The sequence below is a fragment of the Mytilus edulis genome, chromosome 4 (assembly GCF_963676685.1).
Source record: "Mytilus edulis chromosome 4, xbMytEdul2.2, whole genome shotgun sequence".
Taxonomy (NCBI): domain Eukaryota; kingdom Metazoa; phylum Mollusca; class Bivalvia; order Mytilida; family Mytilidae; genus Mytilus; species Mytilus edulis.
The window spans coordinates 91,029,652-91,101,740 of NC_092347.1; the positions used below are offsets into that span (position 1 = coordinate 91,029,652).

Sequence of the window (72,089 nt, forward strand, 5' to 3'; positions counted from 1 at the left end):
TTTTCCTTAGATATTGATTAATTACTTGATTATATTATTATTAGTCTTCACACTTAGTACATGCAGTAAATGAGCTATTAATTATGGTATAAAATTCCTTAGTCCTATGTAATAATGTTGAGGGTTTTACAATTAAAAGGCAACGACGCACAAAACAAGTACATAAAAGTGTATATTTTGAGTTTCCGTTACCGAGCGAGTACTCGATCATCGATCAGTAAATTCAACGAGTAATCGATTAGAAAGTATTGACCAAGTTGACATCTCTAGTTTTTATAGTTAACAGATCTGATATGTTGCTGTTACATAATTGAGAGGTTTTGCTAGATTTAAAACCTAGACTAATTCACTAATTTCTGAATAAGAAAACGCATGTAAAACGTAATGAATGAGGCAGTTGTTTTCCATTTTATTTGACAAGATTGAGCATTTGATTTTTGCATTTGATTAGGTTCTTTCAATTTTGAATTTTCCTCGGTATTTTTGTTATTTTTCTTTTTTGCTGATTAGCCTTTTCTACTTCGTTTCTCGTTAATTTTTTGCATACTGAAAAAAATATTATAGTGTCCACAATTTCTACATTGTTTGTTATGTCCTAGACGTCTTCTCTGCTATATAACACTGTTAGATTACATGTTTAAATTTCTTTGACCAATTGAATTTATTTAATTTGATGAAAAGAGCTATTATTCAGATTTACCTATCCTTTATCTGTAAGTAAGTGTCTTTTATTTGTCCCGTTTCTTCGACAAACTTCGATTGTTATCCTCTTTATTAATTCCTGCTAATTTATAGTTTGAATACAATGTCTTGAAATTTCTCTTCAAATTCACATGCCTTTATATTGGCCGTGCTCCATTCATCACTGCATTTTTATCTCTCAGTGATTTCGTTTTCACAAATAAATAGCTGACATGATTTTTGTTCCTCTTTAGTTAATATAGTATTGTGTAATTTGTTCTTCAATATATTACATTCATCGTCTTCTTCATTTCGTTGACTTCTTTCTAGTCTGGATATATTTTCCCTCCATGAATAATCAGTGCATCTTTTTCAGCTTATTGTTGATTTATTCTAAAAAGTTCCATCGCTATACTCTCGAGCAAAACTGCCCATTGTTTCCTAAGCATATTTGAAAGTTCGAACGTATAAATGGTGAGCGTAACATTTTGGTTTCTGTGACTATGATTATCTTTTAAGGCTCTCCTTGGTCCATAGTTTCTGTTTTAGTGTCATCATGATTTTAATTCTCTATTTTATCTTATTTTTGTCTTGTAATACCACGTTTCGTTTAATCTGCTTCTTTGTTTATGCTAATAATATCTGCTAACTTCTTTGTTTTTAATTCTCGCCATAATAAGTCAATTAAAAGTCAACACTAAATTCATGGATGTAATTTTGTACATGTAGAAAAAAACTAAAGTTTCGATACGAAAGTATAAATTCATTCTTTTCTTCGTGATCACAATTGTCTTAGTCTGTTTGTCATGGACTCAATTTTGATAGTGTAAGGCTAGTTGTACTGTCTATCACGAACGCAAAGCGCTGTAGTCCACGTTTCTGGAATTCACGGCTAGATTTCGGTCCATTTGCCTCATCTAATTATGATGTAGTGTGTCGTTGTTAGGATATTCATTCGAATCGAGTGACTTGAAGGAATGTCTGAAGTAATATTTCTTCCGAAATATTTCCAAGACAATCTTAATTTATATCTAAAAGTAAGGAAAATAAACTACTCATGCAAGCTTCAATCCGATATAAATCTGTGCTTTGTCGACCAACAAGACAGGAATGTTCATTTTCTTTGTTAGCCATCGTGTTGTCATTTTATTTTCGATCTGTGAGTTGACTCTCCCTCTGGTGTCTTTCGCCCCTCTTTTAGAAATAAAGATAATACCTCTAACGCAGTTCCTGTGTACTTGGATAAGTTTTATTTATTAATCATACTGTCCATTTTTCCACTTCTCTATGTTAAATTTCATGGTTATTCCTCTGACGATCATCATAGTCTAGTGAGTCTCCTGTCTATCTCAAAACTGTCCAACAAATTCTCATGTCGTGTTCCAAATTTCCTATGTTGTGCTGACTTGTGGCTTTTAAGATTAAGAACTGAATAGAATTTGAATCGAGGTTTCTATTCAAAAATCAGAATACGATTACCTAAAATTACAGGTTTATTATCTCTGTCAATTGTATGTTCAAATATTGTTCTTTTGTATAAAAAAATTAACCACGTTAAATGATATTGAGCATATGGCGTTTTACTGGTTTCACTCAAGTGACTCTGATACTGTGGATTCATTATTTTCGTGGTTTTCATTCAGACAGATAAACAACGAATTTAAATGTTCAACGAGTCACAAATTTGCTATTGGGTTGAAAAAAGCCCCGAAATCATATATCCACTAAAGTAAAAGATTACCTCAATCCACGAAAATTGATACCCATGAAAATAAATGAATCCTCAGTAAGATAAGAGTAGCTATAGGTGAAACATGCGTACTTATAATACGACCGGGCATTCTCCGGGATAATCGTGCATTTTGGTTCCCCAATGATAACTTCTATTCACACTGTCTCTTGATATGTTTCATAAGGCACCTTAACCATAAGCCCAAATCGAATCTGATACCGATACAAAAACTGTAACCAAGTATATGTCAATGCGTTAAATATTCATTTGTAAATGCTAGTGTTTTTTGATTTGATGCAATTTATTTGTTGTTGTTTTTTCAGTTTGATTTTCGAGAAAAAACGACATGGTTATAAAATACAAATAATTACACCATTACTAACACAATTGTATATTAATGTTCTTGTAATGAACAATTCTTAATCAAATTCACAATTTGTAAAAGCAATCCATTATAGTCAAAAGCACGGTCTTTAACACGGAACCTAGTCTCAAACTGAACAGCAAGCTATTAATGGCCCAAAAAATTACTAGTGTAAAACCATTTGAGCAGGAATACCAACGGTCTAATCTAAATAAAAATAAGAAAAACTTATAAACCACATCAACAAGCATAGTTCATTTTTCAATTGTGCTATTTTGATGTTCGGTCGTAAATTAATTTTAGGTGTTCGTAGTTATTCTGTGCTGTACATGTTGAGATGTGGTATTATATTGTTTATTTTTGTATTTCTCTGTCCTTAATGTTCTTTCCTTTGTTTGTGCTATGTCCCTGTCAAGTGTTGTTGTCATTTTAGTGTTTTTTTTAACATTGTCATATAAACGGGAGGTTTTGCTAGCCATTAAACCAGGTTCAATACACATTTATTTCTGAAAATGGCCTGTAGTAAGTCAGGAATATGGCAGCTGTTATCACATATTCTGTTTCTATGTATGGTGGCGTTAGTTTTTGTAGAAAGTCAGTGTTTCTGTTGTTTCGTTTTGTTTCCTCTAATAGTTGATGTGTTTCCCCTCGGTTTTGGTTTTGTTTAAATTCAATCAGTTTTGGACTATTGAACAACGGTGTACTACTTTTGTCTTTATCTATTTATTTTAATGAACTATACCCGCATATACATCTATATTTCTGAAACTGACAATATCAAATCGAATGCTTCTTAAAAATCATGTCGCATTATTGAGCTCACGATACCAATTTTTTGTTCAGAAAACAAAATACATTAATTAATTACAGCAAGTTGGAACATGATTTCCGTATTTAAACAAAATCGTTATCACAGATTACGTCATACACAAGTTATTCATAGAACAAGAACAGAATTACGTAACGTTATATATGTTACAATGAAAACAAAATGCTAACAAATAAAAAATGAGCAGTTACACAAATAAATAAAGTCGACATGTAGATTTAAAGAAGTCATTATTAAAATAATATAAGATCCGTATACTGTTTCTTCTGTAAAATACGGATCAGAACACAAATATTGACATCTGCATGTATCGAGTGTTGGTCGGAGACCCCAGTGATAATATAAACACATCTATCTTATTTACATTGGTTATCACAGTAAAAATATAAGCTTTCAATCATCAGGGCATAACATTATATATGCTCTGTTACCTTACTTACTATGTTATATACCTAAAAGAAATCAAGATATCTAAAATGTGGCGTTCTTTGTGACAAACGAGACACGATGAACTACAGATTGATGCACGTCATAGGTCCAAAGGGGATTTTTCATCATGGTTATCATTTGCTTATTAACACCACATATCTGTCTGAACACTATTTTGGTACCCTATATGCCGTGAGACGGTTAAACTCTCAAACCTGAATAATCATCGATCAACTCAAATTTTACAGCGTCAACGATAAGATTCGGGCAGTAAAAGTGTATTCAGAGCATTCTATTATACGTATGTGAAATTACTTATACGCAGCACATTCATTTAAAAAAAAAACAGCGAATGATAAATGTATATAATATGTCATCTCATATCGACATCTCAAGTTGTATATACGTTGAAAAATAGTATTTCGTAGAGCTTTTTAATGGTAAACTAACAACAGAAATAGAAATCCAAGGATAATTCAAATCGGAAAGTCTCTTATTAAATGGCAATTTTTAAAGGTAAAAATGTCAAAATAATTGCAAGCAACTGCTATATTCCTATCTTGGTACAGGTCTGTGGATTTAACCTCGTTTTATAGCTCACTAAACCTCATGAAATATGATGTACCAAGTAATTATCAATATCATACTTTCAGATTTAGATCTAGAACAATATAAAGGAGTAGATTGATTGAGTTCACATATACAAAGATGAATTCCAACCTACTCAACTCTCTCTGTTGTCAGTTGTGGTATCAGTTTCATATCATGGTGAAGATGATTATTAAAAGATGGCATTTCGTGTGAATATCCATTGAGACTTATATTTTTTATATCGGAAATAATGGCAACAACTACAGATCATGGTACGGGATACATCATGTGCATAACCAAACTTGAAAAATGTAAAATCACAAAAGTTCTGAACTCCGAGGAAAATTCAAAACGGAAAGCCCCTTATCAAATGTCAAAATCGAATGGACAACAACTGTCATATTCCTGACTTGGTACAGGCATGTTCAAATGTAGAATATCTATAGCATGACTGGAAAGAACTTAGTTAAGGTTTTTTTTTCATTAAATTAAAGTCCATTATAACAGTTGGCAACATACGTCAAACAATGTACCTATAGGCAGAGCAATTTGAAAAAGAATGTTGCAAGGTTAAACGAGTTTGTGTGTGCTCTTGTACAGTTTGTAGTTTGCAACTAATTGCCTCGTTAAATCGATACTGATAACAAAACAGGGTTAGTTGAGTATAACCTTGCCGGCTTTATATCTTCTAGAAATGGCAATAATGAATAATACTTGATGAAAAGTGTTATGTTATCTTTACACAAACTATGTGAAATTCATCGTAGGTTGGTTGTTTTATTGCGAAATACATGTTTATGCATTAACAGATTACTAGTGTTGGAGTCTTTTGCTGTGAATAAAAAATGCCATAGCTACTTTTGTTCAACAATTCTCGTCATAAATATGGATATATCGTACCATGGCTTTTAGACGGGAACGGACATTTTCAGATGATCAGCGAAGTTACATTGTCTGAGAAGTTATCAGTTATGTCACAAGGCGACTTTATCATGCTTAATTTTGTCAAGCGTAAAATGTTCATAGGGGATATGACAAGACGAGCAATAGAAAGATTAACAGATTATCAGGTTTTCTTTGTACACACAAAATAAATGAACACAATATTATACATAATAGAAGAAAAAGTAAAATCACAAAAATACTAAGCTCCGATTTATTTCAAAACGGAAAGTCCTTAATCAAATGGCAAAATCAAATGCTAAAATATATCAAACGAATCTACAACAACTGTCATATTCCCACCTTGGTACAGGCATGTAGAAAATGGTAGATTGAACCTGGTTTTATAGCGCTAAACCTCTCACTTTTATGACAGTCTCATCAACTCTGTTATATTTACAACAATATTATACATAATAGATCTAGAGGATTTGAATAGCTTGTTTTTTAGATTTTGTAGTGCATAAAATTGATATCGTATACTTACCTTAATGACATGAATATAATCAAATTATTACAATATTAAATATATGGCAAATAGTTGTAATTTGTAAAAGCTTAATTACTTTTCAAATAAAAATTTAATACTACTTTGAAAAAAAGGAATATTTCCCGTACGGTGACCTATAATTGTTAATGTCTGTGTAATTTTGGTCTCTTGTGGACAGTTGTCTCATTGGCAATCATACCACATCTTCTTTTTTGAATATTTGCATACCTATGTTTTATTATATATGACAAATAATTGATAGATCAATTCCTCTAAAATAATTAATACACTATTGATAGTAAAATCACTTGTAAGTTGTCACTGATATGTATTTGATGAATATGTGCTGATAAGACATAAAAACATATGTATTATGCTTTTTAACACTCATTTATAAAATCTAATTTAAAAAAAGAAACCATCTATTATAATAAATGTTAAACCACATCATTTATAATGTATGATCAGTAATTCTTTCGGTCTTCTTTCAAGGTTAAAATTTGTTTTGATGACGTTGTTGAAGGTAAACTAAAGTCTTAGGGAAAACATGATAAAAACCATTTTTATTGAACTACGTATACCTAACAAGATCTGGGTTAGCACTGCCTTCCAAGAATTTTAATGCATTCAGCTGACCATGTACCTTTTGACGAATAAATCTATCCCAAAACTCATATAATTGATAATAGCAATCCTGAATATTGATAATGCTACATATTAGTTACTTGAATACCTTAATTTCAAAAAGGTATGATTAGCCGTACTTGGCACAACATTTTGAAATTTTGGGTCCTCAGTGCTCTTCAACTTTGTACTTGTTTGGCTTTACAACTATTTTGATCTGAGCGTCACTGATGAGTCTTATGAAGACGAAACGCGTGTCTGGCGTATCAAATCATAATCCTCGTACATTTGATAAATAATAAAAGACAATATGAAATCTACTGCCACGAGACAACTTCCTACCAAAACAACACAACTTATTATGTGACATCTTCGTATATCTATATACAATAGGAAGATGTCTATACAGTACATTCAGCTCACAATACCAAATTTAAGAAAAGTTCAACCTTAAACATAACCTTCTCAAAACATGTCACCGTATATCATTCAACATAGAGCAAAATTCATACCATATATTCAGTTTTCAAAGGTACGAAATGCAAACGTAAATCAAGTTATCTAGAAAAAACTAACGGACTAATTCAAAACAATACACATCAGGAAAAACAAATATGATAGAGATAAACTGACAAAAAGCCGCTGTATAACAGGTTCCTAATTTGAGTAAAAACTCTTCAACAAAACCTAAATATGACAAAAATGAACCATCGAAATTCCCTAAATTAAAACCGCTTGACTACAGACAGTTAGGGTACTCACATGTAAGGAAAGCCAATTCAAAGTGGGCAATTAAAACTAATGAATACATCACGTTTGTGCCAATAAATAAACTCATCATAGATACCAGGATTTAATTTTGTATTTACGCCAGACACCCGTTTCGTCTCGTAAGACTCACTAGTGACTCTTTAATCCAAAAAAGTTAACAAGGCAAAATAAAGTACGGTTTTTGTTGATTCATTGTGTGTTTAATTTTATGATTTCGTTTTACTTTAATGTTTCCAAAAGTACAAAGATTTTTTTCTGGGATTTTTAAATGAACAATTACTAGCAGTTTTTAAATGTTTGTTTTAACCGAATTGTTTACAATCTCCGTCTGTTTTTCCTGGTTAAGTATTCATTTTATGGCAAAACAGTTTTATTATAACAAAGTCTCGTTTTTAAATCTGTGGTTTGAAAACCCATGATTTTCATCTTCTTTCCCTTATTGATTTATGTCTCATATGTCTAAATTTTTTACCAAACGAACATTATTATATAAGACTTTTCAAACAATCAAATATTCAGCACCATACTGTGTTATCATATCGAAGCGGAACAAGTAACAATCAAGTAAGTTTCTATTGTTAAAACTCATTCTTACATTAACTGTATAATGTCAGCTATTGTCAAGAAAGTTATACTGATGATTATTATCGGCAATGTAAATGTTGTAGGGAAACTATAAGCAAATGGCTACAAAACTCTATATTTCTTACAGGTCTTTTTTATCTCTTAAAATATAAAATAATACGTCTGCCATTAATAATGTTTTTAAAACTACAGGGGAGTAGGTGCTGTTTCTTTTATATATATAGATCAGCACTTTAATCTTTAAAAATAACTACAGAATATTATTGAAAAAATCCTTATCAATATTAATCATTCACAAAGTAACTTCTTTTATTTTTCAAATTACTAAATATATAGATTGATCATAACAATATTTTTAAAAGTGTAAAAAACGTTGTAATAATGTATGTTTCTTAAGTCACTATTGACAAGTTTTCATAGTCTTAGATCTTTAGATAGCCGAACAGTTAAATAGTTTTTTTTTATTTCAACGATTTTAGTTTCTATTCCAGATTGTGTCAGTATGACTAATAGGGTATTCGCAATATGGGTAATGCATACACAGTCAAGGAAAGTTCAAAACAAAAGTCCATAAGTGTAAAATCTAAGGCTTAAACTTACCAAACGAATGAATAACAACTGTCTCTTATTCGTACACGCTCACTATAACGACTCACAAGGTATAGATCATTTTGGATTCATGCGATTTGTTACCTTGATCAGTCTTCGTAATCGATTAATTTAGATTTGAACATCGGTAAATATAGGTTTTCTCAATAAGATCACAAGATTGGAATGACTCATGATGGGTTATAGTTAAACTGAATGTTTCTTGTCTATTATATATATTTGATAGCTGTGTTGTGACTTATTTTCAGATTGCTCGAGTTATGTTTATCTTGTACACGATTATCTGGAAATTTTAAATGAATCCCATAAAGATATGTGTTACAGAATTACAATAACCTATAATTACAATTTCTAACAAAAAATCAATTTTAATATTCTACTGAAATATTTAAGGTTAACTTTAGATTGTTGATGTAGATGTTATCGCTTATCATGTGAAAAGGGATTTCTTCAAATTTTTCCAAAAACGATAGATTGAGTCATGTTTGCTATTTGACTATTGCCAGTGACTAATACCATTACAAAATGTATTCAAACGCGTTTGAACAATACAGATATATATATATATTTGTTTAATTATTGTCGGTAGGCTTCTTTGTAATTCGATTAATATTATTGTATTAAAAAGAAGGTTATGTAAAATCTATATAATTAGATTTTTTTTCAAACAAATTTCAATTATATTTGCTAAGACAATCTTCTTTGCTTTATTCGGAGTATCAAAAATTCGTTTTGATCTTTTATTTGTAGCTATACTTATCCCAAATATATCATATCAAATAACCCCAAATCATTTTAGGAATATTTCGTACTTTATTAGGCCATCTTGTTAACTAATTTTTTCTAGCTTCAATGCTGAGTCTTTTGTTGACGAAACGCGAGTCAGGCGCAGTTACAAGAATCAATAAAGAATTTCTTTGCTCCAATTAGGAGTTGACGCAATCCATTCAGTTTTTGTTTGTTTCTTTATTATGATATTCGTATTCAAATAATGATATTTGAAAAAAAATCATAAAAAATACCAATTACATTTGTGTATTCCATACGGGCGTTTTGTCTTCAAAATACTTATCAGCGTTAAAAACAATATCAAGGCAAAATGAAGAACGAAATTGAGGAGCATTGTGACCCTGTATTTCGCAAAAAAGTTCAAAAATACGGCTGTGGTAATCTATTTCTACGGTAGAACGTTTGGTAGTAAGTTATTGTTGCCTAACTTTAATTTGCTAATAATTAAACGACCATCTGATATGAATGTATTCTATGGCAGAATGAAGATTACAATTTGTCTACTGCTTGTCATCTGTAGCGCAGTCAGTGCCCATTTATCGTATGGTAGTGGAGGTGGATCAGGAGGTGGATGGAAAGGTGGATGGGGAGGTAGACATGGTGGAGGATGGGGAGGTGGACGTGGTGGTGGATGGGGAGGTGGACGTGGTGGTGGACGGGGAGGTGGACGTGGAGGTGGATGGGGAGGTGGACGTGGTGGTGGATGGGGAGGTGGATGGGGAGGAAGATCATACGTAGGATCCGGACATGTTTATGTTGAAAGACAGCCTTGGTGGTATACCTATGGCGCTGGAGGCGCTGGAGGCGCTGGAGGCGCTGGAGGCGCTGGAGGCGCTGGAGGCGCTGGAGGCGCTGGGGGCGCTGGAGGAGCCGCCGGATTTGGTGGTGGATTCGGTAGTGGATTTGGTGGTGGTTACGGAAGTGGTTACGGAAGTGGTTACGGAAGTGGTTACGGAGGAGGTGGTTACGGGGGTGGTTCCGGAAATAGTAAAGGTATGATGATTGTAATTAAATCTTGTTATTATTATACCCTGACAATATGATATAAGCTACACTTGTGGTTTTTCTATTTGGTACTAACCAATATATGGAAATGATATTCTTTATTATTTCGTCCATTGGTTCTTATTGTGAAACATCATGAATAATAGTCTTTCTCGAAAGGAAAATATGAATCAACAAGTTTTTTTCTTCGTAGTTTATTCTTACATAACGCTCGTTTCAAACAGACGGTACAGGAATGAAGTTTTTTTTTCTTCTGAAATCTGAAACAAAAAGTGAAATCACAAAATTACTGAACTCCGTGTAAAATTCAAAACGGAAAGTCCCTAATCAATTGGCAAAACCAAATGACAAAACTAATAAACGAATGGACAACAACTGTCATATTCCTGACTTGGTACAGACATTTTCAAATGTTGAAAATTGTGGGTTTTATAGCGCTAAACCATTCACTTGGACGACAGTGCATCAATTTCAATTATAATGACAATAATTCATGAACAACATATCACAAGCAGATTCTGCTCCAAATGTGGCACCCGTCGTGTTGCTCGTGTTGTTACAAAGTCGGTAAATAACATAATTTGGTAGGTCAGATTCGTGAATAGGGAAGGGGATTGTAGTTACGACATAAGGAACAGATCCGATATCATCTGTATAAAATGTCATAATGGGTTGCAGTATCTTCAGACTTATCAATACTGAACGATTAAAAAATGTAAGATATGGTTATAATCAGCACTTCTGTGTTGACTTGAGTTATCATTGATATGTTCATTATTATAAATTAACTGTTTACAAAACTTTGAATTTTCGAAATAGTAAGGCTTTTCTACCTAAGAAATTGATTACCTTAGCTGTATTTGGTAAAACATTTTGTTCCTCAATGCTCTTCAACTTCGTACTTTATTTGGTCTCTTTAACATTTTTGTATTCGAGCGTCACTGATGAGTCTGTTGAAGACAAAACGAGCGTCTGACGCAAATATAAAATTTCAATCCTGGTATCTATGATGAGTTTAAGGTAGCACAATACAAAGATTTTTTTACTTCCAATGCTGTAACTTTCTTATGAATGCATAGAAAATAATAAAAGAGGTATATATAGATAGATAAAAGATTAATCTTTTAAATGAATGCAATATTTTTATTATGCAATCATTATGTAATCAATTATTATGTAATTAGTGGCAAAATCTGGGTAAGTTCACTTGAATGAATTTAGCTCTATCATCTCTTTAACTATACAGAAAATTTTAACAAAATCTTAATCAACACATCATGGGCTTCAAAAGGATGTCTCAGATTGTCTCTATTGTATTCCATTCTCTCATAAATCTCTAATTAGTGTAAACATTCTTACCACATAAAAGAAGATAATGTTTAATTAGGTGTAAAATTTGTTCTATACATTCTATCTGAAATCTGAGACACCCTTTTGTAGATAATGGCCATAGGAACAACATATAATAAAATCAACCCTCTAGGGATACCTATGCAGAAGCTAATTTCATTTGAAAGTGGAAATTTTGTTAAAAATATTTTAGACACAGTTAACATCATAATTTGTTACATAATTGTTGCATAATACTAACATTGCATTTATTTGAAAGAGTAATCTGTTAGCTATCAAAAACTACCACTTTTATACACTTTCAAGCATTATTAAGAAAGTTACAGCATTTTAAAACTTCGGAGTTGGAGTTATAAAATCTTTGTATTGTGCTACCTTAATTAGATGTTCTATGAATTAAAATAAATCATGGTTCATAAGACAACAATCGGACAAAACAATACCTAGAACAGAGAACACAGAATGGAAGAAGCTTTTTCAAATGTAGTAGTTAATATTGCTAAAATCTTAAATTAAACATGTTTAACAAAATAAGTAACATTACAGCACAAAATATTTTTTTTTCAATTTACATTTCATATATTGTAGGATATTAGATACAGATTGTTTACCACAACGGACAATGGATGATGTTACTTTTTTAACATTCAGAATATTAAATATTATAGCTGCATTCAATTCGTGTCGATTTTTTTTCTAATCCAAGTTTATGGTAATTTCTTGGCTGTAGCGTATCTCGACTCAAAAGGCTGTGAATGTTGTTTGGAAAGAGAAGGCTATGATGAGTAGAAATTTATCCACTTCATGTTGTATTTGTTACCATCAGTTACGGCTCATCTAGTGAGTCCTAAAATATCATTCTTATAAATGTACGTTTGGTTCTTTCAATTTACAATCTGCCGTTTCAGAATGTAATTTCCGCTTTTTCCCTGTGGAAGACGCTTAATACTTACATCACGCACATCCGCTCTCTCGCAATGACATATGAAAAATAAAGTCAACAGTAGTATATCTCCATTCAAAAGTCATAAATCGTTTAAGAATGTTTTCTTCTGACGTTTTAGTCTCATCGAAATATCGTTCTGGAATAATTTCAAAAACATGTTATACAAGTGTAAAATATCAATGAATTAAAAAAACTATAATCAAATTTAACTCTGTAAAATAATTGTGTATCTACAATAAGTAGGTTTTGAGTAATAACTTTTTTTTTATTATATTGCCATTAAAGTCAGTCTTTTTAGCCAATATTTTGAGAAAATGGGGGGAGGAATACAGGAAATGATTTTACCAGAAACATGTACATCCCATATCACTATTTTCTTTTCAAAGGAGTAGGTCTGGTAAGGACCGATTTTGGCCTCAAATTTCAGGTTCATCTGATGAAAGATTTTGACCACTTTTTAAACACTCAAGTGTCTAATTCATTTGAATCAATTAGTTTATGTGAAAGATTTTAACTGATTAGACATTAAAAATGATCCGATTGAAGCTCAAATATGAAATATTTACCAAATATGCCGAAAAATGTCTCTTTTCAGATGGTTTTTGTTAAAAATGAAAGTGGCTGCATCCGTGTTTATCCTCAACCTTTATATATGTTATGTATGATCATAAAATACAACTTACATTTCAATATTAAGGATGAACACGAATGCGGCCACTTTCGTTTTACACGAAAACCGTCTAAAATTTAACTAAAATGCTAGAATTGTGAAGATTTCAGTAGTTAAGCATGACTTTTTGGTGCTAGTACCCGATATATGTGCATTGTATTGTCAAAAACAGCCCATATTTATGTAGCAGAAGCATTCTACTGTCCAATAAAGAACTAAAAGTTTACATTTTATCAATTTTGTAAAACTGCTATATTTTGGGGCCAAAACACGGGTCTAACTGGACCTACTCCTTTCTTAGATATGTATTTTTCCAATCATTAATAACAAAGAAGTTGAAATAATATGCATTTTTTTCTTAAAACAGAAAATCAGAAAACAAAGGTGGCAGCATGGTTAATTTGACACAAAAAAAAATCATGTGATATATATTCTTATATTAATACCTACCTATAGTTTTTTTAAGTTAAATTTATACAGATTGTTCCACTTCATCTTTATTGAAAGTATGAATAAAAGTTAAATTGTTTCACGATAATGACCCATGAGAAACATTGCGTGACAGTAAACAGACAGATAAATACTACGGAAATTACAAAGAACAAGAGGAAACGGAAGCTTTTGATATTTGCACGATTGAAGTCAAAGCCAGTATGTAACTTCTAAAAGATAGGGATAGTGAATATGAAAATAAATAGATATGATATTGATTAATTATAGTACTTGTTTTTAATAATAATCTCATATATTAGATTGGACAGTATGACTGCACTCATTGCTAATAATATCTAGAGCACAATATGATAGTTGTCCTTAGTATTTGTTCCTTATGACTACATTGTATCATACGTTGCATTATGGTTAATTAATGTATGTTCTGCTATATTATTAAATACCGAGATGAAAGAAATAAGGATTGTCTTTTGTTTGAATTTGGTGTTGATGGCAAATCTTTTAAAAGATTGATGAAAGATACCAGAGGGAAAGTCAAACTCCTTTATCGAAAATAAACTGACAACGCCCTGGCAAAAAATAAAAGAGACAAACAGACAAATAATAGTACTATGACACAACTTAGAAAAATAAAGACTAAGTAACACGAACCCCATCAAAACCTAGGGGTGATCTCAGGTGCTCCGGAAGGGTTAAGCAGATCCTGCCCCACATGTGGCACCCGTCGTCTTGCTTATGATATTACAAATCCGGTAAATAGTATAATTCAGTAGGTCACATGGAAGTTCACAATTAAGAAGCTGAAATCATCTCTTTTATTTTCGTAAAGTTTTGTTTGCAACCGACCCTCATTGTCAATTTCTAGATTTAAGTCAAGATATGAGGCAGACTGTATCGGTAGTACCCTTCATCTCTAGTTCGATTGGATAGATTTGCTCAACATAGTCACGTCTTTTTAGTTATTCACAAAGTACATAAAAACGCTGAATTTAAAGGTAAGATATAACGCGACGCTTGTCTGATCTTGACGATCAAATTTAACGCTCAATGTTGCTATGTATTCATTGTAGCTAACTCAATGACTCTAATTCTTTTATTCATACTAGGACGATCTTCAATAAGATCGTATTTTCATGAAACATTCCTCTGACCGGTTTTTGTTTAAATGACTGCATTTTTATTTATTTGTTTTCCAAAATTCACCATTCTTTAATTTTAATGTCCACGTTTACAAATAAACGGCAAAAGATATATCTGGCTTTTTTTTAATGATAAATCAAACGTTAAAAAGGCGTTTGTTTTAACAACAACCTTTATAATAAAAGTAACACAGTACAAGTAATGTCAGTCTTTGACTTATAACAATTTATCTTATGAAAATAATCGTGGTTTTTTTTCTAAAATTAATCTTTTATAATTTTGATTAATCGTTAAAAAAATAACAGATAAAGGCTTTATTTGTAAATATTCGTTATGAAGCTTAATAATTCATCTTTTTGGGGTTATTTTTTTGTTGCTTGTCTAATACATCTTTTTTTTAATTTCCAAATGTGTATTATATAAGCCTTCTAGAATCAAACATTCAGTACCCATCAGGCCATCGTATCAAATCAAACAAGTAAGTACATTTAAATTTTCTATTTTGTAAATCATTTGCTCTGTTAGTTTTACACTAACTGTATGTTATGTTGTGAACCAGAAGGTTTAGTCATCTTGTCAAGAATCGGTAATGCAGGGAAAAGTTTAGTCTTCTTGTCAAGTATCGGTAATGCAGGGAAAAGTTAAGTCTTCTTGTCAAGTATCGGTAATGCAGGGAAAAGTTAAGTCTTCTTGTCAAGTATCGACAATGAAAATAAACGTTTAGTCGTCTTGTCAAGAATCGGCAATGAAAGGAAAGGTTTAGTCTTCTTGTCAAGTATCGGCAATGAAAGGAAAGGTTTAGTCTTCTTGTCAAGAATCGGCAGTGCAGGGAAAAGTTAAGTCGTCTTGTCAAGAATCGGCAATGCAGGGAAAAGTTTAGTCGTCTTGTCAAGAATCGGCAATGCAGGGAAAAGTTTAGTCTTTTGTCAAGAATCGGCAATGTAGGGAAAAGTTTAGTCTTCTGTCAAGAATCGGCAATGAAGGGAAAAGTTTAGTCGTCTTGTCAAGAATCGGCAATGCAGGGAAAAGTTTAGTCTTCTTGTCAAGAATCGGCAATGTAGGGAAAAGTTTAGTCTTCTGTCAAGAATCGGCAATGTAGGGAAAAGTTTAGTCGTCTTGTCAAGAATCGGCAATGCAGGGAAAAGCTTAGTCTTCTTGTCAAGAATCGGCAATGCAGGGAAAAGTTTAGTCTTCTTGTCAAGAATCGGCAATGTAGGGAAAAGTTCAAGTCTTCTGTCAAGAATCGGCAATGCAGGGAAAAGTTTAGTCGTCTTGTCAAGAATCGGCAATGCAGGGAAAAGTTTAGTCGTCTTGTCAAGAATCGGCAATGCAGGGAAAAGTTTAGTCGTCTTGTCAAGAATCGGCAATGAAAGGAAATATTTAGTCTTCTTGTCAAGAATCGGCAATGCAGGGAAAAGTTTAGTCTTCTTGTCAAGAATCGGCAATGTAGGGAAAAGTTTAGTCTTCTGTCAAGAATCGGCAATGCAGGGAAAAGTTTAGTCGTCTTGTCAAGTATCGGCAATGTAGGGAAAATGACGAGAATACCTGCATTGCTGTATTTGAGTAAACACGGTGTTTTATTTAAACGATTTTCATTAAATATTAGAACAGTTATTTTTATGTCTTCTTTATCTAAAAATCAAAAATGTATAATTACTTTTTTAATCGAAGTTTGATGATATAGAACATTTTTTTTTTTAAATATTTGACTTACATTTGAAACAGTCGGTTGAATGTGCGAAAGACTGATATCTAATTTCTAATTTCAAAAATAATGTTTTGTTTTTGTAAATGTTTTTTTCTTCAGTTTTTTACCTTAACAAGCGATGTTTTCATCTGAAATTGTTTGTTATATTTGTAACTGTACTCCAAAAAAGGTAATCAGATTCGATTCATATAAAAATGTCGTACATACACGTTTTTAACATTTCTAGCACTTACGGAAAACAACATGTCCTTTTGGTTAATTCGCTGTACAAAAAGTACACGTTCTTATTTATGTTTTTTATATTCGATGTATTTCTGTTTTGTCATTCAGTGTGGGATTTGTGAAACGTATATTTGCAAATTTTACTCCACGTAGGTTATTAATTGAAATTGTATCTATATACCACTTTCGAGTTCATCCGTCACAAGAAAAAAACTCGTCAAATATGCACGCCTTTTTGACGTCATTTACCAGATAAAGGGGATCGTCTATATCCCTGCACTATTAACGTTGATCAAACGTCTTAGTGATCGTCAATGTGCAGGATAAACTAGCAATTATATTACGAGGAAGTGACGAGGCCCCAAAGCGCTAAACGCACAAGTGATGTGCACAAAGTTTTTGACGGAAATGCATCGAACTCGAAAGTTGTATATTGCTTAATGACATTTCATTATGGATAATAAATTTGTTATAAAGTGACCAAATGAAGAATTTGTCCCTCTATCCTGATTTCTATAATGAACGTTCAATATTTGACTTTTTGGAAGCTTTTGAAAAAAAATTAAATTTGTATCTAAATTTTATTGTACTTTCGGTTGAGGTGTCCAGTTATCCGTGTTATCAAATGCGCCTTAAGATCAATTCAATTTTGCTCAAGCAAGCTATTCCCATTCACTAAGAAAATATAATAAAAATATGATGTTACAAGTATCAATGGCAAGCCGTCTTCGTCAAAACTATGTTTAAAACCATTTTCCGAAAAATTTACACACTGAGAATAAAAACTTCAAAACACACACTGAGAATTAAAAATTAGACACTGTGAATTTATAAAGACGCACTGAGATTACAAAAAAATGAAAAACAAACACTGAGAATTAAAATTTACACACTTAGATTTTATAAAGACTCACTGAGATTACAAAAAATGAAAAACACACACTGAGAATTGAAAATTACAATTGTGTAATTAACAACTCTCTATGTGTGTTTTAATTTTTTTTTCGTCTCAGTGTGTAATTTTGAATTCTTCCTTTTTTTAATCTCAGTGTGTAAATTTCAAATCTCAGTGTGTTATTTCAGGTTTTTAAATCTCAGTGTGTTTTTTTTTAATTGTCAGTGTGTATTTTTTCGAAAAAGGGTTTGAACATAGTTTTGACGAGAACAGCTTGTCATAATTATCCTTTTGATTCAGATTCATTTGTATTTTATGGAATAGACATATATATCTATAATTAGATGGATAAAAGTGATTCATTTCATCACATATGAATAAGAACAAAGTTTTAAATATACAGTATTATTTTCTGTACATATTTATAAATGCATTAATACCTGGCACCAAAACAATAGAGTCTGAGTTATTTCAAAATTGAAACTAATGAGTGCTAAATCATTTAATAAGAATTGATTAAGTTGTTCTTCGTTTACCGCAGAATGAAGATCGCAATCTGTCTATTCCTTGCCATCTGTAGCGCTGTAAGCGCCTCCTATAAAGGTGGATACGGTGGATACGGAGGAGGTGGATATGGATACGGTGGATACGGCGGTGGTGGATATGGATATGGAGGTGGATTGGGATATGGAGGATGGGGCGTAGGAGGTGGATATGGAGGTGGATCATACGTAGGAGCCGGACAAGTATTCGTTGTAAGAGGAGGACCATATTATGGCGGTTATGGTGGTGGATATGGAGGTGGATTCGGATACGGTGGATACGGTGGTGGTGGATACGGATACGGTGGATACGGTGGTGCTGGATACGGATACGGTGGATACGGTGGTGCTGGATACGGATACGGTGGTTATGGTGGTTCAAAGAAAGGTAAGATAATTTTCTATTTAATATTTTTCATAATTTATCCCTGGTCGTATTTCATCTTAATATATACGTTTTTTTTTTGTATGATTTGAACAGATGGAAAGACAAGAAATTGCAAATTTCCCATACATTCCTGTTAAACACTTACTTTGTATAGCAAAACGTTAAAAAGTGAATAAAATTTGTTGTCGTCATATGTTATTCATATATGCATAGCTGTTTTAAATAGTAAAGACAAGAAAAAATGATTTACATATGCATCAAAAATATAATATGCCAACATGACCGAAACAGCAAACGAACAGTTTAAAGAATGCGATTGTCAGAAGATATGCTGGGATAAAAACCTCATTAGTTGCTTAAGTTTAGAATTTAACACAATTGCAACTAACAGGTAAGAAGATACAAAATATATTTTTGTAAGGTCGGTATTTTGCAGTAAAATTACCTTTTTTTCTATTGCAGGTTATTATTGAAGATCCTAACCCAGAATGAGCAATGGATGATGTATAAACATTTGTCTTGAAATATAACCTTCGCATTTAACTTGTGTTGAAATTTCTTCCACGAGTCCATAATTGCTTCTAAAGTTTTGTAACATCTTTAGACTCAAATCGCAAAGAGAACGTCTTATTCCGATTATGTAGTGTAGTTAATCATATATCTTTACAGATGAATTATAGCATAACTCTATTCTTATCAACAGTTCAACCTAATCTATAGGGGCACAATTGTTTCATGCAAATCATTTGATACAAGATACACAACAGAGTTTCAATTATTATTTTTTGGTACAGCTTAACTAATTTTCTTATCCCAGGCATATATTACCTTAGCCGTATTTGGCACAACTTTTTGGAATTTTGGATCCTCATTGCTCTTCAACTTTGTACTTGTTTGGCTTTATAAATATTTTGACATGAGCGTCACTGATGAGTCTTATGTAGACGAAACGCGCGTCTGGCGTACTAAATTATAATCCTTGTATATTTGATAACTATTTACACCACTTGGTCGATGTCACTGCTGGTGAAAGTTTCGTCCCCGAGGGTATCACCAGCCCAGTAGTCAATATTTCGGTGCTGACATGAATTTCAATAATGTGGTCATTTTTATAAATTTCCTGTTTACTAAACTTTTATTTTGTTCTTTTTTACACTGGATCTCCGTTTACTTTTTCCCAGAAACTTAGACAAAAGTCACATCTGCTCCACTATCTGTTTCTACCTTCACATTCACATCATCAATTCTCACCGTCATTGTTTTTTCAATGTCTTAAATGCTATGTATGGTCTTCACTTAGCGTATTCTCAGTATGTGCTTGACAGATCCTTCAATACAATCCTTATACCACATCTTCTTTATTTTATATTCGTCGTCATCTTTATCATAGTCTGATAGATCTGTATTTGAATAAGTTTCATTTTTATCTTCTGTTGTTTGCTCCACATTTGTTCTTCTTTTTTTATTGGGGATGTCAACGAGTACTCGAGTATCGCTAGTTACATGTAGTACCGAGAATCGGTAACCTAATGATATACTCGACATATCTGTTTCTTGTCAGAATGTTATTGCTTTGTAAGTTTATAAACAAAAACATAGTTTTATTGAGAACACCTCCCGGGAAAATATCATACATTAGTCAAAATTAATAAAAATTGAAATACGATTCCGAATGTTTGTGTTTAATTGTGCTTTGAAATTTTTTCAAAAAGATGTTCATTTGGGACATAACAAGAGCATTTTTCCAAGACCGACACCTTTCAATATTTTTATCAGCAAGACTGTTTGTTAACTTACAAATTTCATAAATCGCTACGTCCCAGAAAAAGTTGATAAGATAATATTTTTTAGATAAGACCACATTCGTTGCACCCTGTGTCGATCCTCAGAAAAAGGATATATGGTATCAATAAGTTCTAATCATCATCCCTTTACTGATCATGAAATTTCTTTTTTACAGTTCCTAAATACTGTTGTTTGAGTAATAATTTTTCCGTAGATATTAATTAATTACTTGATTATATTATTAATAGTCTACACACTTAGTACATGCAGTAAATGAGCTATCAATTATGGTATAAAATTCATTAGTCCTATGAAATAATGTTGAGGGTTTTACAATTAAAAGGCAGCGACGCACAATACACGTACTTAAAAGTGTATATTTTGAGTTTGCGTTACCGAGCGAGTACTCGATCATCGTTCGTTAAATTCAACGAGTAATCGATTAGACAGTATTGACCAAGTTGACATCTCTAGTTTTTATAGTTAACAGATCTGATATGTTGCTGTTACATAATTGAGAGGTTTGGCTAGATTTAAAACCTAGACTAATCCACTAATTTCTGCATAAGAAAACGCATGTAAAAAGTAATGAATGAGGCAGTTGTTTTCCATTTTATTTGACAAGATTGAGCATTTTATTTTTGCATTTGATTAGGTTCTTTCAATTTTGAACTTTCCTCGGTATTTTTGTTATTTTTCTTTTTTGCTAATTGTCCTATTCTACTTCGTTTTTCGTTAATTGTTTGCATACTGAAAAAAATATTATAGTGTCCACAATTTCTACATTGTTAACCATGTGCTAGACGTCTTCTCTGCTACATAACACTGTTAGATTACATGTTTAAATTTCTTTGACAATTGAATTTATTTAATTTGACGAAAAGAGCTATTTTTCAGATTTACCTGTCCTTTATCTGTAAGTAAGTGTCTTTTATTTGTCCCGTTTCTTCGACAAACTTCGATTGTTATCCTCTTTATTAATTCCTGCTAATTTATAGTTTGAACACACTGTTTCATTACTCAATCTTCAAATTACCCTTCAAAGTCACATGCCTTTATATTCGCCGTGCTACATTTGTCACTGCATTTTTATCTCTGAGTGATTTCGTTTTCACAAATAAATAGCTGACATGATTTTTGTTCCTCTTTAGTAAATAAAGTATTGTTTAATCTATTCTTTAATATATAACATTCGTCGTCTTCTTCATTTCGTTATATTTTCCCTCCATGAATAATCAGTGCATCTTTTTCAGCTTATTGTTGATTTATTCTAAAAAGTTCTATCGCTATACTCTCCAGCCAAACTGCCCATTGTTTCCTAAGCATATTTGAAAGTTCGAATGTATAAATGGTGGGCGTAACATTTTGGTTTCTGTGACTATCATTATCTTTTAAGGTTCTGTTTTAGTGTCATCATGATTTTAATTCTCTATTTTATCTTATGTTCGTCTTGTAATTCCCCGTTTCGTTTAATCTGCTTCTTTGTTTATGCTATTAATATCTGCTAACTTCTTTGTTTTTAATTCTCGCCATAATTGAAAGATCCAAGCAAGACTTTATTGGGTTTTTTTTATAATAAATAATAAGTGTGATATCCCAAAAGAAAGACGTATTTTGTAATGCAATGTTAAAACTTATCACACATATGGATTGCATGACCATTTAAAGAGTTTACAAATCTTATTTTTATCAGATTGTTTATCAGTAGTGTAAAGGATAAACAAATAAAGTTAGATGCATAGCTGGAATAGATATGGTATAGGTGTTAATGAAAGAGAAATTTATTTATACCAAACGATTATAGCATTCAACAATGAGCAAAATGTTTGATGTACAGTAAGCTATAAACATCCCTGCAATGGCATAATATAGAATAATATAAAAATGTTGCTACAACAATAATAGAAAAAAACATACAGCAACTTACTTCAGGATTTGGAAAAAAAATCAAAAGCAATTATAGAATGTAAAAATATACAACTTTTATATATCTAACATCAATTTCAAATTGAAAAAGTTTAAGACAACGTTTATTAAAAGTACCAACAAGTTTAGATCATACTTCAATTTAGGAACTTTATTATAAAACTGTAACATCCAAATAGTACAGCTAATTTTTCTATGTTTCTCGAATAATTCAAACTTTAAAAATTTACAAACGGGTGACCGATATAATGATATTTCATGTTAACATGCGATTGCTGACTACCAGGTTGGTGTTACCCTCGAAGACGAAAGGTTAACCTGCAATAGAACCGACCCAATGGTTGTGTAACTCCCCATAACTACCAGGCACATGTTTTGTATACCAGACGCCTTTTTATCTGATACATGCTCTGCAATGGCACTCGATACTAAATATATGAAACACAAAATAAAATCTGATGTTGAAAAGGTTTGAAACTCAAATATTCAACAATCGTGCTCAAAATACGGCCTAATCAATGTAAGCAGTACGGTAAAAACAAACTTAATGTTTTCGAATGGTTCAATTATTTATAAAAGCAAATTAAGAAAACAATCGTATCAGCGATAGTTATGTCCGTACTACTTTGTTGCTATATTGAATACTGATATTATAATGGTGCATGTAGTAAGCGCAAATTTTAAAAGAGCTGATACCCCAGAAGTAGTTCACCTACTTCAGATTCTCATAAAGAGAGATTAATTAGAAATTTTTATGTTATTTAGCTCTTCAACTATTTCGGTTTTTATACATTACTGGCTTACAAATATTCGACCTTGAGTGTTCCTGATGAAAATCAACCCTGAAAGTCGCTTCAAACGCATTAAATTTATGATGTGTTATTTTCAGTTATTTAGGGAACCGGTTGATTGCAAGTTCACTTAGGTTTAGAGGTGGCACTTACAAGTGTTCAGTTTCGTCTATGCAGTTTTCTTTTACATTTATCAATATAAATTGTTCTAAATGTGTGACAATTATGAACTTCATTTTATAAGATGTCAACATCATACTTACGTCAAACAAATCTATCTCGGTACTGAGGCAAACGTAAATTGTTATTTCGCATCGTTAAGATCTGCACTTTCGTCCTTTTTCAGTACTATACTCATTGTTCTGATGAAAGTCAAAACTGTTTAATTAAAATTAAAAGTCAACACTAAATTCATGGATGTAGTTTTGTACATGTAGAAAAAACTAAAGTGTCGATACGAAAGTATAAATTCATTCTTTTCTTCGTGATCACAATTGTCTTATTCTGTTTGTCATGGACTCAATTTTGATAGTGTAAGGCTAGTTGTATTGTCCATCACGAACGCAAAGCGCTGTAGTCCACGTTTCTGGAATTCACGGCTAGTTTTCGGTCCATTTGCCTCATCTAGTTATGATGTGGTGTGTTGTTGTTAGGATATTCATTCGAATCGAGTGACTTGAAGGAATGTCTGAAGTAATATTTCTTCCGAAATATTCCCAAGACAATCTTAATTCATATCTAAGAGAAAGGAACATAAACAACCCATGCAAGCTTCAACCCGATATAAATCTGTGCTTTGTCGACCAACAAAACAGGTATGTTCATTTTCTTTGTTAGCCATCGTGTTGTCATTTTATTTTCGATCTGTGAGTTGACTCTCCGTCTGCTGTCTTTCGCCTCTCTTTTAGACATAACGATAATACCTCTAACGCAGTTCCTGTGCTCTTGGATGAGTTTTATTTATTAATCATACTGTCTTATCTCCTTCTTTTTCCACTTCTCTATGTTAAATTTCATGGTTACTCCTCTGACAATCATCATAGTCTAGTGAGTCTCCTGTCTACCTCAAAACTGTCCAACAAATTCTCATGTCGTGTTCCAAATTTCCTATGTTGTGCTGACTTGTGGCTTTTAAGATTAAGGACTGAATAGAATTTGAATCGAGGATTCTATTCAAAAATCAGAATACGATTACCTAAAATTACAGTAGTATTATCTCTGTCAATTATATGTTCCAATATTGTTCTTTTGTATAAAACAAATTAACCACGTTAAATGATATTGAGCATATAGCGTGTTACTGGTTGCACTCAAGTGACTCTGATACTGTGGATTCATTTTTATTGGTGGGATACCAATTTTCGTGGTTTTCATTCATACAGATAAACAACGAATTTAAATGTTCAACGAATCACAAATTTGCTATTGGGTTGAAAAAAGCTCCGAAATCAAATATCCACGAAAGTATAAGATTACCTCAATCCACGACAATAAATGAATCCTCAGTAAGATAAGAGTAGCTATAGGTGAAACATGCGTACTTATAATACGACCGGGCATTCTCCGGGATAATCGTACATATTGGTTCCCCAATGATAACTTCTATTCACACTGTCGCTTGATATGTTTCATAAGGCACCTTTACCATAAGCCCAAATCGAATCTGATACCGATACAAAAACTGTAACCAAGTATATGTCAAAGCGTTAAATATTCATTTGTAAATGCTAGTGTTTTTTGATTTGATGCAATTTATTTGTTGTTGTTTTTTCAGTTTGATTTTCGAGAAAAAACGACATGGTTATAAAATACAAATAATTACACCATTACTAACACAATTCTATATTAATATTCTTGTAATGAACAACTCTTAATCAAATTCACAATTTGTAAAAGCAATCCATTATAGTCCAAAGAACGGTCTTTAACACGGAGCCTAGTCTCAAACCGAACAGCAAGCTATTAATGGTCCAAAAAATTACTAGTGTAAATCCATTTGAGCGGGAATACCAACGGTCTAATCTACATAAAAATAAAAAATAAAACTTCTAAACCACATCAACAAGCATAGTTCATTTTTCAATTGTGCTATTTTGATGTTCGGTCGTAAATTAATTTTAGGTGTTTGTAGTTATTCTGTGCTGTACATGTAGAGATGTGGTATTATATTGTTCATTTGTGTATTTCTCTGTCCTTAATGTTCTTTCCTTTATTTGTGCTATGTCCCTGTCAAGTGTTGTTGTCATTTTAGTGTTTTTTTAACATTGTCATATAAACGGGAGGTTTTGCTAGCCAATAAACCAGGTTCAATACACATTTTTTTCTGAAAATGGCCTGTAGTAAGTCAGGAATATGGCAGCTGTCATCACATAGTCTGTTTCTATGTATGGTGGCGTTTGTTTTTGTAGAAAGTCAGTGTTTTTGTTTTTCCGTTTTGTTCCCTCTAATAGTTGATGTGTTTCCCTCAGTTTTGGTTTTGTTTAAATTTAATCAATTTTGGACTATTGAACAACGGTATACTACTTTTGTCTTTATCTATTTATTTTTATGAACTATACCCATATATTCATCTATATTTCTGAAACTGACAATATCATATCGAATGCTGCTTGAACATCAGGTCGCATTATTGAGCTCACGGTACCAATTTTTTGTTCAGAAATCAAAATACATTAATTATTATTTAAAACAATTAATAAAGCAAGCTACACTATTTGTTCCAAGTTTAAATGACAATCTTCTAGTGCTCGGAACGGGAAAATCTACTTTGGACACTGCATTCAGTAATATGCATACTTGGTACCGGAAAATCTCCTCGGACACTGTAATCAGCCTACTCAAAAAAAAAATCTACTTGTGACAATGTTGTCTAATAATCAGCGTATTGGTGCATCTAAAATCTTCTTGTAACACTGTTGTCGAATAATTAACGTTATCGGTGCATCGTTATTTACTTGTGACACTGCATTATTATACTCAGCATGTTCGGTGCATGGTAACCGATTCACAAGATCAAACAGCATTTTGATATGAAGACTTGGTTAATATTCAAGTCTATATTATCACCAAATCCTCTGTATACTTGGTGAATCAAATTCTAGTTTCAGATATATTGTAAACCGCATAGAGGTTCCTGGAGAGAAGCTCCCAGTAGGAACATGATTTCCGTATTTATACAAAATCGTTGTCACGGATTACGTCATACACAAGTTATTCATAGAACAAGAACAGGAATACGTAACGTTATATATGCTACAATGAAAACAAAATGCTAACAAATACAAAATGAGCAATTACACAAATAAATAAAGTCGATATGTAGATTTAAAGAAGTCATTATTAAGATAATATAAGGTCCCGTATACTGTTTCTTCTGTAAAATTCGGATCAGAACACAAATATGGACATCAGCATGTATCGAGTGTGGATCGGAGACCCCAGTGATAATATAAACACATCTATCTTATTTACACAATTGGATATCACAGTACACAGTAAAAATATATGCTTTCAATCATCAGGGCATAACATTATATATGCTCTGTTACCTTACTTACTATGTTATATACCTTAAAGAAATTACGATATCTAAAATGTGGCGTTCTTTGTGACATACGAGACACGATGAATTACAGATTGATGCACGTCATAGGTCCAAAGGGGATTTTTCATCATGATTATCATTTGCTTATTAACACCACATATCTGTCTGAACACTATTTTGGTACCCTATATGCCGTGAGACGGTTAAACTCTCAAACCTGAATAATCATCGATAAACACAAATTTTACAGCGTCAACGATAAGATTCGAGCAGTAAAAGTGTATTCAGAGCATTCTATTATACGTATGTGAAGTTACTTATACGCTGCATATTCATTTATAAAACAACGGCGAATGATAAATGTATATAATATGTCATCTCATATCGACATCTCAAGTTGTATATACGTTGAAGAAGTGTATTTCGTAGAGCTTTTAAAGGATGAACTAACAACAGAAATAGAAATCCAAGGAGAATTCAAATCGGAAAGTCCCTTATCAAATGGCAATTGTAAAAGCTAAAAATGTCAAACTAATTGCAAGCAACTGCTATATTCCTATCTTGGTACAGGTCTGTGGATTTAACCTCGTTTTATAGCTCACTAAACCTCATGAAATATGATGTACCAAGTAATTATCAATATCATACTTTCAGATTTAGATCTAGAACAATATAAAGGAGTAGATTGATTGAGTTCACATATACAAAGATGAATTCCAACCTACTCAACTCTCTCTGTTGTCAGTTGTGGTATCAGTTTCATATCATGGTGAAGATGATTATTAAAAGAAAGCATTTCGTGTGAATATCCATTGAGACTTATATTTTTTTATATCGGAAATAATGGCAACAACTACAGATCATGGTACGGGATACATCATGTGCATAACCAAACTTGAAAAATGTAAAATCACAAAAGTTCTGAACTCCGAGGAAAATTCAAAACGGAAAGCCCCTTATCAAATGTCAAAATCGAATGAACAACAACTGTCATATTCCTGACTTGGTACAGGCATGTTCAAATGTAGAATATCTATAGCATGACTGGAAAGAACTTATTTAAGGTTTTTTTTTCCATTAAATTAAAGTCCATTATAACAGTTGGCAACATACGTCAAACAATGTACCTATAGGCAGAGCAATTTGAAAAAGAATGTTGCAATGTTAAACGAGTTTGTGTGTGCTCTTGTACAGTTTGTAGTTTGCAACTAATAGCCTCGTTAAATCGATACTGATAACAAAACAGGGTTATTTGAGTATAACCTTGCCGGCTTTATATCTTCTAGAAATGACAATAATGAATAATACTTGATGAAAACTGTTATGTTATCTTTACACAAACTATGTGAAATTCATTGTAGGTTGGTTGTTTTATTGCGAAATACATGTTTATGCATTAACAGATTACTAGTGTTGGAGTCTTTTGCTGTGAATAAAAAATGCCATAGCTAATTTTGTTCAATAATTCTCGTCATAAATATGGATATATCGTACCATGGCTTTTAAACGGGAACGGACATTTTCAGATGATCAGCGAAGTGACATTGTCTGAGAAGTTATCAGTTATGTCACAAGGCGACTTTATCATGCTTAATTTTGTCAAGCGTAAAATGTTCATAGGGGATATGACAAGACGAGCAATAGAAAGATTAACAGATTATCAGGTTTTCTTTGTACACACAAAATAAATGAACACAATATTATACATAATAGAAGAAAAAGTAAAATCACAAAAATACTAAGCTCCGATTTATTTCAAAACGGAAAGTCCTTAATCAAATGGCAAAATCAAATGCTAAAATATATCAAACGAATCTACAACAACTGTCATATTCCCACCTTGGTACAGGCATGTAGAAAATGGTAGATTGAACCTGGTTTTATAGCGCTAAACCTCTCACTTTTATGACAGTCTCATCAACTCTGTTATATTTACAACAATATTATACATAATAGATCTAGAGGATTTGAATAGCTTGTTTTTTAGATTTTGTAGTGCATAAAATTGATATCGTATACTTACCTTAATGACATGAATATAATCAAATTATTACAATATTAAATATATGGCAAATAGTTGTAATTTGTAAAAGCTTAATTACTTTTCAAATAAAAATTTAATACTACTTTGAAAAAAAGGTATATTTCCCGTACGGTGACCTATAGTTGTTAATGTCTGTGTAATTTTGGTCTCTTGTGGACAGTTGTCTCATTGGCAATCATACCACATCTTCTTTTTTGAATATTTGCATACCTATGTTTTATCAGATATGACAAATAATTGATAGATCAATTCCTCTAAAATAATTAATACACTATTGATAGTAAAATCACTTGTAAGTTGTCACTGATATGTATTTGATGAATATGTGCTGTAAACACAAAAAAAACCATATGTATTATGCTTTTTAAAAATCATTTATAAAATCTAAATTAAAAAAAGAAACCATCTATTATAATAAATGTTAAACCACATCATTTATAATGTATAATCAGTTATTCTTTAAGTCTTCTTTCAAGGTTGATATTTGTTTTGATGACGTTTTTTAAGGTAAACTAAAGTCGTAGGGAAAACATGATAAAAACCATTTTTATTGAACTACGTATACCTAACAAGATCTGGGTTAGCACTGCCTTCAAAGAATTTTAATGCATTCAGCTGACCATGTACCTTTTGACGAATAAATCTATCCCAAAACTCATATAATTGATAATAGCAATCCTGAATATTGATAATGCTACATATTAGTTACTTGAATACCTTAATTTCAAAAAGGTATGATTAGCCGTACTTGGCACAACATTTTGAAATTTTGGGTCCTCAGTGCTCTTCAACTTTGTACTTGTTTGGCTTTACAACTATTTTGATCTGAGCGTCACTGATGAGTCTTATGAAAACGAAACGCGTGTCTGGCGTATCAAATCATAATCCTCGTACATTTGATAAATAATAAAAGACAATATGAAATCTACTGCCACGAGACAACTTCCTACCAAAACAACACAACTTATTATGTGACATCTTCGTATATCTATATACAATAGGAAGATATCTATACAGTACATTCAGCTCACAATACCAAATTTAAGAAAAGTTCAACCTTAAACATAACCTTCTCAAAACATGTCACCGTATATCATTCAACATAGAGCAAAATTCATACCATATATTCAGGTACGAAATGCAAACGTAAATCAAGTTATCTGGAAAAAAACTAACGGACTAATTCAAAACAATACACATCAGGAAAAACAAATATGATAGAGATAAACTGACAAAAAGCCGCTGTATAACAGGTTCCTAATTTGAGTAAAAACTCTTCAACAAAACCTAAATATGACAAACATGAACCATCGAAATTCCCTAAATTAAAACCGCTTGACTACAGACAGTTAGGGTACTCACATGTAAGGAAAGCCAATTCAAAGTGGGCAATTAAAACTAATGAATACATCACGTTTGTGCCAATAAATAAACTCATCATAGATACCAGGATTTAATTTTGTATTTACGCCAGACACCCGTTTCGTCTCGTAAGACTCATCAGTGACTCTTTAATCCAAAAAAGTTAACAAGGCAAAATAAAGTACGGTTTTTGTTGATTCATTGTGTGTTTAATTTTATGATTTCGTTTTTCTTTAATGTTTCCAAAAGTACAAAGATTTTTTTTCTGGGATTTTTAAATGAACAATTACTAGCAGTTTTTAAATGTTTGTTTTAACCGAATTGTTTACAATCTCCGTCTGTTTTTCCTGGTTAAGTATTCATTTTATGGCAAAACAGTTTTATTATAACAAAGTCTCGTTTTTAAATCTGTGGTTTGAAAAGCCATGATTTTCATCTTCTTTCCCTTATTGATTTATGTCTCATATGTCTAAATTTTTTACCAAACGAACATTATTATATAAGACTTTTCAAACAATCAAATATTCAGCACCATACTGTGTTATCATATCGAAGCGGAACAAGTAACAATCAAGTAAGTTTCTATTGTTAAAACTCATTCTTACATTAACTGTATAATGTCAGCTATTGTCAAGAAAGTTATACTGATGATTATTATCGGCAATGTAAATGTTGTAGGGAAACTATAAGCAAATGGCTACAAAACTCTATATTTCTTACAGGTCTTTTTTATCTCTTAAAATATAAAATAATACGTCTGCCATTAATAATGTTTTTAAAACTACAGGGGAGTAGGTGCTGTTTCTTTTATATATATAGATCAGAACTGTAATCTTTAAAAATAACTACAGAATATTATTGAAAAAATCCTTATCAATATTAATCATTCACAAAGTAACTTCTTTTATTTTTCAAATTACTAAATATATAGATTGATCATAACAATATTTTTAAAAGTGTAAAAAACGTTGTAATAATGTATGTTTCTTAAGTCACTATTGACAAGTTTTCATAGTCTTATATCTTTAGATAGCCGAACAGTTAAATAGTTTTTTTTTATTTCAACGATTTTAGTTTCTATTCCAGATTGTGTCAGTATGACTAATAGGGTATTCGCAATATGGGTAATGCATACACAGTCAAGGAAAGTGCAAAACAAAAGTCCATAAGGGTAAAATCTAAGGCTTAAACTTACCAAACGAATGAATAACAACTGTCTCTTATTCGTACACGCTCACTATAACGACTCATAAGGTCTAGATCATTTTGGATTCATGCGATTTGTTACCTCGATCAGTCTTCGTAATCGATTAATTTAGATATGAACATCGGTAAATAAAGGTTTTCTCAATAAGATCCCAAGATTGGAATGACTCATGATGGGTTATAGTTAAAGTGAATGTTTCTTGTCTATCATATATATTTGATAGCTGTGTTGTGACTTATTTTCAGATTGCTCGAGTTATGTTTATCTTGTACACGATTATCTGGAAATTTTAAATGAATCCCATAAAGATATGTGTTACAGAATTACAATAACCTATAATTACAATTTCTAACAAAAAATCAATTTTAATATTCTACTGAAATATTTAAGGTTAACTTTAAATTGTTGATGTAGATGTTATGGCTTATCATGTGAAAAGGGATTTCTTCAAATTTTTCCAGAAACGATAGATTGAGTCATGTTTGCTATTTGACTATTGCCAGTGACTAATACCATTACAAAATGTATTCAAACGCGTTTGAACAATACAGATATATATATATATATTTGTTTAATTATTGTCGGTAGGCTTCTTTGTAATTCGATTAATATTATTGTATTAAAAAGAAGGTTATGTAAAATCTATATAATTAGATTTTTTTTCAAACAAATTTCAATTATATTTGCTAAGACAATCTTCTTTGCTTTATTCGGAGTATCAAAAATTCGTTTTGATCTTTTATTTGTAGCTATACTTATCCCAAATATATCATACCAAATAACCCCCCCCCCCCCCCCCCCCCAAAGAAAAAAACCCAAAAAACGTAAAACGTACCGTTCTTTACGTTTAAAAAAGCGCTTTCGTTTTAGATTGACAAATAGAATTTCTAGACAAAGAAAATTTAGAGTATATCTATAATATGTATGCTTGAACATAGAATTAACAGTTTAATTTGAATAGATTACCTTAGCTGTGTTTGGCAAATCATTTTAGGAATATTTCGTACTTTATTAGGCCATTTTGTTAACTCATTTTGTTCTAGCTTCAATGCTGAGTCTTTTGTTGACGAAACGCGAGTCAGGCGCAGTTACAAGAATCAATAAAGAATTTATTTGCTCCAATTAGGAGTTGACGTAATCCATTCAGTTTTTGTGTGTATCTTTATTATGATATTCGTATTCAAATAATGATATTTGAAAAAAAAATCATAAAAAATACCAATGACATTGGTGTATTCCATACGGGCGTTCTGTTTTCAAAATACTTATCAGCGTTAAAAACAATATAAAGGCAAAATAAAGATCGAAATTGAGGAGCATTGTGACCCTGTATTTCGCAAAAAGTTGAAAAATACAGCTGTGGTAATCTATTTCTACGGCAGAACGTTTGGTAGTAAGTTATTGTTGCCTAACTTTAATGTGATAATAATTAAACGACCATCTGATATTAATGTCTTCTATGACAGAATGAAGATTACAATTTGTCTACTGCTGGTCATCTGTAGCGCAGTCAGTGCCCATATATCGTATGGTAGTGGAGGTGGATAAGGCGGTGGATGGAAAGATGGATGGGGAGGTAGACATGGTGGAGGATGGGGAGGTGGACGTGGTGGTGGATGGGGAGGTGGATGTGGTGGTGGATGGGGAGGTGGACGTGGAGGTGGATGGGGAGGTGGACGTGGTGGTGGATGGGGAGGTGGATGGGGAAGAAGATCATACGTAGGATCCGGACATGTTTATGTTGAAAGACAGCCTTGGTGGTATACCTATGGCGCTGGAGGAGCTGGAGGCGCTGGAGGAGCCGGTGGATTCGGTAGTGGATTTGGTGGTGGTTACGGAAGTGGTTACGGGAGTGGTTACGGAAGTGGTTATGGAAGTGGTTACGGGGGTGGTTCCGGAAGTAGTAAAGGTATGATGATTGTGTTTAAATATTGTTATTATTATACCCTGACAATATGATATGAGCTGCAAATTGTGGTTTTTCTATTTGGTACTAACCAATATATGGAAATGATATTCTTTATTATTTCGTCCATTGCTTCTTATTGTGAAACATCATGAATAATAGTCTTTCTCAAAAGGAAAATATGAATCAACAAGTTGTTTTCTTCGTAGTTTATTCTTACATAACGCTCGTTTCAAACAGACGGTACAGGAATGAAGTTTTTTTCATTCTGAAATCTGAAACAAAAAGTGAAATCACAAAATTACTGAACTCCGAGTAAAATTCAAAACGGAAAGTCCCTAATCAAATGGCAAAACCAACTGACAAAACTAATAAACGAATGGACAACAACTGTCATATTCCTGAATTGGTACAGGCATTTTCAAATGTGGAAAATTGTGGGTTTTATAGCGCTAAACCTCTCACTTGGACTACAGTTGCATCAATTTCCATTTTAATGACAATAATTCATGAACAAAATGTCACAAGCATATCCTGCTCCAATTCTGGCACCCGTCGTGTTGCTCGTGTTGTTACAAAGTCGGTAAATAGCATAATTCGGTAGGTCAGATTCGTGCATAGGTAAGGGGATTGTAGTTATGACATAAGGAACAGATCCGATATCATCTGTATTAAATGTCATAATGGGTTGCAGTATCTTCAGACTTATCAATACTGAACGATTAAAAAATGTAAGATACGGTTATAATCAGCACTTCTGTTATAAAATTTCAATCCTGGTATCTATGATGAGTTTAATTAGATGTTCTATGAATTAAAATATATCATGGTTCATAAGACAACAATCGGACAAAACAATACCTAGAACAGAGAACACAGAATGGAAGAAGCTTTTTCAAATGTAGTAGTTAATATTGCTAAAATCTTAAATTAAACATGTTTAACAAAATATATTGTAGGATATTAGATACAGATTGTTTACCACAACGGACAATGGATGATGTTACTTTTTTAACATTCAGAATATTAAATATTATAGCTGCATTCAATTCGTGTAGATTTTTTTCTAATCCAAGTTTATGGTAATTTCTTGGCTGTAGCGTATCTCTACTCAAAAGGCTGTGAATGTTGTTTGGAAAGAGAAGGCTATGATGAGTAGAAATTTATCCACTTCATGTTGTATTTGTTACCATCAGTTACGGCTCATCTAGTTAGTCCTAAAATATTCTTATAAATATACGTTTGGTTCTTTCAATTTACAATCTGCCGTTTCAGAATGTAATTTCCGCTTTTTCCCTGTGGAAGACGCTTAATACTTACATCACGCACATCCGCTCTCTCACAATGACATATGGAAAATAAAGTCAACAGTAGTATATCTCCATTCAAAAGTCATAAATCGTTTAAGAATGTTTTCTTCTGACGTTTTAGTCTCATAGAAATATCGTTCTGGAATAATTTCAAAAATATATATGTTATACAAGTGTAAAATATCAATGAATTAAAAAAACTATAATCAAACTTAACTCTGTAAAATAATTGTGTATCTACAATAAGTAGGTTTTGAGTAATAACTTTTTTTTTTAATTTTATTGCCTTTAAAGTCAGTCTTTTTAGCCAATATTTTGAGAAAATGGGTGAGGAATACAGGAAATGATTTTACCAGAAACATGTACATCCCACATCACTATTTTCTTTTCAAAGGAGTAGGTCCGGTAAGGACCGATTTTGGCCTCAAATTTCAGGTTCATCTGATGAAAGATTTTGACCACTTTTTAAACACTCAAGTGTCTAATTCATTTGAATCAATTAGTTTATGTGAAAGATTTTAACTGATTTAAAAATGATCCGATTGAAGCTCAAATATGAAATATTTACCAAATATGCCGAAAAATGTCTCTTTTCAGATGGTTTTTGTTAAAAATGCAAGTAGTTGCATCCGTGTTCATCCTCAACCTTTATATATGTTATGTATTATCATAAAATACAACTTACATTTCAATATTAAGGATGAACACGAATGCGGCAATTTCGTTTTACACGAAAACCGTCTAAAATTTAACTAAAATGCTAGAATTGTGAAGATTTCAGTAATTAAGCATGACTTTTTGGTGCTAGTACCCGATATATGTGCATTGTATTGTCAAAAACAGCCCATATTTATGTAGCAGAAGCATTGTACTGTCCAATAAAGAACTAAAAGTTTACATTTTATCAATTTTGTAAAACTGCTATATTTTGGGGCCAAAAAACAGGTCTTACTGGACTTTCTCCTTTCTGAGATATGTATTTTTCCAATCATTAATAACAAAGAAGTTGAAATAATATGCATTTTTTTCTTAAAACAGAAAATCAGAAAACAAAGTTGGCAGCATGGTTAATTTGACACAAAAAAAATCATGTGATATATATTCTTATATTAACACCTACCTATAGTTTTTTTAAATTAAATTTATACAGATTGTTCCACTTCATCTTTATTGAAAGTATGAATAAAAGTTCAATTGTTTCACGATAATGACCCAAAAATGGGTAGAATAGTTATCAAAGGTACCAGGATTATAATTAAGCACGCCAGATGCACGTTTCGTCTACATAAGACTCATCAGTGACGCTCATATCAAAATCTTTATAAAGCCAAACTAGTACAAGGTTGAAGAGCATTGAGGATCCAAAATTCCAAAAAGTTGTGCAAAATGCGGCTAAGGAAATTTATGCCTGGGATAAGAAAATCCTTAGTTCAAGGTTTTGTAAACAGGAAATTTAAAAAAAAAAGACCTCATTATTGATATTCATGTCAACACCGATGAAAAGTCGGAAAATCATCAAAATTGGGTACTTTCAAAGAGCCGTAGCAAAAAATGAAATGCACCACAATATGATTTTTTGTTCGCCAATTATTTCTTTACAGTCATTTAACCCCAAAGATCAGGTTAAGGAAAAAGGTTTAATTCTAGAAATGTTTCTCAGCAGAGGTGTTCATCCTTAACCAAAAACAAATCCAGGTTACAAATAAAAACGAGGAAAACAAATAAACTTTAAAATAAAAAAATCGGACAACAGTTACACTGAACTGCAACATAAACAAACGCCAACATGCATAGAAACGGACTTGTTGATAACTACTGCCTACCATAGTCCTGACTTGGAACAGGACATATATTATGAAAAAAACATATGGTTTAACCTGGTTTTATGACTAGCAAAACCTCCCGCTTATATGGCAATGTAAAATACCGCTTTAAGGGAAAAACATTGCGTGACAGTAAACAAACAGATAAATACTACAGAAATTACAAAGAACAAGAGGAAACGGAAGCTTTTGATATTTGAACAATTGAAGTCAAAGCCAGTATGTAACTTCCAAAAGATAGGGATAGTGAATATGAAAATACATAGATATGATATTGATGAATTATAGTACTTGTTTTTAATAATAATCTCATATATTAGATTGGACAGTATGACTGCACTCATTGCTATTAATATCTAGAGCACATTATGATAGTTGGCCTTAATATTTGTTCCTTATGACTACATTGTATCATACGTTGCATTATGGTTAATTAATGTATGTTCTGCTATGTTATTAAATACTGAGATGAAAGAAATAAGGATTGTCTTTTGTTTGAATTTGGTGTTGATGGCAAATCTTTTAAAAGAGTGATGAAAGATACCAGAGGGAAAGTCAAACTATGACACAACATAGAAAAATAAAGACTAAGCAACACGAACCCCATCAAAACCTAGGGGTGATCTCAGGTGCTCCGGAGGGTTAAGTAGATCCTGCTCCACATGTGGCACCCGTCGTCTTGCTTATGTTATTACAAATCCGGTAAATAGTATAATTCAGTAGGACACATGGAAGTTCACAATTAAGAAGCTGAAATCATCTCTTTTTTTTTCGTAAAGTTTTGTTTGCAACCGATCCTCATTGTCAATTTCTAGATGTAAGTCAAGATATGAGGCAGACTGTATCGGTAGTATCCTTCATCTTTAGTTCGATTGGATAGATTTGCTCAACATAGTCACGTCTCTTTAGTTATTCACAAAGTACATAAAAACGATCTTCAATAAGATCGTATTTTCATGAAACATTCCTCTGACCGGTTTTTGTTTAAATGACTGCATTTTTATTTATTTGTTTTCCAAAATTCACCATTCTTTAATTTTAATGTCCACGTTTACAAATAAACGGCAAAAGATATATCTGGCTTTTTTTAATGATAAATCAAACATTAAAAGGGCGTTTGTTTTAACAACAACCTTTATAATAAAAGTAACACAGTACAAGTAATGTCAGTCTTTGACTTATAACAATTTATCTTATGAAAATAATCGTGTTTTTTTTTCTAAAATTAATCTTTTATAATTTTGATTAATCGTTAAAAAAATAACAGATAAATGCTTTATTTGTAAATATTCGTTATGAAGTTTCATAATTCATCTTTTTGGGGTTATTTTTTTGTTGCTTGTCTAATACATCTTTTTTTAAATTTCCAAATGTGTATTATATAAGCCTTCTAGAATCCAACATTCAGTACCCCATCAGACCATCGTATCAAAGCAAACAAGTAAGTAAATTTAAGTTTCTATTTTGTAAATCATTTAATCTGTTAGTTTTACACTAACTGTATGTTATGTTGTGGACCAGAAGGTTTAGTCATCTTGTCAAGAATCGGTAATGCAGGGAAAAGTTTAGTCTTCTTGTCAAGTATCGGTAATGCAGGAAAAAGTTAAGTCTTCTTGTTAAGTATCGGTAAATAAGGCAACAGTAGTATACCGCTGTTCAAAACTCATAAATCCATGGACAAAAAACAAAATCGGGATAACAAACTAAAACCGAGGGAAACGCATTAATGCAGGGGAAAATTAAGTCTTCTTGTCAAGTATCGACAATGAAAAGAAAAGTTTAGTCGTCTTGTCAAGAATCGGCAATGAAAGGAAAGGTTTAGTCTTCTTGTCAAGTATCGGCAATGAAAGGAAAGGTTTAGTCCTTTTGTCAAGAATCTGCAATGCAGGGAAAAGTTAAGTCGTCTTGTCAAGAATCGGCAATGCAGGGAAAAATTAAGTCGTCTTGTCAAGAATCGGCAATGCAGGGAAAAGTTTAGTCGTCTTGTCAAGAATCGGCAATGCAGGGAAAAGTTTAGTCGTCTTGTCAAGAATCGGCAGTGAAAGGAAAGGTTTAGTCTTCTTGTCAAGAATCGGCAATGCAGGGAAAAGTTTAGTCGTCTTGACAAGAATCGGCAATGCAGGGAAAAGTTTAGTCTTCTTGTCAAGAATCGGCAATGTAGGGAAAAGTTTAGTCTTCTGTCAAGAATCGGCAATGCAGGGAAAAGTTTAGTCCTCTTGTCAAGAATCGGCAATGCAGGGAAACGTTTAGTCGTCTTGTCAAGAATCGCCAATGCAGGGAAAAGTTAAGTCTTCTTGTCAAGTATCGGTAATGCAGGGTAAAATTAAGTCTTCTTGTCAAGTATCGACAATGAAAAGAAAAGTTTAGTCGTCTTGTCAAGAATCGGCAATGTAGGGAAAAGTTTAGTCTTCTTGTCAAGAATCGGCAATGAAAGGAAAGGTTTAGTCCTTTTGTCAAGAATCTGCAATGCAGGGAAAAGTTAAGTCGTCTTGTCAAGAATCGGCAATGCAGGGAAAAGTTAAGTCGTCTTGTCAAGAATCGGCAATGCAGGGAAAAGTTTAGTCGTCTTGTCAAGAATTGGCAATGCAGGGAAAAGTTTAGTCGTCTTGTCAAGAATCGGCAGTGAAAGGAAATGTTTAGTCTTCTTGTCAAGAATTGGCAATGCAGGGAAAAGTTTAGTCGTCTTGTCAAGAATCGGCAGTGAAAGGAAATGTTTAGTCTTCTTGTCAAGAATCGGCAATGCAGGGAAAAGTTTAGTCTTCTTGTCAAGAATCGGCAATGTAGGGAAAAGTTTAGTCTTCTGTCAAGTATCGGCAATGTAGGGAAAATGACGAAAATACCTGCATTGCTGTATTCGAGTAAACACGGTGTTTTATTTAAACGATTTTCATTAAATATTAGAACAGTTATTTTTGTGTCTTCTTTATCTAAAAATAAAAAAATTATAATTACTTTTTCAATCGAAGTTTGATGATATAGAACATTTTTTCTTTTAAATATTTGACTTAAAATAATTTCCTGTTTTAAAATATTGTTTCAAAATACTTAATTAATATCTATTTTTTTTTTGAATGTCTATTGCCATGTTAACTTCCTATTATTTTAACAATTGCATCCTCTGCAAAGTGTTTAAATGTATTAGCAATGTGTAACAGCAAGTCAAAATTAAAAAGATTTTAAGAACATTATAGTTGATGTTACTGAACTAAATTCTATTTTTTTTTACATGGAAGTTCACATTCTATTTTCTCATTATTTTTTCTATTTCTATGCAATTGAGACCCATTGAGATCAACCAATGACCTTATACAAAAGGTATATATCCTTTCGTCGATAGTAGTTCTTGATCTACTAAATGGTCAGAAGTCGTAATCGTTAAAAGTTAGATATATTAGAACGCGTACGTTTACAGGTCTCTTAATTTGTATTACATTTGAAACAGTCGGCTGAATGTACGAAAGACTGATATCTAATTTCTAATTTCAAAAATAATGTTTTGTTTTTGTAAATGTTTTTTTCTTCAGTTTTTTACCTTAACAAGCGATGTTTTCATCTGAAATTGTTTGTTATATTTGTAACTGTACTCCAAAAAAGGTAATCAGATTCGATTCATATAAAAATGTCGTACATACACGTTTTTAACATTTCTAGCACTTACGGAAAACAACATGTCCTTTTGGTTAATTCGCTGTACAAAAAGTACACGTTCTTATTTATGTTTTTTATATTCGATGTATTTCTTTTGTTTTGTCATTCAGTGAGGGATTTGTGAAACGTATATTTGCAAATTGTACTCCACGTAGGTTATTAATTGAAATTGTATCAATATACCACTTTCGAGTTCATCCGTCACCAGAAAAAAAACTCGTCAAATATGCATGCCTTTTGACGTCATTTACCAGATAAAGGGGATCGTCTATATCCCTGCACTATTAACGTTGATCAAACGTCTTAGTGATCGTCAATGTGCATGATAAACTAGCAATTATATTACGAGGAAGTGACGAGGCCCCAAAGCGCTAAACGCACAAGTGATGTGCACAAAGTTTTTGACGGAAATGCATCGAACTCGAAAGTTGTATATTGCTTAATGACATTTCATTATGGATATAAATTTGTTATAAAGTGACCAAATGAAGAATTTGTCCCTCTATTCTGATTTCTATAATGAACGTTCAATATTTGACTTTTTGGAAGCTTTTGAAAAAAGATTAAATTTGTATCTAAATTTTATTGTACTTTCGGTTGAGGTGTCCAGTTATCCGTGTTATCAAATGCGCCTTAAGATCAATTCAATTTTGCTCAAGCAAGCTATTCCCATTAACTAAGAAAATATAATAAAAATATGATGTTACAAGTATCAATGGCAAGCCGTCTTCGTCAAAACTATGTTTAAAACCATTTTCCGTAAAATTTACACACTGAGAATAAAAACTTCAAAACACACACTGAGAATTAAAAATTAGACACTGTGAATTTATAAAGACGCACTGAGATTACAAAAAATGAAAAACACACATTGAGAATTGAAAATTACAATTGTGTAATTAACAACTCTCTGCGTGTGTTTTTCAATTTTTTTCATCTCAGTGTGTAATTTTGAATTCTTCCTTTTTTTAATCTCAGTGTGTAAATTTCAAATTTCAGTGTGTTATTTCAGGTTTTTAAATCTCAGTGTGGTTTTTTTTAATTGTCTGTGTGTACTTTTTCGAAAAAGGGTTTGAACATAGTTTTGACGAGAACAGCTTGTCATAATTATCCTTTTGATTCAGATTCATTTGTATTTTATGGAATAGACATATATATCTATAATTAGATGGATAAAAGTGATTCATTTCATCACATATGAATAAGAACAAAGTTTTAAATATACAGTATTATTTTATGTACATATTTATAAATGCATTAATACCTGGCACCAAAACAATAGAGTCTGAGTTATTTCAAAATTGAAACTAATGAGTACTAAATCATTTAATAAAAATTGATTAAGTTGTTCTTCGTTTACCGCAGAATGAAGATCGCAATCTGTCTATTCCTTGCCATCTGTAGCGCTGTAAGCGCCTCCTATAAAGGTGGATACGGTGGATACGGAGGAGGTGGATATGGATACGGTGGATACGGCGGTGGTGGATATGGATATGGAGGTGGATTGGGATATGGCGGATGGGGCGTAGGAGGTGGATATGGAGGTGGATCATACGTAGGAGCCGGACAAGTATTCGTTGTAAGAGGAGGACCATATTATGGCGGTTATGGTGGTGGATATGGAGGTGGATTCGGATACGGTGGATACGGTGGTGGTGGATACGGATACGGTGGATACGGTGGTGCTGGATACGGATACGGTGGATACGGTGGTGCTGGATACGGATACGGTGGTTATGGTGGTTCAAAGAAAGGTAAGATAATTTTCTATTTAATATTTTTCATAATTTATCCCTGGTCGTATTTCATCTAAATATATACGTTGTTTTTTTTGTATGATTTGAACAGATGGAAAGACAAGAAATTGCAAATTTCCCATACATTCCTTTTAAACACTTACTTTATATAGCAAAACGTTAAAAAGTGAATAAAATTTGTTGTCGTCATATGTTATTCATATATGCATAGCTGTTTTAAATAGTAAAGACTAGAAAAAATGATTTACATATGCATCAAAAATATAATATGCCAACATGACCGAAACAGCAAACGAACAGTTTAAAGAATGCGATTGTCAGAAGATATGCTGGGATAAAAACCTCATTAGTTGCTTAAGTTTAGAATTTAACACAATTGCAACTAACAGGTAAGAAGATACAAAATATATTTTTGTAAGGTCGGTATTTTGCAGTAAAATTACCTTTTTTTCTATTGCAGGTTATTATTGAAGATCCTAACCCAGAATGAGCAATGGATGATGTATAAACATTTGTCTTGAAATATAACCTTCGCATTTAACTTGTGTTGAAATTTCTTCCACGAGTCCATCATTACTTCTAAAGTTTTGTAACATCTTTAGACTCAAATCGCAAAGAGAACGTCTTATTCCGATTATGTAGTGTAGTTAATCATATATCTTTACAGATGAATTATAGCATAACTCTATTCTTATCAACAGTTCAACCTAATCTATAGGGGCACAATTGTTCCATGCAAATCATTTGATACAAGATACACAACAGAGTTTCAATTATTATTTTTTGGTACAGCTTAACTAATTTTCTTAACCCAGGCATAGATTACTTAGCCGTATTTGGCACAACTTTTTGGAATTTTGGATCCTCATTGCTCTTCAACTTTGTACTTGTTTGGCTTTATAAATATTTTGACATGAGCGTCACTGATGAGTCTTATGTAGACGAAACGCGCGTCTGGCGTACTAAATTATAATCCTGGTATATTTGATAACTATTTACACCACTTGGTCGATGCCACTGCTGGTGAAAGTTTCGTCCCCGAGGGTATCACCAGCCCAGTAGTCAATATTTCGGTGTTGACATGAATTTCAATAATGTGGTCATTTTTATAAATTTCCTGTTTACTAAACTTTTATTTTGTTCTTTTTTTACACTGGATCTCCGTTTACTTTTTCCCAGAAACTTAGACAAAAGTCACATAAACTCCACTATCTGTTTCTACCTTCACATCCACATCATCAATTCTCACCGTCATTGTTTTTTCAATGTCTTAAATGCTATGTATGGTCTTCACTTAGCGTATTCTCAGTATGTGCTTGACAGATCCTTCAATACAATCCTTATACCACATCTTCTTTATTTTATATTCGTCGTCATCTTTATCAAAGTATGATAGATCTGTATTTGAATAAGTTTCATTTTTATCTTCTGTTGTTTGCTCCACATTTGTTCTTCTTTTTTTATTGGGGATGTCAACGAGTACTCGAGTATCGCTAGTTAGTACCGAGAATAGGTAACCTAATGATATACTCGATATATCTGTTTCTTGTCAGAATGTTATTGCTTTGTAAGTTTATAAACAAAAACATAGTTTTATTGAGAACACCTCCCGGGAAAATATCATACATTAATCAAAATTAATAAAAATTGAAATACGATTCCGAATGTTTGTGGTTAATTGTGCTTTGAAATTCTTCCAAAAAGATGTTCATTTGTGACATAACAAGAGCATTTTTCCAAGACTGACACCTTTCAATATTTTCATCAGCAAGACTGTTTGTTAACTTACAAATTTAATAAATCGCTACGTCCCAGAAAAAGTTGATAAGATAATATTTTTTAGATAAGACCACATTCGTTGCACCCTGTGTCGACCCTCAGAAAAAGGATATATGGTATCAATAAGTTCTAATCATCATCCCTTTACTGATCATGAAATTTCTTTTTTACAGTTCCTAAATACTGTTGTTTGAGTAATAATTTTTCCGTAGATATTAATTAATTAATTGATTATATTATTAATAGTCTACACACTTAGTACATGCAGTAAATGAGCTATTAATTATGGTATAAAATTCATTAGTCCTATGAAATAATGTTGAGGGTTTTACAATTAAAAGGCAGTGACGCACAATACACGTACATAAAAGTGTATATTTTGAGTTTCCGTTACCGAGCGAGTACTCGATCATCGTTCGTTAAATTCAACGAGTAATCGATTAGAAAGTATTGACCAAGTTGATATCTCTAGTTTTTATAATTTACAGATCTGATATGTTGCTGTTACATAATTGAGAGGTTTGGCTAGATTTAAAACCTAGACTAATCCACTAATTTATGCATAAGAAAACGCATGTAAAAAGTAATGAATGAGGCAGTTGTTTTCCATTTTATTTGACAAGATTGAGCATTTGATTTTTGCATTTGATTAGGTTCTTTCAATTTTGAATTTTCCTCGGTATTTTTGTTATTTTTCTTTTTTGCTAATTATCCTATTCTACTTCGTTTCTCGTTAATTGTTTGCATACTGAAAAAAATTATATACTAGTGTCCACAATTTATACATTGTTAACCATGTGCTAGACGTCTTCTCTGCTACATGACACTGTTAGATTACATCTTTACATGTTTAAATTTCTTTGACAATTGAATTTATTTAATTTGACGAAAAGAGCTATTATTCAGATTTACCTGTCCTTTATCTGTAAGTAAGTGTCTTTTATTTGTCCCGTTTCTTCGACAAACTTCGATTGTTATCCTCTTTATTAATTCCTTCTAATTTATAGTTTGAACACACTGTTTCATTACTCAATCTTCAAATTACCCTTCAAATTCACATGCCTTTATATTCGCCGTGCTACATTTGTCACTGCATTTTTATCTCTGAGTGATTTCGTTTTCACAAATAAATAGCTGACATGAATTTTGTTCCTCTTTAGTAAATAAAGTATTGTTTAATTTGTTCTTTAATATATAACATTCATCGTCTTCTTCATTTCGTTATATTTTTCCTCCATGAATAATCAGTGCATCTTTTTCAGCTTATTGTTGATTTATTCTAAAAAGTTCCATCGCTATACTCTCCAGCCAAACTGCCCATTGTTTCCTAAGCATATTTGAAAGTTCGAATGTATAAATGGTGGGCGTAACATTTTGGTTTCTGTGACTATCATTATCTTTTAAGGTTCTGTTTTAGTGTCATCATGATTTTGATTCTCTATTTTATCTTATTTTCGTCTTGTAATTCCCCGTTTCGTTTAATCTGCTTCTTTGTTTATGCTATTAATATCTGCTAACTTCTTTGTTTTTAATTCTCGCCATAATTGAAAGATCCAAGCAAGACTTTATTGGTTTTTTTTATAATAAATAATAAGTGTGATATCCCAAAAGAAAGACGTTTTTTGTAATGCAATGTTAAAACTTATCACACATATGGATTCTTTTTTATACTTTGTTTAAATGTGGATAGTACCATATGCATGCTTTTTGTAAACAAAAATAAAAAGTACTTCTCATGGCTATTCACACCAGGTTTGTATATCTTGCATGACCATTTTAAGAGTTTACAAATCTTATTTTTATCAGATTGTTTATTAGTAGTGTAAAGGATAAACAAATAAAGTTAGATGCATAGCCAGAAAAGATATGGTATAGGTGTTAATGAAAGAGAAATTTATTTATACCAAACGATTATAGCATTCAACAATGAGCAAAATGTTTGATGTACAGTAAGCTATAAACATCTCTGCAATGGCATAATATAGAATAATATAAAAATGTTGCTACAACAATAATAGAAAAAAAACATACAGCAACTTACTTCAGGATTTGGAAAAAAAATCAAAAACAATTATAGAATGTAAAAATATACAACTTTTATATATCTAACATCAATTTCAAATTGAAAAAGTTTAAGACAACATTTATTAAAAGTACCAACAAGTTTAGATCATACTTCAATTTAGGAACTTTATTATAAAACTGTAACATCCAAATAGTACAGCTAATTTTTCTATGTTTCTCGAATAATTCAAACTTTAAAAATTTACAAACGGGTGACCGATATAATGATATTTCATGTTAACATGCGATTGCTGACTACCAGGTTGGTGTTAACCTCGAAGACGAAAGGTTAACCTGCAATAGAACCGACCCAATGGTTGTGTAACTCTCCATAACTACCAGGCACGTGTTTTGTATACCAGACGCCTTTTTATCTGATACATACTCTGCAATGGCACTCGATGCTAAATATGTGAAAGGCAAAATAAAATCTGATGTTGAAAAGGTTTGAAACTCAAATATTCAAAAGTCGTGCTCAAAATACGGCCTAATCAATGTAAGCAGTAGGTCCGAGACCACAATTGTCGTCCCTTGATTTTCGTTGTTCACAAATATAGTCCCTAGTGTTGACAGTGGGTTACTTGCCATTAATTTTTATACCCCTTCCAAATTTATTTCTCCATGTTTAATGCCTCAAATTGCAAGTAGGGGGGTGAAATTACACTGTAAAAAAATTGGGTCCAGAATTTTAAAGGAAAGTAGTGATTTGGTCCAGCTGAAAAAGGTTGAAAATTAGCACTTCGGAAGCTGTCAAAAGATTTCAAGACGCCCTAAACATAAAATTGTCCATATTTTGAGTTAGAGCCGATGAAGTTTTCTATAATTTTGATATAATTTGTCCCACAAGTAGTACAACACACTGTAAAAGTTTCTTTGAGAAAGCGCAGGTGGGATTTTTTTTATTTTCATTTATGTTCTAAAAGAAATGCACTACGAAATAATTGTGTTCTCGGACCAGTACGGTAAAAACAAACTTAGTGTTTTCGAATGGTTCAATTATTTATAAAAGCAAATTAAGAGAAAACAACCGTATCAGCGATAGTTATATGTCCGTACTACTTTGTTGCTATATTGAATACTGATATTATAATGGTGCATGTAGTAAGCGCAAATTTTAAAAGAGCTGATACCCCAGAAGTAGTTCACCTACTTCAGATTCTCATAAAGAGAGATTAATTAGAAATTTTTATGTTATTTAGCTCTTCAACTGTTTCGGTTTTTAAACATTCCTGGCTTACAAATAATCGACCTTGAGTGATCCTGATGAAAATCAACCCTGAAAGTCGCTTCAAACGCATTAAATTTATGATGTGTTATTTTCAGTTATTTAGGAAACCGGTTGATTGCAAGTTCACTTAGGTTTAGAGGTGGCACTTACAAGTGTTCAGTTTCGTCTATGCAGTTTTCTTTTACATTTATCTATATAAATTGTTCTAAATGTGTGACAATTATGAACTTCATTTTATAAGATGTCAACATCATACTTACGTCAAACAAATCTATCTTTGTATTATCATTCGGTACTGAGGCAACCGTATCTTTTTATTTCGTATCGATAAGATCTGCACTTTTGTTCTTTTTCAGTACTATACTCATTGTTCTGATGAAAGTCAAAACTGTTTAATCAAAATTAAAAGTCAACACTAAATTCATGGATGTAATTTTGTACATGTAGAAAAAACTAAAGTGTCGATACGTAGGTATAAATTCATTCTTTTCTTCGTGATCACAATTGTCTTATTCTGTTTGTCATGGACTCAATTTTGATAGTGTAAGGCTAGTTGTATTGTCTATCACGAACGCAAAGCGCTGTAGTCCACGTTTCTCGAATTACGGCTAGTTTTCGGTTCAATTGCCTCATCTAGTTATGATGTGGTGTGTTGTTGTTAGGATATTCATTCGAATTGAGTGACTTGAAGGAATGTCTGAAGTATTATTTCTTCCGAAATATTCCCAAGACAATCTTAATTTATATCTAAAAGAAAGGAAAATAAACTACCCATGCAAGCTTCAACCATATATAAATCTGTGCTGTGTCGACCAACAAACAGGTATGTTCATTTTCTTTGTTAGCCATCGTGTTGTCATTTTATTTTCGATCTGTGAGTTGACTCTCCCTCTGCTGTCTTTGGCCCCTCTTTTAGACATAACGATAATACCTCTAACGCAGTTCCTGTGCTCTTGAATGAGTTTTATTTATTAATCATACTTTCTTATCTCCTTCTTTTTTTTATATCAATATTCTTGTAATGAACAACTCTTAATCAAATTCACAATTTGTAAAAGCAATCCATTATAGTCCAAAGCACGGTCTATAATACGGAGCCTAGTCTCAAACCAAACAGCAAGCTATTAATGGCCCAAAAAATTACTAGTGTAAATCCATTTGAGCGGGAATACCAACGGTCTAATCTAAATAAAAATAAGAAAAACTTATAAACCACATCAACAAGCATAGTTCATTTTTCAATGGTGCTATTTTGATGTTCGGTCGTAAATTAATTTTAGGTCTTCGTAGTTATTATGTGCTGTACATGTTGAGATGTGGTATTATATTGTTCATTTGTGTATTTCTCTGTCCTTAATGTTCTTTCCTTTGTTTGTGCTTCGTTTGTGCTATGTCCCTGTCAAGTGTTGTTGTCATTTTAGTGTTTTTTTAACATTGTCATATAAACGGGAGGTTTTGCTAGCCAATAAACCAGGTTCAATACACATTTTTTTTCTGAAAATGGCCTGTAGTAAGTCAGGAATATGGCAGCTGTCATCACATAGTCTGTTTCTATGTATGGTGGCGTTTGTTTTTGTAGAAAGTCAGTGTTTCTGTTGTTCCGTTTTGTTTCCTCTAATAGTTGATGTGTTTCCCTCAGTTTTGGTTTTGTTTAAATTTAATCAATTTTGGACTATTGAACAACGGTATACTACTTTTGTCTTTATCTATTTATTTTAATGAACTATACCCGCATATTCATCTATATTTCTGAAACTTACAATATCAAATCGAATGATTCTTGAAAATCAGGTCGCATTATTGAGCTCACGGTACCAATTTTTTGTTCAGAAAACAAAATACATTAACTATTATTTAAAATAATTAATACAGCAAGCTGCACTATTTGTTCCAAGTTTAATTGACAATCTTCTAGTGCTCGGAACAGGACAATCTACTTTGGACACTGCATTTAAATAATATGCATACTTGGTATCGGAAAATCTTCTCGGACACTGTAATCAGCGTACTCGGTACATCGAAAAATCTACTTGTGACAATGTTGTCTAATAATCAGCGTACTTGGTGCATCTAAAATCTTCTTGTAACACTGTTGTCGAATAATCAGCGTACTCGGTGCATCGTTATTTACTTGTGATACTGCATTCTTATACTCAGCATGTCCGTACCGATTCACAAGATCAAACAGCATTTTGATATGAAGACTTGGTTAATATTCAAGTCTATATTATCACCAAATACTCTGTATACTTGGTGAATCAAATTCTAGTTTCAGATATATTGTAAACCGCATAGAGGTTCCTGGAGAGAAGCTCCCAGTAGGAACATGATTTCCGTATTTATACAAAATCGTTGTCACGGATTACGTCATACACAAGTTATTCATAGAACAAAGTACAGGAATAAGTAACGTTATATATGCTACAATGAAAACAAAATGCTAACAAATACAAAATGAGCAATTACACAAATAAATAAAGTCGATATGTAGATTTAAAGAAGTCATTATTAAGATAATATAAGGTCCCGTATACTGTTTCTTCTGTAAAATTCGGATCAGAACACAAATATGGACATCAGCATGTATCGAGTGTGGATCGGAGACCCCAGTGATAAAATAAACACATCTATCTTATTTACACAATTGGATATCACAGTACACAGTAAAAATATACGCTTTCAATCATCAGGGCATAACATTATATATGCTCTGTTACCTTACTTACTATGTTATATACCTTAAAGAAATTAAGATATCTAAAATGTGGCGTTCTTTGTGACATACGAGACACGATGAATTACAGATTGATGCACGTCATAGGTCCAAAGGGGATTTTTCATCATGATTATCATTTGCTTATTAACACCACATATCTGTCTGAACACTATTTTGGTACCCTATATGCCGTGAGACGGTTAAACTCCCAAACCTGAATAATCATCGATAAACACAAATTTTACAGCGTCAACGATAAGATTCGAGCAGTAAAAGTGTATTCAGAGCATTCTATTATACGTATGTGCAGTTACTTATACGCTGCATATTCATTTATAAAACAACGGCGAATGATAAATGTATATAATATGTCATCTCATATCGACATCTCAAGTTGTATATACGTTGTAAAAGTGTATGTCGTAGAGCTTTTAAAGGATAAACTAACAACAGAAATAGAAATCCAAGTAGAATTCAAATCGGAAAGTCCCTTATCAAATGGCAATTTTAAAAGCTAAAAATGTCAAACTAATTGCAAGCAACTGCTATATTCCTATCTTGGTACAGGTCTGTGGATTTAACCTCGTTTTATAGCTCACTAAACCTCATGAAATATAATGTACCAAGTAATTATCAATATCATACTTTCAGATTTAGATCTAGAACATATAAAGGAGTAGATTAATTGAGTTCACTTATACAAAGATGAATTTCAACCTACACAACTCTCTCTGTTGTCAGTTGCGGTATCAGTTTCATATCATGGTGAAGATGATTGTTAAAAGAAGGCATTTCGTGTGAATATCCATTGAGACTTATATTTTTTTAAATCTGAAATGATGGCAATAACTACAGATCATGGTACGGGATACATCATGTGCATTACCAAGCTTGTAAAAAGTAAAATCACACAAATTCTGAACTCCGAGGAAAATTCAAAACGGATAGCCCCTTATCTAATGCCAAAATCGAATGAACAACAACTGTCATATTCCTGACTTGATACAGGCATTTTAAATGTAGAAAAGCTATAACATGACTAGAAATAACTTATTTAAGGTTTTTTTCATTGAATTAAAGTTCATTATAACTGTTGGCAACAAACGTCAACCAATGTACCTATAGGCGGAGCAATTTGAAAAAAAATGTTGCAAGGTTAAACGAGTTTGTGTGAGCTCTTGTACAGTTTGTAGTTTGCAAACAACTGCCTCGTCAAAACGATACTGAAAACAAAACAGGGTTAGTTGAGTATAACCTTACCGGCTTTATATCTTCTAGAAATGGCAATAATGAATAATACTTGGTGAAATGTGTTATGTTATCTTTAGACAAACTATTTATTGCGAAATACATGTTTATGCATTAACAGATTTCTAGTGTTTGAGCCTTTTGCTGTGAATAAAAAATGCCATAGCTCGTTTTGTTCAATTATTCTCGTCATAAATATGGATATATCGTACCATGGCTTTGAGACGGGAACGGACATTTTCAGATGATCAGCGAAGTTATCAGTTATGTCAAAAGGCGACTTTAACATGCCTAATTTTGTCAAGCGTAAAATGTTCATAGTGAATATGAAAAGACGAGTAATAGAAAGATTAACAAATTATCAGGTTTTCTTTGTTCAAAAAAAAAATTAACATACATAATAGAAGAAAAAGTAAACTCACAAAAATACTTAGCTCCGAGTTATTTCAAAACAGAAAGTCCTTAATCAAATGGCAAAATCAAATGATAAAATACATCAAACGAATGTACAACAACTGTCATATTCCTACGTTGGTACAGGCATTTTCAGATGTAGAAAATGGTAGATTGAACCTGGTTTTATAGCGCTAAACCTCTCACTTGTATGACAGTCGCATCAACTCCGTTATATTAACAACAATATTATACATAATAGAGGATTTGAACAGCTTGTTTTTTAAGTTTTGTAGTGCATAAAATTGATATTATATACTAACCGTAATGACATGAATATAATCAAATTATTACAATAATATGAGGAAGGCGCTACCTTAAATGCCAGCTTTATACCAAAACAATGTCCTATATATATTGATTGGTTGTTGGTTGCTTAACGTCCAGTGGCAACCATTGCATGCATGTTCAGGACGAATGTCCTAGGCTACATTAACATATATTTTTTGTCTAAAATAAAATAAAAAGTTCAGATGGAAAATGTTTAGGGAAATGATTAATGTTTCAATGTTTCAATGAACTTCAAAAGGCAGGAGGGGGTATGGTATTTTTTTAACCAAAAAATATTCAATTTCCAAATTGATGAAAAAAATATCTGTTCAAGCAGAGGACAAACAAAATATTTTGAATCCAGATCTTCACCAAAAACGATTTTATCTTTCAGATATGCAAAATAAATTTAACTTTTATATATCTAAAAACATTTAAAACTTCCCAAACTGCACAGGTAAGTCAAACTCTGTACACAGTATTTTTTTAGGTGAAAATTCGGTCGTATTTGCCAATTTGTCATGATGAACCTAAATACTAGTGTTAAATTTTGACTAAATAATTTATATCTATAGCGCTGTCAGAAGGGCTTTGGTGAAAAAAAATCTAGTTTACTTTTCAAGTTTTCATTATATGACAGCAAAATAAAATTGAGCATGGAAATGGGAAATACAAGTCTAAGAGTCAAGCATGTCAAAAATTTGCTTTTCGAGTAATGCTTTATCATAACGTAGTTGTTTTCAACAGACATATAATACAATCATATGTCTCTGTTTTCAAGAAGACACATTTGGTTTCCAGACAATAACTTTAGTTTAAGTGGATGGATTTCTATGAAATTGTGCTAGAAGGTTCAGTACTCAAAAGGAAGATTAGAATTGATTTTGGGGTTATGATACAACATTTGTTGGGGTGTTTTTTTACCAAAACTTTGGGTTTTTCTTCAAACATTTACCAAATATTTACATTGATTGTTACTCATTTTAGTATATATAGATGCAACTAATACTGATTTTGCAGGTGATGCACACAAAATAGGGTTGTTTAATTATTTTATCTGTAATTTGTGCATTTTTTCCTACGATGTGTAATCCTTGATAGTATCATGATAAAGAAAATATATTTGGTAAGTATATTCACAATTGACATGCGCCAGTGCAAGTCAAAAGGATTTTTTTCCACTTTAATTCCAAAAATTGCACTTGATTTTTTTTTCTCACAGAAACACATGAGTTATTTGGTAAATAAAACACTTGTCATTGTTTGAAACTTTCAGTAATCAAAATTTAGTTTAAAGCCTTTTTGAATGTTTCACTGATTGTGTGAAAATTTGATCAGAAAATGTAAAAAAACACTTGATATAAAAATTGCATTATCTGCAGAATTATTGATGACTTTCCTTACTATTCACAAGGACATATATATCTAACATATTGTCCATGCTATTTTGATCTGAGTTTTTATTCATACATATACTGGCATGGCTGGTGCTGTTCCAAGTTGTCTTCTTTTTCTGCTTCTTGAGAAGTATTTGTTTAACTTGTTCAGTCACTATAAAGTGTTACAATTCTTATTTAGACGCAACACATAAATAGTGACCAAAAAGGTACTGAAAGAAGCTAGAAAGAAAAAAATCTACACATTTTAAATATTTTTGTAGGACTATCATATAAAATTAAGGATATATGTAGTTAGAGACTGCTGCTGAATAGAAATGTTTGGGTTCGCCTGATACCTGTTTTCAAATTAGTCCATATAAAAGTTTGAAGGGTTTAAAATTAAAATATGCTTGATTTCAACTGACATAAAACATTTGGTGTTTTTTATATGCTAAATATACATCTGTACCGTGGTCGTATCAGGCTGTGCATGGCGAAGTATTTTATTGCCTTTAGGTTTGTTCTTTGTTTTGGTCCTAAAAATAAATTTGTAGTTGTGAAGTAGCTAACATGAGAGTACACAAATTGCACCTATATTGTTAGTTTTTTCACCAACTTTTTTTTATGAACCATTCTATGCTTATTTTGTAGACTATCCTTGTTTACAATATAGTTACACTAATTTAATTTTGAGTCCATGTATGTAGAGTCATAGAGAAATGGGTTTGAAGTAAACTTTGAACTGACCTCTAAACAATCCATGATCATGATGATTCTATAATGAAGTCAGTACCAAAATTCCTTACATTATTAAAATTGAGAATGGAAATGGGGAATGTGTCAAAGAGACAACAACCCGACCAAATAAAAAACAACAACAGCAGAGGGTCACCAACAGGTCTTCAATGTAGCGAGAAATTCCCGCACCCGGAGGCGTCCTTTAGCTGGCCCCTAAACAAATATATACTAGTCCAGTGATAATGAACGCCATACTAATTTCCAAATTGTACACAAGAAACTAAAATTAAAATAATACAAGACTAACAAAGGCCAGAGGCTCCTGACTTGGGACAGGCGCAAAAATGCGGCGGGGTTAAACATGTTTGTGAGATCTCAACCCTCCCCCTATACCTCTAACCAATGTAGTAAAGTAAACGCATAACAATACGCACATTAAAATTCAGTTCAAGAGAAATCCGAGTCTGATGTCAGAAGATGTAACCAAAGAAAATAAACAAATGACAATAATACATAAATAACAACAGACTACTAGCAGTTAACTGACATGCCAGCTCCAGACTTCAATTAAACTGACTGAAAGATTATGATTTCATCATATGAACATCAGGCACAATCCTTCCCGTTAGGGGTTTAGTATCATACCATCATAACATATATGAGAAGAACATAACCCGTGTCATGCCAACAACTGTATTTTAGAATAAATGTGTTTAGTTCCGATGCAAAGACCTTATCTGTGACTCAATATTAACGCCAAAATATGCAATCTTTAATGACTTGACAACAGTATCGTAATTATATCCCTTATTAATAAGTCTATTCAAAGGTTTTGTAAGTTTCTGAGGTGACATGTTTAATTTCAAATCCTTAAAACTGGAATATAAACAGATGTTTTGTTTTATTTCTTCAAATATTTGAACAATTTGACATTATTCCATGCTTCAAATATTTTTTTTTGAAGAAAAGGATGTTTAAAGAAAGTTAATTTTTGTTTTACATTGTCATATCAGGGTCTTTTATAGCTGACTATGCGGTATTGACTTTGCTCATTGTTGAAGGCTGTACGGTAACCTATAGTTGCTTATTTCTGTGTTATTTTGGTCTCTTGTGGACAGTTGTCTCATTGGCAATCATACCACATCTTCTTTTTTATAATTTATTTGCCCTTTTTAAAAATATGATAATTATATATTTACACATGACATGCATGATGGTGAAAGAAAGCTTGAAAGATTTCTGCAGCTTTTTTTGTTGAATACATGTAGGTGCAATTTGGTTACTGAGTGCAATTTTGGTACTGTGATGTTATATAACCAAAGTGTGTATTGCTAAATAGGTTGAAATGTGAACCTGATAGTGATATAGTGATGAAGTACTTGGTAGAGTGAAAATGTTTTGATCAGGTTTAAACTGACGCAGTGGCATAAAATATACAGGCCACTGCTACAGCTTGAATTTTAAAGGATGTAGCCCACATACTTCCAAGTAACATGCCCTGTATATATCTATCAAAGTCATGGTATTCTCCATCTTCCCATAAAATCTAATTTAGGACAAAATGGGAGCATACAATATACATGTATACAGTCAGTACTAAATGTACTACTCAGACTCAAGTCTCATTTTTTTTATTAAACTTAGAGAGAGAAAACAAAACAGTCTCCATCTCCTGTGACTTATAAGGTAGATATCTGATATGTGACATAATCAATGAAAACATTTGTTGAGAGTTTAGTTTGTCAAAGGAAGTACAGAATTCAATTAAAAGATTATGAATTATTTGAATATTTCTTTTTTGTTTTAAACTTTTGTAAAGTTTTGAATTAGTCTGTGGCTAGCTACCATAGGCGGATCCAGGGGTGAACCCCCCCCCCCCCTTTCGTGGGAAAAAAATCTGTTGATTATATAGGGCATGACTGCCCCCCCTTTTTTTCAGGTCAGTCAGGGGGGGCTCCCTTGAAAAGTTCTGTATTCGCCAATGGCTACATGAATTACCGTGGTCACATTCAACAGTATAACCAACGTCATTATCACTGTTCCTTGATGTGGGGAATTATGCGGCAGATGAACATAAGTAGTCATGGTCAACCAGTGCATCGGAGTTTACCCCACATGCCGCAAGGCCATTTAAAAAAAATCGAAATGTATTGCTTGCGGAGGTTTTTTCTGTGTTCCCGTGGCTGGACGGAACTTTTACGCTAAATATGTTATCGTTATTTATGATTTTGTGACTTTTAAATAAAGTACCTGTGATTATTTATGTAATTTGTTTTGACCTCACTGATATTATGGAAAGTCGAAGCAGACGAAACATGGCGTCAAATGTTGTTGTCCTAACTTCGGTAATTTCTGTGGTCATTGTGGTACATTTAAAATTTAAATTAACGAAAATTTCTGAATTATTGTTTTTGTAAACAAATAAAAATTCGTGTCTTATTTAAAATCGAAATTATTCCAATCTGTCCCGTTTTTTCAAGTTCGCGTTGAAACGTTAAATGTGGCCGCCATTAAAAAAAATAATCGTACGAGATTTCACGAGAGTGACGAAACTTTTCAGATGGGTCGTGTAGAAAGAGTTATCGTTCTTTATTCCAAAACGTTGCTTCTACCATAAGCTTAATTACTTTTCAAATAAAAATTTAATACTACTTTGAAAAAAAAAGGTATATTTGCATACCTTTGTTTTATCATATATGACAAATAATTGATAGATTAATTCCTCTAAAATAATTAATACACTATTGATAGTAATATTACTAGTAAGTTGTCACTGATATGTATTTGATGAATATGTGCTGTAAACACAAAAAAAACATATGTATTATGCTTTTTAAAAATCATTTATAAAATCTAAATTAAAAAAAGAAACCATCTATTATAATAAATGTTAAACCACATCATTTATAATGTATAATCAGTTATTCTTTAAGTCTTCTTTCAAGGTTAATATTTGTTTTGATGACGTTTTTTAAGGTAAACTAAAGTCGTAGGGAAAACATGATAAAAACATTTTTATTGAACTATGTATACCTAACAAGATCTGGTTTAGCACTACGTTCCCAGAATTTTAATGAATTCAGCTGACCATATACCCTTTGACGAATAAATATAACCCAAAACTTATATAATTGACAATAGCAATCCTGCATATTGATAATGCTTCATATTACTTACTTGAATACCTTAATTGCAATAAGGTATGATTAGCCGTATTTGGCACAACTTTTTGGAATTTTGGGTCCTCAATGCTCTTCAACTTTGTACTTGTTTGGCTTTACAACTATTTTGATCTGAGCGTCACTGATGAGTCTTATGAAGACGCAACGCGTGTCTGGCGTGTTAAATCATAATCCTCGTACCTTTGATATCTAATAAAAGAAAATATGAAATCTACCGCCACGAGACAACTTCCTAACAAAACAACACAACTTATCATTTGACATCTTCGTAGGTCTATATACAATAGGAAATTTTGTGTACAGTACATTGAGCTCACAATACTAAATCTAAGATTTGTTCAACCTTAAACATAACCTTCTCAAAACACAAGAACAAATACTCAGAAATGACAAATAATAACCACAAACACATGCACAAAAAGCGAGTTTAAACGCCCTTTTTTATTTCTAATTAGGGGATAATATACATAAAGAAATCGGTACTAATAAATACAGTAAAAAGAAAGAAAAGTATCTGTGAAGTGATTTTTCGATATATAATCGATTACAAAAACACAAACTATTATATAATATAAAAAAAAAGAAGAGGTTGTATGATTGTCAATGAGACAACGCCCCACAAGATACAAACATGACACAGAAACTAACAACTTGGTAATTAATAAGTTTTAAGGTCACTGTGGGCAAGCTCAAGTTGTGCTGATACATGTATGTTAAAAGCATGCCTCACTTTTAGACTGATGATTATACTTCAGAGTATTTTTCATATTGTTGTTCAAAAGACAATCAACTCTCTTCTTAGTCATTAATTAACAAATAATTAACAAATACTGATAATTCTTTCATCTGATTTAAGAAGAACCCGATATGGGTGCTGGAAACGTTGCAGTTGCTGAAAACAACATTTTAATGGAATAGTTTCAAAAATGATTCTTGTAACAACTGAAACTATGACTGGTTTTTTTTTTTGGCACTGAGGAGATCAATAGGTATTATTAAGTGAGAGGACATCATATATATAAAGAACAGTAAAAGATAATGAAAGCTTCTTTTTTTTTCTTATAAATCAAAATGACGTCTTTTGACTTTATCAGTGTGGTTTTATGAAGAATGTTATGCTCAATGCAGATTTATATCTTTATGTTTTATTCACAACCTTTCCTTAATAGAGGCAATAAGAGTATTGTAAATGGTCAACAAACATGCCTCTCGATAAGGATATTTTACCTATTGTGTCCGTTTTGTTCACGCATTGTATTAAATATTATGCAATTTGATGCGACTGTTATACAAGTGAAAGATTTAGTGCTATAAAACAAAGTTCAATTCACCATTTTCCCAATTGAAAATGCCAGTACCAGGTCAGGAATATGAAAGTTGTTGTCCATTCGTTTGATGCGTTTTATCATTTGATTTTGCCATCTGATTAAGGATTTCCGTTTTGAATTTTTTCAGAGTCCAATATTTTTGTGATTTTACTCATTAAGAAAAGTGTCCTTTCGGGTTCATATGCCTTTGAGGACTTCTAGGTTTCTACAAAAGACTTTTGTTTATACAGAAATTTATTGTAATGTAAGAAATTAAATGTCACCGTATATCATTCAACATAGAGTAAAACTCATACCATATAGTCAGTTTTCAAAGGTACGAAATGCAAACGTAAAACCAAGTTATCTTGAAAAACCTAACGGTCTAATTCAAAACAATGCACATCAGGAAAAACAAATATGACAGAGATAAACTGACAAAAAGCCGCTGTATAACAGGTTCCTAATTTGAATAAAAACTCTTCAACAAAACCTAAATATGACAAAAATGAACCATCGAAATTCCCTAAATTAAAACCGCTTGCCTATCGACAGTTAGAGTACTCACATTTAAGGAAAGCTAATTCAAAGTGGGCAATTAAAACTAATGAATACATCACGTTTGTGCCAATAAATAAACTCATCATAGATACCAGGATTTAATTTTGTATTTACGGCAGACGCGCGTTTCGTCTACAAAAGACTCATTAGTGACGCTTTGATCCAAACAAGTTCACGGCCGACACTCGGCTAACCGAGAGATTGGTCAGTTAATCTATATTGAGTATGCGGCTATATGGGCGACTGGTCTGTTAATCGGGTTGGTTATACGTCTGTTAAGAGTAAAACGCTTAATTTAATGTTAAACTCTATTAAATATACAGATTTTTGGCATGTTATAGGAACCAAATCAAAAAAAGAAAAGTGTCTGACAAAATGATGTCTATCATAGAACATTTTGCACTTGTAAAAACATTTCTTAGTCTGCGCAGTTTTCAGTAAAACTAAAAGGCGTCGCGCAAGTATGTAGTATTTATGCTTATACGCATAGCATTTTTTTTAATAAAAGGCGAAACAAACAAATTTAGATATCATTTAAAGGACAAAAAATAGTACTGTGGTTCTAAAAAAAATAAATTGACATTAGTCAATATTTCATAATTGTAAAATAACGTGAATAATACCACGTTTTAGTGAAAATTATGGGAATAAAGTCTGTTAATGGGTTGGACAATTGAAATTGTGTCAGTTAAGAGTTTTTTTAGCCACGATAATAATTTTGCTACCTTTATATTTTCCCCTTGAAAAATTTAAGAATGAGATGTTCCTGAGTAAACAAAAATGACAATACGGTGCCACAGAATCCTAGAAAGAGCATTTTATTTTGACTTTCTTTGCATTTTATTGAAGGGTGTGTCACTTCAATATAGCGTAATATGGATTGGCCTCTAGAATATGCATGAGTTTTTTATTGACGTTTTCAATCAGCCTTAATTTTTGTGTCTGTTCGAAGTAGCACGTTCTCAATTCCGACTGAAAGTGTCTTTCTAATACATCACAGGGTACATATAACGTGTTCTCGTTCACATATGAACATGATATTTGTCACTGGACGTTAAACCCTAATTCGTCCGCATCATCCAATTGGTTCCTTTCTTCTATTACTTAATCATATGTTGCTAACAAATCACTCTAAAGAAGTAAACGGAAAGGAGCGAATGCAGCTACATTTATTTATTTTAAGTTTCAATTCATTTTTTTCCGTTTAGTTCCTTTCTACAGAAGTGCAGAGGAGAACTACAGTTGTTTATGGTGGCCGGGGAAGTCCATTTCGCGTTTTCGCGATTTCGCCTTTTATATTCTATAGGGCAAAAACGCGAAATTGCGAAAAGGCGAAATTGCGAAGTCGAAAACGCGAAGTCGAAAACGAGAAATCGGTTTCGCGTTTTCGCGTTTTCGACTTCGCAATTTCGCGTTTTCGCCATATAGAATATGTAAGGCGAAAACTTTTAAAGCGATAAAAACGCAAAATGGCATTAACCTGCCACCATAGTTGTCCGCATGTAAACTTCTAGAATTTGTCACCAATATAAGTACATCGCAATCCGTTACTGTTTCAACAGCCATCGGTGTTTCATGTGTGTATTCTTAAACAAGTATTATTTTTCTCTCGTTTTTAGCAATGCATCACTCTCTACTGTCCTTATATTCTATATTGTGCGTTTCCATCCAGATTCTCGTGTATACCATGACGGTTCGGATTGGGGTATTGGTTATTTCTGTATTCTTTAAATTCAACACGGTTATGTCATTTTTTTTTCTACATTTTATTTATCTTACTCATTATTCTTTCTTTATTTTTCATATTTTGTCATCCCAATATATTTTACTTACTGATATTTAGTTACATTACGACGTTTATCTCTGATTTATATACTGATTACCAATGTAGATGAAAAATTTGTGTCATTCATGACAATTAAACAGAATCAACATGATATATGCGATCATTCTTGGATGAAATTAATATTACTTTAATATTACACTTTTTGAAACCATTTTTATCAAATTTCAATTTCGTGTGTTGTTTCCGTATATGTTATGTTTCATTGCTCATGTGTTGTTTTCGTATATTTTAGCCGCTCGTCGTGAGCCTGCTCATTTGATCCAATAACACCCCATATAGCAATAAAATTATACTTTTATTGCCATTCATAACTCTTAACAGACCAATTAACAGACCGGGTTTTATACATCCGACCCATTAACAGACCAGGTTTTAAATAAAGATTGATTTATGTCACCAAAATACAGATTTTCGTGTAGATTTTTCACACAATGTTATCAATATGGTTAACAAACATAATGCCTTTCTTTATTCGATGTTCAAAATATTGAATGCAAGTAAATTTAACCAATGTGTCATTTTGTGTACATTTTATGTGTGTAAAATGTGTATAAATTTGTTGATGAGTAACCCGCCTTTTCATTTTATAGATCGTACATCGAAGCTAGAAAAATAATAATTACACCACTGAATTCAGTACATTGAATTGTTTTGTTAGACATGAATACTTTTTATGATGAAAATATATTTAGAAAGTTATACAATGAAACATGCTGAACTTTCAATGATTTTCTCGATAACACCTGATTAACAGACTTTAGCCAACCCGATTAACAGACCAACCGCCGATATAGCCGCATACTCAATACAGATTAACCGACCAATCTCTCGGTTAGCCGAGTGTCGGCCGTGAAGTTAAAAGGGCAAAATAAAGTGCGGTTATATTTTGTTGATTCATTGTGTGTTTAATTTTATAATTTCTTTTCTTAAATATTTCAAAAAGTACAAAGAATTTTTTTCTGGGATTTTTAAATGATCCATTACTAGCAGTTTTTAAATGCTTGTTTTAACCGAATTGTTTATAATCTTGGTCTGTTTTTCCCGTTTAAGTATTCATTTTGTGGCAAAAAAACCTAGAAATTTTGGTTTTATTATTACAAAGTCTCGTTTTTAAATCTGTGGTTTGAAAACCCATTATTCATTTTCTTTCCCGTATTGAAACATGCCTCATACGTCTACATTTTTACCAAACGAACATTATATAAGACTTTTCAAACAATCAAATATTCAGCACCATACTGTGTTATCATATCGAAGCGGAACAAGTAACAATCAAGTAAGTTTCTATTGTTAAAACTCATTCTTACATTAACTGTATAATGTCAGCTATTGTCAAGAAAAGTTATACTGATAATTATTGTCGGCAAAGTAAATGTTGTAGGGCAACTATAAGCAATTGGCTACAAAACGTTATATTTCTTACAGGTCTTTTTTTATCTCTTAAAATATAAAATAATACGTCTGCCATTAATATTTTTTTTCAAAACTACAGGGGATTAGGTGCTGTTTCTTTTATATAGATCAGAACTTTAATCTTTAAAAATAACTACAGAATATTATTGACAAAATCCTTATCAATAAAAATCATTCACAAAGTAACTTCTTTAATTTTTCAAATTACTAAATGTATGGATTGATCATAACAATATTTTTAAAGTGTAAAAAACGTTGTAATAATGTCTGTTTCTTAAGTCACTATCGACAAGTTTTCATAGTGTTAGATCTTTAGATAGCAGAACAGTTAAATAGTTTTTTTTTATTTAAACGATTTTTGTTTCTATTCCTGATTGTATCAGTATAACTAATTGGGTATTCGCAATATGGGTAATGCATACACAGTCAATGAAAGTTCGAAACAATAGTCCATAAGGACAAAAACTAAGACTTAAACTTACCAAACGAATGGATAACAACTGTCTCGTATTCGTACACGCTTCCTATAACGACTCACAAGGTCTGGATCCTTTTGGATTCATGCGATTTGTTACCTTGATTACACAGGCAAAATTTGCTCACGTGAATTTCACATGAATCTCGCATGACATTCACGTGAAAAATTTCATATGAGATTCACCTCAAACGAGCTTAATATACATGAAACTCACGTGAAAATTTTCATGTGAGTTTCACGTGAATTGAGATTCATATGATTTTCACGTGAAAAAATTCACATGAATTTCATGTGAACTTTTCAAAAAAAAAATCGGAATTATTAATGATTTTACTTAAATTTGAAAATTTAGATGTTGTTGGAATTACTTTATTTCAAAAATTCATGTGAATTTCACGTGAACAAAATTCATGTGATTTTTATGTGAAATTTACATGAGATTAATGTGAAACTTAAATAAACTGATTTCACGTGAGTTTCACGTATAAGCTCGTTTGGGGTGAAATTCATGTGAGATTCGCATGAATTTGAATTCACGTGAAATCGGTGTGAATGAAATTTGCCTGTGTAGTCTTCGTAATCGATTAATTTAGCTTTGAACATCGGTAAATAAAGGTTTTCTCAATAACAGCACAAGATTGGAATGACTCATGATGGGTTTTAGTTAAAGTGAATGATTCTTGTCTTTTATGTATTTGATAGCTGTGTTGTGACTTATTTTCAGATTGCTCGAGTTGTGTTTATCTTGTGCACGATTATCTGGAAATTTTAAATGAATCCCATAAAAATATGTTTTACAGAATTACAATAACCTATAATTACAATTTTTTTTAAAATCAATTTTAATATTCTACTGAAATATTTAAGGTTAACTTTAAATTGTTGATGTAGATGTTATCGCTTATCATGTGAAAAAGGATTTCTTCAAATTTTTCCAGAAACGATAGATTGATTCATGTTTGCTATTTGACTATTGACAGTGACTAATACCATTACAAAATATATTCACGCGCGTTTGAACAATACAGATATATATATATATATGTTTAATTATTGTCGGTAGGCTTCTTGGTAATTCGATTAATATTATTGTATTAAAAAGAAGGTTATGTAAAATCTATATATAAATTAGATCTTTTTTTCAAACAAATTTCAAATATATTTGCTAAGACAATCGTCTTTGTTTTTATTCCGAGTATCAAAAATTCGTTTTGATCTTTTATTTGTAACTGTACTTATCCCAAATATATCATACCAAATACCCCCCCCCCCCCCCCCAAAAAAAAAAACAACGTAAAACGTAACGTTGTTTAGGTTTAAAAAAAAAGCGCTTTCGTTTTAGATTGACAAATAGAATTTCTAAACAAAGAAAATTAGAGTATATCTATAATATGTATGTTTTGTTAACAAATTTTTTTCTAGCTTCAATGCTGAGTCTTTTGTTGACAAAACGCGAGTCCGGTGCAGTTACAAGAATCAATAATGAATTTATTTGCTCCAATTAGGAGTTGACGTAATCCATTCAGTTTTTGTTTGTTTCTTTATTATGATATTCGTAATCAAATAATGATATTTGAAAAAAAATCATAAAAGATACCAATTACATTAGTGTATTCCATACGGGCGTTCTGTCTCAAAATACTTATCAGCGTTAAAAACAATATAAAGGCAAAATAAAGAACGAAATTGAGGAGCATTGTGACCCTGTATTTCGCAAAAAGTTGAAAAATACGGCTGTGGTAATCTATTTCTACGGCAGAACGTTTGGTAGTAAGTTATTGTTGCCTAACTTTAACGTTGCCTAATAATTAAACGATCGTCTGATATTAATGTCTTCTATGACAGAATGAAGATTACAATTTGTCTACTGCTGGTCATCTGTAGCACAGTCAGTGCCCATAAATGGTATGGTAGTGGAGGTGGATCAGGTGGATGGGGAGGTAGATATGGTGGAGGATGGGGAGGTGGACGTGGTGGTGGATGGGGAGGTGGACGTGGTGGTGGATCGGGAGGTGGACGTGGAGGTGGATGGGGAGGTGGACGTGGTGGTGGATGGGGAGGTGGATGGGGAGGAAGATCATACGTAGGATCCGGACATGTTTATGTTGAAAGACAGCCTTGGTGGTATACCTATGGCGCTGGAGGCGCTGGAGGTGCTGGAGGCGCTGGAGGTGCTGGAGGCGCTGGAGGCGCTGGAGGAGCCGGTGGATTCGGTAGTGGATTTGGTGGTGGTTACGGAAGTGGTTACGGAAGTAGTTATGGAAGTGGTTACGGAAGTGGTTACGGAAGTGGTTACGGAGGAGGTGGTTACGGGGGTGGTTCCGGAAGTAGTAAAGGTATGATGATTGTGTTTAAATATTGTTATTATTATACCCTGACAATATGATATGAGCTGCAAATTGTGGTTTTTCTATTTGGTACTAACCATTATATGGAATTGATATTCTTTATTATTTCGTCCATTGCTTCTTATTGTGAAACATCATGAATAATAGTCTTTCTCGAAAGTAAAGTATGAATCAACAAGTTTTTTTCTTCGTAGTTTATTCTTACATAACGCTCGTTTCAAACAGACGGTACAGGAATGAAGTTTTTTTTCTTCTGAAATCTGAAACAAAAAGTGAAATCATGAACTCCGAGTAAAATTCAAAACGGAAAGTCCCTAATCAAAATGCAAAACCAACTGACAAAACTAACAAACGAATGGACAACAACTGTCATATTTCTGACTTGGTACAGGCATTTTCAAATGTTGAAAATTGTGGGTTTTATAGCGCTAAACCTCTCACTTGGACGACAATTCCATTTTAATGACAATAATTCATGAACAAAATGTTACAAACATATCCTGCTCCAATTCTGGCACCCGTCGTGTTGCTCGTGTTGTTACAAAGTCGGTAAATAGCATAATTCGGTAGGTCAGATTCGTGCATAGGGAAGGGGATTGTAGTTACGACATAAGGAACAGATCCGATATCATCTGTATTAAATGTCATAATGGGTTGCAGTATCTTCAGACTTATCAATACTGAACGATTAAAAAATGTAAGATACGGTTATAATCAGCACTTCTGTGTTGACTTGAGTTATCATTGATATGTTCATTATTATAAATAACTGTTTACAAAGCTTTGAATTTTCGAAATAGTAAGGCTTTTCTACCTAAGAAATTGATTACCTTAGCTGTATTTGGTAAATCATTTTGTTCCTCAATGCTCTTCAACTTCGTACTTTATTTGGTCTATTTAACATTTTTGTATTCGAGCGTCACTGATGAGTCTGTTGAAGACGAAACGAGCGTCTGGCGCAAATATAAAATTTCAATCCTGGTATCTATGAGTTTAATTAGATGTTCTATGAATTAAAATATATCATGGTTCATAAGACAACAATCGGACAAAACAATACCTAGAACAGAGAACACAGAATAGAAGAAGCTTTTTCAAATGTAGTAGTTAATATTGCTAAAATCTTAAATTAAACATGTTTAACAAAATAAGTAACATTACAGCACAAATTTTTTTTTTTCAATTTACATTTCATATATTGTAGGATATTAGATACAGATTGTTTACCACAACGGACAATGGATGATGTTACTTTTTTAACATTCAGAATATTAAATATTATAGCTGCATTCAATTCGTGTAGATTTTTTTCTAATCCAAGTTTATGGTAATTTCTTGGCTGTAGCGTATCTCGACTCAAAAGGCTGTGAATGTTGTTTGGAAAGAGAAGGCTATGATGAGTAGAAATTTATCCACTTCATGTTGTATTTGTTACCATCAGTTACGGCTCATCTAGTGAGTCCTAAAATATCATTCTTATAAATGTACGTTTGGTTCTTTCAATTTACAATCTGCCGTTTCAGAATGTAATTTCCGCTTTTTCCCTGTGGAAGACGCTTAATACTTACATCACGCACATCCGCTCTCTCACAATGACATATGGAAAATAAAGTCAACAGTAGTATATCTCCATTCAAAAGTCATAAATCGTTTAAGAATGTTTTCTTCTGACGTTTTAGTCTCATCGAAATATCGTTCTGGAATAATTTCAAAAACATGTTATACAAGTGTAAAATATCAATGAATTAAAAAAACTATAATCAAACTTAACTCTGTAAAATAATTGTGTATCTACAATAAGTAGGTTTTGAGTAATAACTTTATTTTTTTATTTTATTGCCATTAAAGTCAGTCTTTTTAGCCAATATTTTGAGAAAATGGGGGAGGAATACAGGAAATGATTTTACCGAAACATGTACATCCCATATCACTATTTTCTTTTCAAAGGAGTAGGTCCGGTAAGGACCGATTTTGGACTCAAATTTCAGGTTCATCTGATGAAAGATTTTGACCACTTTTTAAACACTCAAGTGTCTAATTCATTTGAATCAATTAGTTTATGTGAAAGATTTTAACTGATTAGACATTAAAAATGATCCGATTGAAGCTCAAATATGAATTATTTACCAAATATGCCGAAAAGTGTCTCTTTTCAGATGGTTTTTGTTAAAAATGAAAGTGACTGCATCCGTGTTTATCCTCAACCTTTATATATGTTATGTATTATCATAAAATACAACTTACATTTCAATATTAAGGATGAACACGAATGCGGCCACTTTCGTTTTACACGAAAACCGTCTAAAATTTAACTAAAATGCTAGAATTGTGAAGATTTCAGTAGTTAAGCATGACTTTTTGGTGCAAGTACCCGATATATGTGCATTGTATTGTCAAAAACAGCCCATATTTATGTAGCAGAAGCATTCTACTGTCCAATAAAGAACTAAAAGTTTACATTTTATCAATTTTGTAAAACTGCTATATTTTGGGGCCAAAACACGGGTCTTACTGGACCTACTCCTTTCTTAGATATGTATTTTTCCAATCATTAATAACAAAGAAGTTGAAATAATATGTATTTTTTTCTTAAAACAGAAAATCAGAAAACAAAGGTGGCAGCATGGTTAATTTGACACAAAAAAAAATCATGTGATATATATTTTTATATTAACACCTACCTAAAGTTTTTTTAAGTTAAATTTATACAGATTGTTCCACTTCATCTTTATTGAAAGTATGAATAAAAGTTAAATTGTTTCACGATAATGACTCAAAATTGATAGAATAGTTATCAAAGGTACCAGGATTATAATTAAGCACGCCAGACGCACGTTTCGTCTACATAAGACTCATCAGTGACGCTCATATCAAAATCTTTATAAAGCCAAACTAGTACAAAGTTGAAGAGCATTGAGGATCCAAAATTCCAAAATGTTGTGCCAAATGCGGCTAAGGAAATTAATGCCTGGGATAAGAAAATCCTTAGTTCAAGGTTTTGTAAACAGGAAATTTAAAAAAAAAAAAAAAGACCAGATTATTGATATTCATGTCAACACCGATGAAAAGTCGGAAAATCATCAAAATTGGGTACTTTCAAAGAGCCGTAGCAAAAAATGATACACAATATGATTTTTTGTTCGCCAATTATTTCTTTACAGTCATTTAACCCCAAAGATCAAGTTAAGGAAAAAGGTTTAATTCTAGAAATTTTTCTCCTCAAAGGTGTTCATCCTTAACCAAAAACAAATCCAGGTTACAAATAAAAACGAGGAAAACAAATCAACTTTAAAATAAAAACAACGGACAACAGTTACACTGAACTGCAACCTAAACAAACGCCAACATGCATAGAAACGGACTTGTTGATAACTACTGCCTACTTGGAACAGGACATATATTATGAAGAAAAAAAAACATATGGTTTAACCTGGTTTTATGACTAGCAAAACATCCCGCTTATATGACAATGTAAAATACCGCTTTAAGGGAGAAACATTGCGTGACAGTAAACAGACAGATAAATACTACGGAAATTACAAAGAACAAGAGGAAACGGAAGCTTTTGATATTTGAACAATTGAAGTCAAAGCCAGTATGTAACTTCCAAAAGATAGGGATAGTGAATATGAAAATAAATAGATATGATATTGATTAATTATAGTACTTGTTTTTAATAATAATCTCATATATTAGATTGGACAGTATGACTGCACTCATTGCTAATAATATCTAGAGCACAATATGATAGTTGTCCTTAGTATTTGTTCCTTATGACTACATTGTATCATACGTTGCATTATGGTTAATTAATGTATGTTCTGCTATATTATTAAATACCGAGATGAAAGAAATAAGGATTGTCTTTTGTTTGAATTTGGTGTTGATGGCAAATCTTTTAAAAGATTGATAAAAGATACCAGAGGGAAAGTCAAACTCCTATATCGAAAATAAACTGACAACGCCCTAGCAAAAAATAAAAGAGACAAACAGACAAATAATAGTACTATGACACAACATAGAAAAATAAAGACTAAGTAACACGAACCCCATCAAAACCTAGGGGTGATCTCAGGTGCTCCGGAAGGGTTAAGCAGATCCTGCTCCACATGTGGCACCCGTCGTCTTGCTTATGTTATTACAAATCCGGTAAATAGTTTAATTCAGTAGGTCACATGGAAGTTCACAATTAAGAAGCTGAAGTCATCTCTTTTATTTTCGTAAAGTTTTGTTTGCAACCGACCCTCATTGTCAATTTCTAGATGTAAGTCAAGATATGAGGCAGACTGTATCGGTAGTACCCTTCATCTCTAGTTCGATTGGATAGATTTGCTCAACATAGTCACGTCTTTTTAGTTATTCACAAAGTACATAAAAACGCTGAATTTAAAGGTAAGATATAACGCGACGCTTGTCTGATGTTGACGATCAAATTTAACGCTCAATGTTGCTATGTATTCATTGTAGCTAACTCAATGACTCTAATTCTTTTATTCATACTAGGACGATCTTCAATAAGATCGTATTTTCATGAAACATTCCTCTGACTGGTTTTTGTTTAAATGACTGCATTTTTATTTATTTGTTTTCCAAAATTCACCATTCTTTAATTTTAATGTCCACGTTTACAAATAAACGGCAAAAGATATATCTGGCTTTTTTTAATGATAAATCAAACATGAAAAAGGCGTCTGTTTTAACAACAACATTTATAATAAAAGTAACACAGTACAAGTAATGTCAGTCTTTGACTTATAACAATTTATCTTATGAAAATAATCGTGGTTTTTTTTCTAAAATTGATCTTTTATAATTTTGATTAATCGTTAAAAAAATAACAGATAAAGGCTTTATTTGTAAATATTCGTTATGAAGCTTCATAATTCATCTTTTTGGGGTTATTTTTTTGTTGCTTGTCTAATACATCTTTTTTTTAATTTCAAAATGTGTATTATATAAGCCTTCTAGAATCCAACATTCAGTACCCCATCAGACCATCGTATCAAAGCAAACAAGTAAGTAAATTTAAGTTTCTATTTTGTAAATCATTTAATCTGTTAGTTTTTCACTAACTGTATGTTATGTTGTGGACCAGAAGGTTTAGTCATCTTGTCAAGAATCGGTAATGCAGGGAAAAGTTTAGTCTTCTTGTCAAGTATCGGTAATGCAGGGAAAAGTTAAGTCTTCTTGTCAAGTATCGGTAATGCAGGGAAAAGTTAAGTCTTCTTGTCAAGTATCGACAATGAAAAGAAAAGTTTAGTCGTCTTGTCAAGAATCGGCAGTGAAAGGAAAGGTTTAGTCTTCTTGTCAATTATCGGGAATGAAAGGAAAGGTTTAGTCCTTTTGTCAAGAATCGGCAATGCAGGGAAAAGTTAAGTCGTCTTGTCAAGAATCGGCAATGCAGGGAAAAGTTACGTCGTCTTGTCAAGAATCGGCAATGCAGGGAAAAGTTTAGTCGTCTTGTCAAGAATCGGCAATGCAGGGAAAAGTTTAATCTTCTTGTCAAGAATCGGCAATGTAGGGAAAAGTTTAGTCTTCTGTCAAGAATCGGCAATGCAGGGAAAAGTTTAGTCGTCTTGTCAAGAATCGGCAATGCAGGGAAAAGTTTAGTAGTCTTGTCAAGAATCGGCAATGCAGGGAAAAGTTTAGTCGTCTTGTCAAGAATCGGCAATGAAAGGAAATGTTTAGTCTTCTTGTCAAGAATCGGCAATGCAGGGAAAAGTTTAGTCTTCTTGTCAAGAATCGGCAATGTAGGGAAAAGTTTAGTCTTCTGTCAAGAATCGGCAATGCAGGGAAAAGTTTAGTCGTCTTGTCAAGTATCGGCAATGTAGGGAAAATGACGAAAATACCTGCATTGCTGTATTCGAGTAAACACGGTGTTTTATTTAAACGATTTTCATTAAATATTAGAACAGTTATTTTTGTGTCTTCTTAATCTAAAAATCAAAAATTTATAATTACTTTTTTAATCGAAGTTTGATGATATAGAACATTTTTTTTTTTAAATATTTGACTTAAAATAATTTCCTGTTTTAAAATATTGTTTCAAAATACTTAATTAATATCTATTTTTTTTTAAATGTCTATTGCCATGCCAACTTCCTATTATTTTAACAATTGCATCCTCTGCAAAGTGTTTAAATGTATTAGCAATGTGTAACAGCAAGTCAAAATTAAAAAGATTTTAAGAACATTATAGTTGATGTTACTGAACTAAATTCTATTTTTTTTAAATGGAAGTTCACATTCTATTTTCTCATTATTTTTTCTATTTCTATGCAATTGAGACCATTGAGATCAACCAATGACCTTATACAAAAGGTATATATCCTTTCGTCGATAGTAGTTCTTGATCTACTAAATGGTCTTAAAAAGATTAAATTTGTATCTAAATTTTATTGTACTTTCGGTTGAGGTGTCCAGTTATCCGTGTTATCAAATGCGCCTTAAGATCAATTCAATTTTGCTCAAGCAAGCTATTCCCATTAACTAAGAAAATATAATAAAAATATGATGTTACAAGTATCAATGGCAAGCCGTCTTCGTCAAAACTATGTTTAAAACCATTTTCCGGAAAATTTACACACTGAGAATAAAAACTTCAAAACACACACTGAGAATTAAAAATTAGACACTGTGAATTTATAAAGACGCACTGAGATTACAAAAAAATGAAAAACAAACACTTAGAATTAAAATATACACACTTAGATTTTATAAAGACTCACTGAGATTACAAAAAATTAAAAACACACACTGAGAATTGAAAATTACAATTGTGTAATTAACATCTCTCTGTGTGTGTTTTTCAATTTTTTTCATATCAGTGTGTAATTTTGAATTCTTCCTTTTTTTAATCTCAGTGTGTAAATTTCAAATCTCAGTGTGTTATTTCAGGTTTTTAAATCTCAGTGTGGTTTTTTTTAATTGTCAGTGTGTATTTTTTCGAAAAAGGGTTTGAACATAGTTTTGACGAGAACAGCTTGTCATAATTATCCTTTTGATTCAGATTCATTTGTATTTTATGGAATAGACATATATATCTATAATTAGATGGATAAAAGTGATTCATTTCATCACATATGAATAAGAACAAAGTTTTAAATATACAGTATTATTTTATGTACATATTTATAAATGCATTAATACCTGACATCAAAACAATAGAGTCTGAGTTATTTCAAAATTGAAACTAATGAGTACTAAATCATTTAATAAGAA

The 72,089-nt window shown here is 32.1% G+C and overlaps 4 protein-coding genes across 15 annotated transcripts in view; all 4 read left to right on the forward strand.

Moving 5' to 3' along the window:
- The first annotated feature begins 7,884 nt into the window (after positions 1-7,884).
- Positions 7,885-34,369, forward strand: LOC139521015 (uncharacterized). 7 transcript variants are annotated; one of them, XM_071314169.1, is made up of 5 exons: positions 7,885-8,017; positions 9,918-10,111; positions 10,148-10,267; positions 33,204-33,323; positions 34,280-34,369. In XM_071314169.1, exons 2-5 carry the CDS (start codon positions 9,919-9,921, stop codon positions 34,285-34,287), a joined length of 441 nt encoding a protein of 146 aa, XP_071170270.1. In that variant the 5' UTR covers positions 7,885-8,017; position 9,918; the 3' UTR covers positions 34,288-34,369. The 7 variants fall into 7 exon arrangements, with proteins under 7 accessions (XP_071170270.1, XP_071170272.1, XP_071170273.1 ...); XM_071314171.1 differs by having other exon boundaries at positions 10,148-10,258; XM_071314172.1 differs by having other exon boundaries at positions 10,148-10,249.
- On the forward strand, positions 15,365-19,298 carry LOC139521020 (uncharacterized). The gene is made up of 3 exons (XM_071314187.1): positions 15,365-15,478; positions 18,367-18,755; positions 19,218-19,298. The coding sequence occupies exons 2-3, from the start codon at positions 18,368-18,370 to the stop codon at positions 19,226-19,228; spliced, it is 399 nt and encodes a 132-aa protein (XP_071170288.1). The 5' UTR covers positions 15,365-15,478; position 18,367; the 3' UTR covers positions 19,229-19,298.
- A 3,391-nt stretch (positions 34,370-37,760) lies between the features above and the next one.
- Positions 37,761-42,399, forward strand: LOC139521019 (uncharacterized). The gene is made up of 3 exons (XM_071314186.1): positions 37,761-37,894; positions 41,467-41,855; positions 42,319-42,399. Exons 2-3 carry the CDS (start codon positions 41,468-41,470, stop codon positions 42,327-42,329), a joined length of 399 nt encoding a protein of 132 aa, XP_071170287.1. The 5' UTR covers positions 37,761-37,894; position 41,467; the 3' UTR covers positions 42,330-42,399.
- Positions 42,400-61,776: 19,377 nt separating this feature from the next.
- Positions 61,777-72,089, forward strand: part of LOC139521016 (uncharacterized) — an 11,273-nt gene continuing 960 nt past the window's right edge. For 3 of the 6 annotated variants that reach the window (XM_071314178.1, XM_071314179.1, XM_071314177.1), the window contains exon 1: positions 69,750-69,883. Coding sequence is in view for 3 of the 6 variants with exons in the window: in XM_071314173.1 (XP_071170274.1) it covers positions 64,367-64,544; positions 64,581-64,856; positions 66,073-66,080 (462 nt within the window). In the remaining 3 variants the exon portion in view is untranslated. Of the gene's footprint in view, positions 61,906-64,365; positions 64,545-64,580; positions 64,857-66,072; positions 69,884-72,089 lie in introns of those variants that run through there. The other 3 variants (XM_071314176.1, XM_071314173.1, XM_071314175.1) reach the window with 3 other exon arrangements.

Excerpts from the sequence above, each read along its gene's own strand:
- LOC139521015 (XM_071314166.1), top strand. The coding sequence starts at position 9,919 with ATGAAGATTACAATTTGTCTACTGCTTGTCATCTGTAGCGCAGTCAGT. Across the intron at positions 10,112-10,147 it reads ACGGGGAGGTGGACGTGGAG|GTGGATGGGGAGGAAGATCA; the intron begins GTGGATGGGGAG and ends GTGGATGGGGAG.
- LOC139521020 (XM_071314187.1), top strand. The coding sequence starts at position 18,368 with ATGAAGATCGCAATCTGTCTATTCCTTGCCATCTGTAGCGCTGTAAGC.
- LOC139521019 (XM_071314186.1), top strand. The coding sequence starts at position 41,468 with ATGAAGATCGCAATCTGTCTATTCCTTGCCATCTGTAGCGCTGTAAGC.